Raw genomic sequence first — 72,089 nt, 5'->3', positions numbered from 1 at the left:
AGTGCATGAGCAGGCTTTTTGGAGCCTACTACCTATAATGAGGCACCTCACATACCCTTGAGGCAGGGGGAGCGGCTTGGACCTGCCTCTAATAAATGTACCTCCCTATGAGAGACCTTACCTTCTTGTAGGAGAGAATGGGGGGTTAATTGGGAGGGGGGAGGCTGGAGACATGGGAGGAGGGAAGAGGGGGATCTTGGTATGTAAAATGAATAATAAAAAATTTTCTTAATAAAAAATACCAGAAAAAAATTTGGTAAAGCAATAGCTTAATTTATGATTAAAGGCAATATTTTTCAGATGTATGTCATGATAAAGTCACCAGTCACTGATCAAATAACTTCTTCATGAGATTTAGTTTTTGTTTTTTGTTTTTGTTTTTTTCGAGACAGGGTTTCTCTGTGTAGCTTTGCGCCTTTCCTGGGACTCACTTGGTAGCCCAGGCTGGCCTCGAACTCACAGAGATCCGCCTGGCTCTGCCTCCCGAGTGCTGGGATTAAAGGCGTGCGCCACCACCGCCCGGCCTCTTCATGAGATTTAGGAAGAATATTTGTTAGGCATGACCAGGTTAGGCCTTATAGAAAAGTTTTATTCAGATCTCTTCACATCAAGATAATTGAAATAGAGTAAAACATGCAAATATAAATGTGTTAAAATAACAAGTCCTGAAATGCATGCTATTTTGGCATTAGAGCCACATAGGTGATGTTTACTAATGCACTGTGTACTGATCTTTCAACATTTTTTAATGTAACACTTAAAATACTTGGTGTGTGTGTGTGCACATACATGTGTGTGTGCACATACATGTGTCCACATGCAATTACATGTCATCATCATGCATGTGGGAGGTTAAAGGATGAACTTAGAAGTCAGTCATCCCCTCCAACCTCATCTGAGGGAGGGTCTCTTATTGCTCATTACTGTTTGCCAGGATAGTTGACCTGCAAGCTCCAAGGCCTCTGGGGTTCTCCTCCCTTGGCATCCCATTTACCACAAAAGCCTTGGGATTTCAGTCTCCCACTATTACGTATGGCTGTATGCAGCTTCCTGAGATCTGAATCAGATATTCACACTTATGTGGCAACCATTTTACCCCCTGAGCAATCTCCTCAGACCCAAAATTATGTGGCACTTTAAAAACCACATCAGCACCTACTACATACCACACTTACTTTTCTCTTTGCTTTCTATGTACAAGACCTATGACCATCTAGTGTGGGAAGCCCTTCATTATTTTCATTTTAAGGGAAGGAACCTGAGGCACAGAAGTTGAGTGATTTGTTTCAAGTCCCTGCCAATACCCTTAGTCTGGGAGCTTTCAATACCATTACTGCCCCATGTGCTGCTTGGTGACTTGATGAAGCTGAGCATGGCTGCCATACGGGCCTCCTTGCTTAAGTATGTGTTTTAAAACCCTGCCTCTCAGTGAAAAGGCTGTGGCAAAGCCAGCGTCATACTCACTTGTCTCTTCAAAAGCCCCTGTTGGGAAGTTAAGAAAGTTAGGCCCCCTGCCGAAGTTGAGGAAGGTGGTCTGCTGGAGACTCTTGAGCAGCAGCTCTAAACGCTCGAAGTCCAGCACATTCTTTATAGTACAATGGACACCACCAGGCCAATCAGCAGGACAGAGCTAGGGCTTGGGGGTCTGTCGTCTCTCCTGTCGTGTGGCTCTGGTCCAGCTGAGATGGCACGCAGTAGTGTGCTTTTGATGCCATCCATCACTGTGGCCTCTGCCTGCCAGGGAAAAGCTAATTCAGATCCTCCTAGCCAGCAGAGTTGGGTAGGATCACTTTCCCCGTGTTACTGTTTAGAAGGGCCCAGATAATTACCACTTCACTATACCCTCTGGAAAGGTTTGCTCAGGAGACGCCTGGAGGGAAGTCGGACAGGGGCATAGCTGTGCGACAGTGCAACAGGGACCTCTTGTCCTGCCTCGTGTTCACTATTTCTAATACAGTTACTTTCCAGAAAGTGTAGTTCTGTTCTGGATTTTAAAAGGTGAAATACAAATAAATTTCATAATTTATCCAACCAAAAAAAAAATTCCCTCCCAGATTCCATGAAAGGGCTTCCTTCCCTAGGTCACACTACACTGAGAACATATAATTTTTCTCATTTAAAGCTCACATGATTCATTTTATCTTTTTTAGTTATTTGCGGATCTTACTATATAAACTTGGATATCCTACTTCACTGGGGTGACCTCAAACTCACAGAGATCCATCTGCCTCTGCCTTCCCAGCCCTGGGATTAAAGGTGTGCGCCACCACATCTGGCCACATGATTTATTTTAGATTGAGTTCTTTTCAGTGAGAAAAAGACATTAATACAAGTTCTTCCATTTCATAATGGGCCATTTCAACAACAGCATTTTGTTTCAACTGATAGGAATAAACATTTTTCATCTCAAAAAAGTCTCGTGTGTGTGTGTGTGTGTGTGTGTGTGTGTGTGTGTGTGTGTGACACAACAAGGAAAAAGAGGCCATGAATGTGAGAGGAATCAAGGGTGGAAGGGCACATGGGAAAGGTTGGAGGGAGGAAATGGAAGAGAGAGAATAATGTAATTATATTTTAATTAAAAAATAAATGTCACCTTGATAATCCATGAGGGCCTAATCTGATTTTCAGAAAGGAATATCCTTCTATTAGGTCCAATGATGAAGGTCCTATATGGAAGAACAGAGGAAATGACCCTAGTATCCCCTTCTAGCACTGGCCTATGAAGACACTCAGTGAAACCCTCTAAATTCTTCTTCTTTTTCTGTGGCAACCTAGGATGTTAAAGGTGTCATATTGGGTTCTTATGAGATGGAAAAGAGTGCCTACCCTATTCCCAACTGTTAAGTGAGTAAAAATGAACTTTGTGTCACACAATGATTGGAGGGCACATTTGTGTAGATATCACATGGTATATTCTGACGGAGAAAGGAAATGGTACTTGGAGCCAAGCTATTTTAAAGAAAACCTATAGAATGGAATTGGCTTCATGATGGCAACAAGGAGGTTCACAGCACATACTGGGATGTATGAGAAGCTAGTTCTTCCTTTTATTCTGTGATATGTAACTAGAAAGACTGTTGCCATTAGTAACTATACCATAATAGTTGCCTTTAACCTGTGATTTTGGAAATGGCTGGATAGAACAAGAACATTGGTGTGTTTTGGTCATTGTTGGCTGTCTTGGCAAGGTGATTATAAATATGCATCTCAGAGAGGAACAGACCAGTCCAGAAGTGAATTGTGCAGACAGTGGACTCTTACCATGTAAGCAGATGCTAAGTCGTTGATGATGAGAAGGCACAAGAAATTGAAGAAGGTTCTAATATAGCAAACATTAGATGGATAGGCTTGTTACCTATGGTTTCAGAGATTTTCCAAGAAAAAAGACATTGGCTTAAGAGAGACTGTGGTGGCAAGGTGGGTGGTGAGACAGGTTCTGAACCAGGATAAAAATACAAATATTGTTTAAGAACTCTTCCTGTCAAAGAATGTGGTGCTTTCACACAGGGCTAAAAAGCAAGGAGATCAGAAATCTACTAATTTCTAAAGGGTATACACTACTAAGGAACCCATAATCCTGATCTTTAAAAATCCTTTGATTGTATGAGACCTCAAAGTACCCCTAGGTCCAAAAAGTTTTGTAAAAAAAGAGTCAAGCTTCAAAGATTGTCACAGCCCAAATATAAAGCATGATCTCTAATACCCACATTAGATGTGGCTGGAAAGAACAATGGGCAAGGAGGGTGTCCCTGCCACAGAACGTTGACTAGTCGACTACCATGCTCAAGGGCATTCTCTCTTCCCAGAGAAGAGCCCTGGTGATGGGGTCAGCAAAGTGAAAACGCATATGTGCACTTATTCTAACTCCCAGAACAAGCCCAAGTTCTCAAATTGACAGTATTGTCAAGTTTCCAGATATAATGAGTCATCTTAACAGCAAAATTGTTGCTTTAAGTAACAGAAACAACAGTTGTTTCATCCCTGAAATGTCAGTTTGAAATAAGTGTAAACAGACAATAAGATAACGATGGGTATTGTAACAATTTGAAATACCTGATAGAGCTTGCATGCTTATTCTGTAGAAAATTGTGATTGCTAGCTCCCCACTTGGAAGACTTCCAGGAACTGTTAAAACACCCAAGGAAAATAAAATTTTAGTGAATTTGAAAGTGATCGTTGCATTATAAGATTGACTTCTGGCCAGCAGTTACATCCTCATGGTATTATTCGTGTTTGATTTCTGTGTATACAGTAAGCATATTCTTGCTGGCTGGATTGAGATTCAAACCAGCATGCCAAGGAGGGGCAGGGCAAAGGGAAATCTTGCCCATATTTCTTTACTACAAGCTTTATTTTAAGGCTGAGTGGACTCATTATTTTACACTAAAATAAATGCCCTGCACCATGGAATAATAGATCAAATCTTTCAGAAGGAGTCTTGAGATGAGACACGTAACTGCAAATGAATTCATGCTTACAGCAGTGATATCTGACACCCTCCCTGGGCTGAATCACTTGGCAGGGACAAGTTAACTGAGAACTGGGGGGTGAGAAGAAACAGAAGGAAAGAGGGAGTGTAGGAGGCACTCTACAATTTAACAAGATAGCTAGCAAAGCCTTGTGATAGTTCTATATAAAGTCCCACTGGTCTGAGCACACTGAGTAGAAGAACTAGGTGGTAACAGGACTTTTAAGGTGGAAAGCATTCAGTAACTTCAATGGTGAAGTCATAGTATACATATGCCCATTAACTGCATTTCACATGTTTATGTCCATCCTTTTCAGCTCTTCATTTAAATTTAAGTCAATAGAGCTCAAACACTAATACTTCATATGAGGACTAATCTCTAGGTAGGTAGGTAGGTAGGTAGATAGATAGATAGATAGATAGATAGATAGATAGATGATAGATAGAGATAGATGATAGATGATAGATAGATAGATAGATAGATAGATAGATAGATAGATAGATGATAGATAAGATAGATAGATAGATAGATAGATAGATAGATAGATAGATAGGTAGGTAGGTAGGTAGGTAGGTAGGTAGGTAGGTAGGTAGGTAGGAAGAGAGACACAGAAATACATCAACTCCACAAGCTAATGAAATCCTCCATCATATCCCCACTAACCTCACATTTGTCATGATGATGTGTCAGAGCAGTCCAAGAATGGAGTCACCGAGGAGAATTCTGGGTGCTTGTGAGAAAACTAAAACGAGACAAGAGTCTTGTGACCTCAGTATTTAAAAAAACACAGAATTGTTCTTGGAATGTTTTTTCACATAGTGGGTAGGAATGAGATTACTTCAGATCATTCATTGCAACTGGCTATTGTTATTTGTTTATATGTCTCTATGGAAAGACATGTTTTTGCCACATGGGGCTTGTGGGCCATATGTAGCTTATCTGCCATGTGTGGTTTGTCCTTGTGACTGTACACTTTACCCATGTGACTCTTCTTAACCCTCAGAGCATAAATTGTCTGAAGAATATTCAGAAGAATAAAGTTGGCTATTTCATGACACTTTTGTCTGCCTGGTTAAATGGCTGCATTCTCTTAGGTGCCATCATCTCTAGAGTGGTGACAGTGACGGACGTCAGATGAAGACCAAACATTTGGGGGCAACCATAGGTCATAATGTCACTCTGTAGGACTCACTGTATTTTCTCTGAGTTAATAGAGAGGAAGAATGAGAGCTGGAACTTACAGACATACTTTCTCCTCTAATAGGATGGAAAATTGAAAAACATGAGATGAACAAAGGGATGTATGGACCTCCCTGGGAAGGGTAAATGTAATAAATTTTGTGGGTGGACTGAGAGCTGGCTGGGATGAGAATGGGAAGTATCAGGTGAGTTTGGGCAAGGGGGGGTTGTATTTAGAGTTTTCCTGCCTGGCCCATAGTCAGGACAAATCTCTATCACTCACCAGTCCCACAGCTGCTCAGACCCAACCAAGTAAACACAGAGACTTACATTGCTTACAAACTGTATGGCTGTGGCAGGTTTCTTGCTAACTGTTCTTATAGCTTAAATTAATCCGTTTCCATAAATCTATACCTTGCCAAGTGGCTTGTGGCTTACCGGTGTCTTCACATGCTGCTTGTGACTCCCTCTGTCTTCCTGTTCCTTCCTTTCTCCTCTCTGTTAGTCCCGCCTATACTTCCTGCCTGACCACTGGCCAATCAGTGTTTTATTTATTGACCAATCAGAGCATTTGACATACAGACCATTCCACAGCAGGGGGTGGAGGAACAGAATTTGGGGAGAGACAACTGGAATTGGGGAGCATTAGGGAGGGGTGGAAACCCTGTGCCGTACAAACTTCCTGGAATCTATGAGGGTGATCCTAGTGAGATCTCCTAGTAATGGAGGATATGGAGCTTGAACTGGTCATATTTTGTAGCCAGCCAGACTTCCAGTGGTGCGACTGGGTTACGTTTAAAAAAAATAAAATAAATAAAAACTTTTATTTATTTATTTAAAAAAAAAAAGACTAAGAAAGGTCAGGAAATAAAAACCTCTGGAGTCAGATGTGTCATAATCCAATCATGGCACTGCTTCCTGTTTCCTTCCCTGCTTCAGTTTGTGTGGGTTGGGTTTCTGTCCCTTGTCACTGAAACTCTTCTAACTCAATATTGTATCATATATTTTCTATCACATCAAGTTTTTATCACTCTTTCCAGTTGTTAACCCCAAGCCACAAAGGACTGCCCATATTAATCTTAGTTGTCTACTGCCTTGATGCTCTTTGGATTTGCAAGCTCTCCTAACTTTCTGATTCTTATAGGGATATTCCTCATAGGCAAAGATTAACCTCTTCTAGCTAAAGAGGCAAGTTCAGAGTTGGCTGTTTGGGGCATTTTATTTGTCCCTTTAATTTTGTCTCTGTCTGCCTCTACCTCGTTTAGATAGTCTGGAGACCGAATTCTATACAACAAATGCATGCATTGCCCTCTGGCTTCTGGTTTGGATTGATCAACATGAAGCACGTGATGGAGACAGAAGAGGAGGCCCAGGATAGCTGGTGAGCTTCTGGCTTCCCTCCCTGACTGATGCAGGGTATCTCCTTATCTCACAGGCTGTTCCTGTCAGCCAAATCTTGGTTGAATCTCTCTCAGGGTCTGTAAGTTGTCCCCACCACTGGTTCCCAGGCTGCGACTTCTCTATGTATTCATTATCCAGTGAAAATTTTCCTTAAGACCTTTGTAAACAGATCACCTTTACTACTTACCAAGCTACCTTCTTTACATGGGCCACATTTCTCAAAGTTTCCCCCAACAGCATTTTGCACAAACTAGGACCCAGAAGCACCAAATGATTTTACATTCTATTCCCAGGTGTACCATTTATAAAGTAATGATTGGGTAAACATTATTACTTGTTATATCCTGGACATTTCACTTTGACTTTTGTGCTCCAAAGATAAATGTGGCACCATGAGAAGTCATCCATCTAAGAATTCAGAATTGAACTCTCCCAGACACAAATCTGCAGCATCTTGAATTTGGACTTCACAGCCTCTAGCACTATGAGAAATTATCTGTTGTTTATAAGCTGCATAATTTTTTTTCTTTTTTTGAGACAGGGTTTCTTAGTGTAGCCCTGACTGTCCTGAAACTCGCACTGTAGATCAGGCTGGGCTTGAACTCAGAGATCTGCTTGCCTTTGTCTCCCAAGTACTGGAATTAAAGTCATGTGCTACTATGCCTGGCTATAAGCCACATAACTTATGGCATTTTATTATAGCAATCCTAGTGAACTAAGATAGTAAACAATGGGCAATAGACAATAGATACACCAAGTTAATAAGCATGAATCAGGGACATGAATATACTGTGAAAACTACTAGTGAATATATAGGTTTGAAAATGTGCACATAGCGAGGGATGGCAAATGATGTGTTGAAATTATAGGCAGAGGTGATGTTATAAAGAATGCATATTTATTTATTTACCCATTCACTCACTTATCAAAATGTAAGCTTTGAGGATGTTGAGAGTTCATAGCTTTATTTTGTAGGGCTATGCAATAGTGAGAAAATGATTGCTGTCATAGATAAATTAAATGCTACCTCATATATTAAATAGAGCCAACACAGGCTGGTACATACATCACAATGGTAAGAAAGAGAGACTGCTATCATTTTAGACTGGCGAGGGTCATTTTCAACTCTAGGATATTATTTCTACAGTAAAAGACTTATGTGCTTTTAGAATCCTAAACAAAGGATCACTCTTCAGCCTTTCAAATAAGACCAAGTGTAGAATCCCAAAGAAAGGACCTCATGTCCTCACACTGTGTACCCTTAAGTCTGTGCTTCTCTCCAGCAGCACTCACAATGCCCTTTAAGAGGGCCCTTGCTCTCCATCTTCCTGTCCTACCCTACTTCAGTATCCCATTGTTGTAGCCCAGGGGACTCCAATACATCATTTTCCTTCTTCTGTCTGAGCAGTCGCCTCTCAAGTTCTTTTTGGAAACTTTATCATGTCTGACTTTAAGTGTTTTCAACCAAGTCCCCTCAGAACACTCTATCTCTATTAAAATCAATTCCTTTATGTGAGGCTGTATTTTTACTTGCCTTTTGAGGGACAGAGAAAAGAATAATCTTCAGAATTCTTGAAATATCTATTTGTTCCTTTTGAGGAATGGATGAAATGTTCTGAAGTTTCAAGCCTACCTGTGACTGATGGAAGTGTCGCAGAATAGCAATGTTTTTCTGCAGTTTTTCTTACCCCATATATCCATGAGTATATGTGCTATACATGCAAATAACGGGCTTAGAAAGAATTGAGGGAAATCACCTAGAATACAAGTAGCAAAGCCATAGTATAAAATACAACCTCCCAAATGACAGTACCATATGAGACAGGGTAGTGCAGTGGTTTACTAATACTGCAGTGGATACACTGGAACAGTGAAATCTTAACAAGGTGACCTTAGGGTGTTACTTAGTCTTTGTGACTCAGTTTTCCCTATATAAAATGGGAAATAATAATAATAATAATGAAAATTGCATGTAAAATGCTTAGAATCATGTTCATGTTATAGAAATCATTACACTAAACCATCCTTATTTGCTGGTTCACTTCCTATCATTTCAAATGCTTGGGTTCAATATGGTTCACAAGTTTTGGATAGAAAACTCCAGAAATAAGTAATTAATAATTTAAAAACTGCTTACTGTTCTGAGTAGTGTGATGAAATCTTATGTGTTCTCTCTCTCCCCAGTCCAACTCCCCAGGACACAAATAATCTCTTTGTAAAGTGTATCCACATGAAACATTGTCTGACTGTTTGCCACTTGGAAGCCTTCCTGGTTATCAAACTGTCCCTGCTTGTGTTCAAGTTACTCTTATTTTGCTTAATAATTCCTCCAAACTATGAGGTCATGGATCCTGGAAATCTGGATACAATAAAAAGAAACTGTAAGTGATTGCCTTTAGGTAAAGAGGTGAAAATTCTGTAGCTAATAAGAAAAGAAAACCAGTGTATGCTGAGGCTGCTTTGTTAAGCATCAATTTTATGTCTATGAAATTATAATACTAATGCTGGTTTTGTCGCTGCACCTCAAACTGTAGGTGTTACGGCCATAGTGCAGGATAAATGCATGGATAAGACATTGCATTTGTGGATGTGTGTGGTGGGAGATGTGTGTGGGGGGATGTGTATGCTATAATTTGGGTTAGGTATTATCTTTGGATTGCGGCATCTCTTGAGGTCTTGGAATGTATGTAACCCTTGGTGCTGAAAGGGGACGACTGCATTGTTTTTTGACTGCCATGTCCAGGCACCTTCTTGATTTTGTTACTCCCTCTCCTCTCCACATGTAAACTTGTGGAGAATATTACCCATACATTCTTCCTTGACTTCTTATAGCTCATCTTCCCTTCAGTCTTACTCTGTTTTGTCTTTCACCTCCATTGCGATATTGACAAACCCAATAGATACTTTTAAGCCTCTTTGTACTTAAAATTTCCAGAGACATTCAATGTAATTGATGGTTTTCTCCTGTGAACATTTTTGAATCTATTAAAACATTTCTGGCTATTTTTAAATACCTTCCTAAAGAGATCCTCCTCATTTTTCCTTTTTAACTTCATACGTACCTAACAGAGGATCAATGTGTCTTTCAACCCCCACCAGGGAAGCTTCTATTTGCAGTAGATGGTGACTGACCCAGTAACCCAAACTGGTCAAGACACAGACAATAAGAGACTGCAGAGTGCTCAGCCCTAAAGGGAACATGCATATTGCACCCTGCCCTCCCAAGGCTTAGGAGTCATTACTGAAAAGGGGGCCAAAAAGAGTTCAAGAGCAAGAGGTAGTGAAGGACTGTGAAGAAATATTAAAAGCAGGGCAAAGCAGGGCAGCTATGCATATGAACTGGCAGCAGTTTTGACAGCACACTCAAAACCTGTGAAAGTGTCTGCCAGAGCAAATCCCAGCATGGAGAGGGAATTTAGGCACACAACCCCACCCTTAGTAACAGAGACTTTGCCAGTGTTAGCTGCTAGGAGGGGAAGAGACATTTTTCTCCAAGAGTGCTGCCCCTGGTAAGTCATACTCTCCAGTTGGAGATCAGATATCCTAGAATATTTAGGTAGTACAAATTGGTCTTGAAGTATTAAAAAGAAGACACAGAGTTGGGTGGTAAGGAAGAGAGTGGATCTGGGAAGAGTTAGGGGAGACAGGTGAATATGATCAAAATCCATTGCATGAAACTCTCAAAGAACTAATACACATATTAAAATATATTGGATCTCAACCCACTTTTAAAATTCAGCATCTTTTCTTTAATCAATCCTACGGTATACCTTGAAGTCCTAATCTATGTGCATGGTTTGTACAGTACTCCATAGCCAAACTCGCCCATGGAAAGTACCAGAAAGAATGCAAGTTGAAACCATCTAGGTTTCATGACACAAACTCAGATAATATAAGATTGCAAAGTTGACACTAAAAACGTGTGAAGCTTTAGAATGTGGTCCTTAGTTATATGTGACATGGATGCTGAGAAACAAAATCAAAGTCTTATGTGTAACCTAAGTTGTTTCTGACAAAGCCTTTTGAAGAAGAAATTTGATTGCCCAGGGCTTTTCCACCATAGTGTGCTTCTTGTCTTGTGTGAGTTTGCTGAGCACCATTGACATGAGTGAATCCTAATGAGTAATAGATAGAAAACTTGCTTAGATGTATAATTTGGTAGATATCACTCTTGATTAATTAATCAAATGTGCATGAGCTTTTTATCTCTCCAGCACTTTAAGTCATCCCTTCCTTCTTTGATCCAGGCCTAAGACATTCTTAGCATATGAGCTAGATGGTAAAAAATAATCTAATAGCTGATTGGAGATGAAAGGAAACAAGGATAACATACCCTTTGTGTCAGAGTGGCGTGGTGGGAGATGAGTCAAAGGCTCATTGGGTATATTCCATTAACGAAGAAAAGATAATTCATCTCGACGTTCTTGAAAGGTGAAACAAACTTACTGCTCTCAGCCGCTGTGGAGTGTTGACCAATTTGAACACAGAGGCAAGGCTTTGAGAAAGTGAAAGCCGAAGGCTTGCTTTCTTCAGGTCCATCAGCGTTGTACAGAATTGTTCTCTGAGCCAAACTGCCACCATCTCTGTCAGATCAACTGTGCCCTTCAATCACCAAAACTCACCTGAAAAAACCAGGTGTGGCTGCATTCCTGCTGAGCTCCTGGCCTGGCTCCAGGGAGCAGCACCTAGCCCTAATCCTTCCTTTGTTTAACCACACCTTTTGTTTCTCTTACCTTTTGTTTCTCTTATTGCCCTATGTGAATCTTGTTTGAGAGTCAAGGATCAGAGTCTCCCAAGGATCAAAGGCCTGTGCAAAACTTGGTTCAGGAAACCCAGAAAACCGTGGTACCTGAGAAATCAAGTAATTTGCACTTGGCATTTTATCTGTGGGAGCTCCTTTCGATTGCTTTGAAAGTATGGAAATTAACTGGCTAAACTTTGATAGAGAGAAATAAAAATGCCCTAGGTGAAGGGAGAGTACTTCAGTCCTTGGAGGCTGGACCCCCCTGCAGCCATGAAAGGCTAGATTCATTCCTAAGATGCCTCTGAGTCTTCATTCCACAGATCCGTGTGAACCCACACAGCTGTGTCCTGACATATAGCAACAGCTAGGTTTTGTGGTATACCCTAATAACCCTGGCGCTGGGGATGCAGAGACCAGCAGATCTCTGGGGATTACTAGCTATCCTGCCTAGCCTACTGGCTAGCTCAAAGCCATTTAGAGGACTTGTCTCAAAAACCAATGTATTTGGCTCCTGAGGAACTAGATCAAAGGTTGTCCTCTGGTGCATGTGACCTGCCCCCATATCTGAGTGCATGCACACTCGCACACATCCACCCCCCAACCCCTCCCCCCGCCACACACACACACACACACACACACACACACACACACACACACACACACAGAGAGAGAGAGAGAGAGAGAGAGAGAGAGAGAGAGAGAGAGAGAGAGAATAGTTTCTGAATAAGTTTGAAAATAACTCTAAACACCCCTACATAGTGAGAATTTTTAGAAATTCAAGAAGTTAAGATATATGTTTGTGTCTCTCTATTTGAAAATACAAGCAAACAAAAGTAGTATAAGGCCCCTCTTCCTTCAAATGGTCAGTGTCATTGGGGCAGGGGTGGGCATTATGTCACTAGGAATCTCCAAAAGGGCTTTTCTTACATTTTAGAAAATTCAAGAATTTGATTTGACTGGGCAGTTGATGGCACATGCCTTTAATGCCAGCACTTGGGAGGCAGAGCCAGGCAGATCTCTGTGAGTTCAAGGCCAGCCTTGTCTTCAGAGTGAGTTCTGGGACAGCCAGGACTATGCAGAGAAACCTGTTTCAAGAAAGAAAAACAAAACAAAACAAAACAAAACAAAATCAAAACAAACAAACAAACAAAAAACCCAACAAACAAACAAAAAACAACAGCTACAAACAAAGGAAAAAAGAATTTGATTTGGACTAAGGTTTGAACTTTACCAATTCCTGTACTACAAATTAGTAAGATAATATTTGCATGGTGATATTCACAAAGCAAGGGCTGTGTCCTCTATAAACAAGCCCTCAGTTTTGAGTGGACAGAAATCACTGTGTATCGGCTTCCTGCTATTCGAGTCTTTGCTGTCAAATTCTTTGCATTCCTGAGTATTTTGTGAGCTTGAGGTTCTGAAGCATTCTTGCTTTGATCATAATTTTTCTTTAACATTAATTCTTGGATACTCTCAGACACACTGTTTGGAGTGTAATGTGCATGGACCTGTTGGGATAATAGGTTTTTAATGCCTTTACTCTTGACATAACTTCTTTCCTTGTTACCAAGAATTGGTACAATTGTTAAAAAGAATAAAGGGTGCCTACCAAGACCATTGAAAGTTATTTCCCCACCCCCACTCCCATTTGCCTGTATGGACTCAATGTCTCTGTATGTTAAGGGACCTTAGTTTGAGCTTTTGAAGGAATGAATCTCCTTCATTGCACATTCAATAAAGTCTACCTCAGCTCATCCAACCTGGATAGTGGGTGCTTTAACAAGAGTCTGTGTTTGCAGAGATGCTTGTCTGGGAAGAAAGAAAAATCTCACTTCTTTTTCAGATACCTTTGTCTGCTGTGGGATGGTCTGTATGTCAAATTACTCTGATTGGTCAATAAATAAAACACTGATTGGCCAGTGGCTAGACAGGAAGTATAGGTAGGACTAACAGAGAGGAGAAAAGAAAAAACAGGAAGGTGGAAGGAGTCACTGCCAGCCGCCTCCAGGACAAGCAGCATGTGAAGATGCTGGTAAGCCACGAGCCACGTGGCAAGATATAGATTTATAGAAATGGATTAATTTAAGCTATAAGAAAAGTTAGCAAGAAGCCTGCCACGGCCATACAGTTTATATGCAATATCAGTCTCCATGTTTACTTGGTTGGGTCTGAGCGGCTGTGGGACTGGTGGGTGACAAAGATTTGTCCTGACTGTGGGCAAGGCAAGAAAACTCTAGCTACATTTGTCCATGGAAAGAACATGGCTGAAGCTACTGAGTGTAAAGAAGCATGGCAGGGAAACTACTGCATACAGTAGTAGACAGAAGACACCCTTGGGCACCCACGGGGTGTCAGAAGTCTTGGAAAATTACATCTTCAAGATTTCGTCAAATTTGATCGTTTTCTGTATCATATTCCATTTGTTCTTGGAAATTTCTTCAGAAACTTCATGTTTGGCCAACTAGGTCTCCATTAAAAGTATCTAGCAGGCCCATGATCCCATCACCTAGGTGAAAAGCAATATGAAATACTGTCCCATTTGATTTACTGATTGGCATAAGAATTTTTAGCTCTGGGTTGTGGTGGGGGGCTGGGCAGCTTCTTACCTCCTCCTGCTAATGTCTCGGACACAAACCAAAGTTCAATTCCATTGAAATTCAGCCTGGGGAAACCAAAGTTTACCAGTGCCATTTACAGAGTCTGAGTGAGGGCTGTGGGCAGAAGCGTGGGTGAACCTAAAGCAGACACACTGGGAAGTGTGCACCTGCTAGGATCCTAGCCTTCCTCCTCGCCTGCCTGACCTGATGTAAGACCGGAGCAACTGTTGCACAGTCTTGCCGCTGAGCTGCCCACCACCATGCCTTCCCTGCTGTAATGGACGATATGAGCTCAAATTGTCAGCCGAAATACATCTTTCCTCTCGTAAATTACATTGTCAGGAAGTTGGTCACAGTCATGAGCAAAGTAACATGTACCCGTGTTTATTGACTCTTTTCTTTGCGTCTTTTCTAAGCTTCTTTAGGGCAAGCATCTGTGTCACGTGAAATGGCACACAAGGACCTCAGCATCTAAGAATGTGCATCCCTGAAAATCACAGAAAAGTCAAAGATAAACTCTCAGAAGAAATTTGAGGAAAAGGTTTTAAAACATTAACATTTCCTGAAAGCGTCCACTTCTAAAACACATCCTTTCTGCTGGCGAGCTTTCTCTAGGGTTCCATTGTGTGAGTTGCTTCAGTATATAGCTTTGTAAAGTTGTGGATAGTCAGGGAAGAGCCTCTCATCCCTTAATTTCATATCATGCAGACTATGTTTCCCAGTTTAATATTTACAATCATCTTATTGGATTGAAAGTGAATGTTACTTTATTTTCTCAAGGCTTGGCTGTGCTTCTGTGACTTCCTGGATAGTTTACACATCATGATTGGAGTTATGAGTACTCTTTCCAGGACTAGAATTCTTTCAGTAGGTCAAAGGATGGACTGAAACCAGTCCCCATCTTCAGCTCAGCTCCTGGAGGCAGACTGAAGGGATATACACAAAAAGCAGCTATTAATTGTTGATAAGTTAAGCTAAGATTCATAACGAGAATACCACACGTACCAAAGGGTCCTGTACTTTTAAATTGTACTGATGCACAGAAATCTTATTTACTTCCCAAACTGAATTACAAGTAGTAGGTTAGGCTCACTATAATCACAGTTTAGTCAATTATAAAATGAAGGTATCACTTTTCTCCCTACCTCATATTTCACTATAAAACTGACAATCTGGGGCAAATCAGAGCTTTACTGACTGTGGTGTAGCTCATGAAAGGAATGGGGTCAGCTCAGGACTCCCCAGACAAAGTTCTCAGCACAAAGGAGATTTATTTGCCCCAGAGTGACAGGAGACAGGGATAAGTGACAAAGACTGGAGCTGGAGGAATGTGGAGAGGAGGAAGGAAACAAGGGACAGGGGAGAAAAGGGGCAGGGGAGACGGGTAAGGGGTATTTGTCACAGGGCAACAAAGGACTGCCTCTGGATAGAGAGGAGATAGACATGGCACATAGGAAATGGTGGTTTATAAAGGTAAAATGGGAAACTCTGTGTTAGGATGAGGTGTTTAATTTTAATTGGGTGTGTTAACTAGGTGAGACAAAGGGGGCTTTTGATTGCTGGACTTCAACACTTTGGTAGCTGAGCCTTTATAGTCAGCCTCAGGAGGAGGAATTGGCCAAATAAGGGAATAGACCTTGGTGGCTAGCTTCAGAAACTCAATCTAACTTTTTTTTTTTTTAGCAAGGCAGAGGGTATCTGGGAGAAGGGAAAGGCCTTCCAGAACCATGTTTGCTAGCCCTGGGCTGGCTTGAGTGCCTTCAGGTCAGCAGAATGAACATTTAGCACCTGTCAATGTTCATTCATGTACAAACACAAGGATAGTCTATCTTGTTAGGAAATAATGTGGGTGGATGTACACAACGACATGGGAACTTCGTGTTCACATAAAAATGAGTAAGCCAAAATAGATGAATTAATTTATTTGAACAGATGTGTCAGTGTTACTCTTTGAGAAAGGGTGATGTAAATCCTCCTACAAAAATTCTTCAGCCAATTTATTTTAGCATACTGTAGAAGAGATTATGTTATAACAACATGATGTAAAAGCAGCATGCCTTTATATAACCTTGGCAATGCCTTCAATCTTGAACCTCATTACCATAGGCTTGATGTACAAAGAATCTGAAGTAAGCTTTGTTCATGAGGCTGGAATCTGAGCTGTCTTCTCCATGGTATTTCCAGTTCCCATCTCAACATGGTACCACCCGAAACATATTAGACCGTAGTATGTATGATGGATGCTGAAGTTAATGAACTCTACTGTTATACTAAACATAGCTTATTTCACTGCTCCTCAAAGAAGCTTCATGCTTTTCTGCATATGGATTCTGATCTTGACTTCATTATCCCACTGCTACTAGACAGCCATCTTTAATCCTTTCTATGGGCTTTACAAACCATCTGTTTACAGTGTCTTCCCAAGATGTTAGACCCCATGTAACATACTCACTCTATCTCAATGAATAAATTATCTTTGATTGAGATGTCCCAGTCGATTACTATCCACACTTTTCATCTCTGCCTCTTGTGACTCATGAACACAATTTAAACTATTGGTCATGTTGCACACTCTTTAGGATTTGAGAATGTTGTGGTACTGGGCATCACTTTGATGATGTTTGGCGGGGCGAGGACAATTCCTTTTCTAGCATCGCCTTCCCTTAAGAGCTTGCTGTTGATTCCCCAGCTGATCTCAGGACTCAATTTTTCAATTATAAATGCCAAAAGGCAGAACAAGGACAATGGGTGCAAATTAGATGAAATGTATTTTAATTTGCTATAAGAGCTTATTAAATTACCAAAACATTCAAATGCAGACTGAATGACCTTCTGTTAGAGTTACAGTGAAACACATCCTTATGTTATATAAAGGATTTTATATATATATATATATATATATATATATATATATATATACATATATATATATACAGGATCAATGGAAAATGATTATGCTTCAGTCTCCATTTGAAATGATATAATAGAAGTTTTCCTTCATAAATGAGAGGATTCAGCTGGAGTATGAAGGCATAATAAGCTAAAGGCAACACAGCTAATAGTTTTACTTTTAAAAAAGATTTATTTTACTTTTAAAGCTATGTGCATATATGTATATCTGTGTTTGAGGCTGTGCACATGTGAGAGCAGGTGCCCATGGAGTCCAGATAAAAGTCTGTGACCCCTTGGAGTTGGAGTTACAGACAATTGTTAGCCAAATATTGTGGATGCTGGGAACTTAGCTAGAGTCCACTGAAAGAGCAACGTAGACTCTTTGCCACTGAGCTATCCAGGTGATTTTACTTTTATGTTTTAAAACTTGTATTCGGTGTAGTTAAATATAGATTCTCTATTTATAACATGTTGACATATAATTACTTAAGTATTTTTTTATATATCACAAAATATTCTTTGCTTCTCTTATGCATCTCATAGCACATGTAGCTAGTAGTAATGTCTGTGGCACACATACTGTGTGTCTAGCTCACCATAATATTCCTTGTTAGTTGTCAAGGTTCTCCACAAAGAGAAAATGATAAGGACACAAGAGATAAAGAACATTTAAATTATTCTCATAATATGGCCAGGAAAGGTCACAGTAAGAAAGGAAGGACATTTAGGCAGCCATGATGCCAGATTTAGGGTTTGAACTTTTGAGCAGTGTTTTCACACATGTATCGCCCTAAATGAAACCACATGACCACCTTCTCATCAGCGATAACACCTGTGCAAATTCCGTCTCTCTGTAGACAATGCTGTGAGTCATGCTGTTCACTTAATTTCTCCCTGCCCCATACACATCTTGCTATCTTCCACGAATGCAATCTAGGGATCTTCCTAGCACCCAGCAAGCTGAGGCAGGAAGACTGAGAGTTCAAGGACAGCCTGGGTTATATACTGATGCTCTACCTCGAAAGAAAGATAGAAAAAAGATACACATTTCCATGTAATTCTAATTAAATATGCAATGTCTTAAGAGGTTCTTCCAGGCAAGGCTGCAGGATAGAGCCTATTCTCTGAAGCTGTCATCTACTCTTAGAAGCCTCCTCCAAACTAAAGTGAGTTATTGAGAGAACTGTGAGCATTATGCCATTTATAATAGAAATGATAGAATTTGCCATTTGTTTAAAACATTCAGACTTCAGGGACTCAGAGCAATTGCGAGCACGGATCCAACAGGAGCCGCCCTAGGCTGTGTTTGCTTTTGGCTGCCTCTCTTTCCTCTCAGCCCTTTCTTCAACCCCCTTTTTTTCTCTGCATGTTTCTGGGTGTTCCAGTTCTCTGAGATCTTGGCTGGCCTCTGGCCTGGTGCCCTGAATTGTAGTTGTATTTAACTGATCAGCCTTCAGAATACCCTATGCCACATTCTCAAAAGAGACTCTGTAACTAGTTTAATAACGATAAATGTCAAAGAGTTAACACATTTCTCCTGTTGAGGTGAACTGAATAAGGCATTCATGGGAGACCTGACTCTGATGTCATCATTTCCTAACGACACCTGGCGCAATTAGAACTTTCCCCAGAGATGGAAATGGAAAGTTCACAATTTGGCTAGCAGATGTTTGGAGGTCTTAAAAATCTAGGTTAGATATTGATTAATTGTCAACACTTAAAAATATGGAGTTATAACGTTGCAGCTGTCTGACTTCTGTTCAAATGTCAGGGCACTGGCTTGCAGCGATGCTGGGTCCCGTGTGGCAGCAGCTGCAGTAGTTAAGGAGTAGCTAGTTCCTTCAAAGAGCAGGTTGTGCTTAGTGGAGAAGGGGCCTCACTCCTTCCAGTTCATCCATTTATGCCATCTCTCTGGACTCTGTAGGACATGGGTTTGTAACTCTTGTTGAATTCACGGAACTAATGCCAGTAAATCCCATCTCTCAACCCGTTAGTCATGGGCGACGTCATGAACAGATGGCTTAAGGAGAGCATATGCTGTTGATCTGTTCCTCTTATTTCATTAACTGCTCTGCCAGCATTTTAAACAATCGAATCATGTGTCACAACCTGAAAGTGGAGCATCAGTTTAGAAGGAGATAAGCTGGAGATTTGTTCAACTGTTTATTTTCAAATGCCAGACGAAAGCTGCTTTGAGGTTTGATCTGCAGCTAAAGGTAGCCTGCTGCCAAATCGGTAAATGAGGATTCTATATACATTCCAAATGTTGTGCCTGACATAGCCCTGTGATGTCAAAATAATAGGAAGGGCACCTCCAGCAACACTCATGTACAGAGAGTGAAAGGCCTCCCTTGAAATTTTTCCAGGAGTAACATATTAAATGGAAGGGTAAGGGGCCTTGGAGATGGTAGCACTTTAACGCTTTGAGAGCTTTCTGAAGGCTTTACCGGGCCCCCATTCTCTATGCTGAAGGTCAGGAATGTTTACATGAACACATTTATGAAAAAAGATGGAGCCATTAATAGCAAGGGGCAATTTAACAAAAGAACAATAACATGTGTTGTTTAGGAACAACACTCTCCATTTCTGTTCGGAGTTCTAGAGTCTTCTTTCCATTAAGTTAAAGAGCTAAAGAGAAATGGGAGAGAAGGATCCCCAAGAACGTACCAGACAAACAGTATGCATAAAATTGTCACAATTGACACAGAAGAAGATAGTGGATACAGGACTCTTACGTCATTTTAGCAAAGCAGTGTAATTAGGAAGAGCACAGATGGATAAAACTGTTGGGAGGCCTAAGAGAAGAGTGACTGTGTAACATGAGGGAGATTATCTCTTCTTCTTGACAAACTCACAGACGAAATACATGGTAAGATGGCACTCTGTGTCATTCCACCCGCCGGAGCTCAGCATCTCCACACAGTCCTCATGGCCATTGGGATCGCTAGGCTCTCCCTCTTTCCAGTTGCTGTAGTTCTGCAATGGGCTGTTGTCTGTGAAGACGTACTGCCCTTCCCTCTCAAGGTCATTCACCCCGATGAACACTCGGAAGAAGCCACTCTTGGCGACATAGTCAGCAAGAAGAGTGTTAATGACCTCGTCCTTAGGCATGGCTAGCATTCCTCCCCGGATCCTGCAGTGGGTCAGGGATTCCCTGTAGTTCTTCTCCTCCTTCACGATGTAGTAGAACTTCTCTTCTGTTTCCCGGATCCCTGCTATGACTGAAGGGAGGAGAGGAAGAATATCATTAACATGTCTCAAGAAAAGAAGAAGCAAATACATGTATAATATTGTCAGATCTCAATGCACTTACTACTCAGCATTCAAGAGCTGTTTTGCAAGGTCATAATGAGGTAGTCACTCTTTCCCTTTCTTCTGTGACTTTCTGTTTATCAAGTGAAAACAAAAGTCCACCATCTGTTCTCCCTCCCCTTCCTCCTTAGCTTCCCACACATCTGTCCAATAGCAGCCCTGGTAACAAAGCCCAATTAACAAGAGCTGCTACCCAGAGCATCTCACCATTTTTTTAATCTAGCTTATGTTTCAGGTATAATTGTCCCCCTTTCTTCTATATTCACATTCTGCATGCATGGGAAGACCCTGGTGTTTTATTTATTTTATTTATTTATTTTTAAGATCTCAGAGAAAATGTATATAATGCCCCTTGCTGGACATGGAGTCGTCTATGTTCCCATTGTCCCTTCCAATCTATTCTATGCTTGCTTGTGTGTATCTTTCCTTGAACTGGGAGTGTCTTGAGGGCAGTGCTCATGTCTGACACTCTTCAATCCAGTGCCCGGAACAGCCCAAGAAATGACAAATGCTTATTAAAAGCAAATTAAATGGACAGTCTAGGAATAATAAAAACATTTGTCCACTTCAGGTCGAGTTTCTAGGATATAGACATACAAAATGATTGAGATTATCCACACAGCAGTAAGTGAAACTTAGCTATGGACTCAGTGTCAAGATACAACTAGGCATTGACAATCAACTTCAACTCATAATATGTTCTTTGTGCTTTTGGCTTCATTTTTGGGGCATTTAGCTTCATCAAGAAATTAGTGGTCACTGAAATGTTAAAACTTTTGGTTCTGATGTGTTCATGATTGTCTGAGTCATGTAAACTATAGAATTCTATTTTTAAATTTGTATATATACATATATATATATACACATGCATATATATATATACATATAAATACATTGTGTCTCTCTGTGTATAAGCCATGCTATGTGAGGGTGCCCATGGAAATCAGATGTGGTGTCAGATCCTCTGGAAACAGAGTTATAGACAGCTGTGAACTGCTTGACATCAGTGTTAGGAACTGAACTGGGATCCTCTGAAAGAACAGTACAAGCTCTTAACTGCTGAGCCTTCTTCTTCAGCCCCAAGATACAGAATCTTATTTATGACTTACAACTAGAACTTAAATCCAATTAAGTTGCTTAGCTAAGCTTTAGTATTTTCTAGGCCTCTATCATTACATGTTGACTCTGAACACAAGATGGCATTTGTGTGCTTCCACTAATGTGCAACACATACATCTAGATTACACTAAGTGAAAGTCCAGCCAGCTGAAATCAGCCATGATAGTCACTGCATCAGTTCCTTCAATAAAACTGTCTCAGCACAGCCCTTTCCAAGTTGAAGACTTTACTGCTGCTTAGAGTGGGAAACAGACAAAGGGCAAGAAAAACGGTCAAGTTGAAAAATTTATAGACACACATAAGACCTGTACTGAATGCATTATTGGCAGGGGAGTCAAGAAAACCCTACTCGGCTATCTGTATCCTTGGGTATGGCAGTCTCCAGGCTTCAGTTGACTCATAGCACTTGCAACATAATAATGAAAAACACTACATGCTATTTGTTAGTAGTTATGTGCCGTCCCAAGTACTCAAGGAAGTAGCCATATTTCTGTTCATATTTTGTAAGGTACTGTTTCTCCTTGACTCTGTCTCTCTTTATTCTCCTGGCACAGCTTGCCCAACTCTGCTGTTTTCTTCTTCCCCTTGGTAGACCAGCCTGACTTTACTTTAAGATTAGAAGCCATCTTGTTACAAGGTCAAAATAAATTCATTCCCATTTTCTTTAAACTTGGATTTGACCAGGTCTTGACTCATTTTCTGGAATTTGATGTTCCACACCTTATACCCTAACCTACACCCTGATAAGCTAAGATGTTCTGCCACATTTCCATTTAACAAAAAACCCTTGGGAACCCCTTAGCTTTGTAGTATGGAGGATATATAAGCTCTACTTTTTCCTATGTTCAATGCTATTTTCTCAAACCCCACTTTAGGGAGCTAGCCCTGTCAGACAGAAAATGAAACTTGCTTAATTTGACCAAAGAATTTAAGTAATGGTCTTTACTCTTGTTCAGTGGAATTAATACCCTCTTTTAGCAAAGACCATTTTCCTGCCAATACCACATGCATATAATTGATTCTGTGCAGTGAAATAAAAAATATTGAATTCTGAGAGAACAATCAATATTTTGGGAGACTTTTGAACTGTGATACTTTGATTGACTTGAGGCATTTTCTATGCTTACTGTTCTTGATGAACTTCATAGATGTCTTAAGACGAGCAACACTAATATCCAGTTGTCCAACCACTTTCCGGTATCTCCCACAGTCACAGATGGTACCTGGTAAATGAAATAGCTATGAATTCACATTGAAGTACATGAAGACACATTGGAGAGAACCATTCTCTTTTCTCAGTGTTTTTTCATGTTTTCTACCATTTTCTAGCTTGGGTACATCTCTTTATGAACCACCAAGTGTTTAACTTTTGATTTAAAACACGGTTTCTATTTTATTTTATCTTTAAGAATTCATAAAACATTCTTTAGAAATTGTTTAGAATGAGTTAAAAATTTTTTTTACAAAGAATGAATGAGACAAACCACTGTGTACACACAGTGGGCCATTTGGCATTTTTGTTGAGTCCAGAAACGGTCTGCTCAATTTGAGAAGAAACTTTTTACAGCTTCCTTAAAACATATTTGCAGGCAGGCCTCTCTCCTGGTACTGCATTATTCACGAGCTCACACAGCTCTCCCAGGATAGAAGAAACTTTTCATGATTCAATCACATGTTAACTCTGATTATCCACGAAAAGTAAAGCTGTCAAGTTTCAAAGACTACATTTAAATACTGGGAATAGATGCAGTTTAAATTTTAAAGGGCAGCCGTCCAGTTTATGGGTTAGCTATTATTTTAATTTGTTGTGCAGCTTCCTTTACTCACTCTGCTTTCTAACTGCCTCGCGTTATAGTGAGGAGAAGCAGGATCAAAGAACGCGGTGGTGAATTCAAATGATTCTCTTTTATTTCTGTGTAATGGTGGCTGTGTGTAGTTTTCCATTTCTTTACTACTTGGCAGTATGGGAAGTTAATCTAATTTTATTAGCCAATTGGAAAAATACCCTGTTCTTTAATTGATTCACGTACACAGATAAACGCGAGGAATATAAGGTAGTTCTTTGAATGGGTCTTCACTAGACCACTGTGAATAGAAACAACTGGAATTCTCCCCAAACTACCTACTGCACTTCCTTGTATCAAAAAATTACAAGCTGAGCTCTCCGAGGACTCCCCCAGCTCTTGAAGCCAAGTAGCCTTAAAGGATCAGCACAGGAGGCCACCCATAGGCTAGCATTTCGCTCAGATGCCCAGGACACAAAGCATGGCTGCTGATGCAGCTTCTGGTGTGGACTTTCCTCTTGATTCCAGACACTGTGCTCTGCTTCCTGATATGCTAGGCTTACTTCTCATCAGGAGTGTGACAGGGATGGAATGTGCCCTCATTTCTTTCCCAGGGGCTTGGAAAGTCACCAGTGGGAGGACAGGAAATTCTCTTCTTCCATGTCCTCTATCCCTTGGAAATAAGGTTGAATGCATGGAAAGGGTTTTTGTTGTTGTTGTTTGTTTGTTTGTTTGTTTTACAGTATAGTTTTGAGCTGGACACATTTGGAGTGGTGTCAGAAATCAACAAAAAACAAAATGAGCATGTCGTTCCTACCTGCCTTGCCTTTTTCTCCTGGAATCCCAAGCAGACCCTTTTCCCCTTTGTCGCCTAAATAAAAACAGCAAAAAGGCACAATAAATAAATAGTGAGTAGTTTCAAGCTGACAAAACATCCTGTATCTCTAAAACCAGAGGAAACAGCTCCCAAAGTTTTATTCTCATCATCTTCAACTAATACCTCTTGCATTTTATAACTGATTTGCTTTGGGTTATTCACAGGCACAGATAATCAGGTGAGTCACAGTTTATTTAGGTCGATTGCCGAAATTCCTGCAGGATATGTAAAGAACACTTGCATTTGTGGTACTTGTCTTACTTACAATATGGCCTTTGCCTTAGCCATGTGCAGCATGGACTTAATTTTGAAAATACAATTGCTTTGCAAATCTGTATCCACTAGTTACTACATCAAGCTCCCTGTAGTTACTATTTTCCAAGTCATTCTATGTGACTTTGACCTTGGGTTAAAAAAAAAAGCACAGATTTTTTTTTTTTCCAGATGAATTCAACAAATATTTGCTGTTTACTTTGTGCAAGACGAGCAGCTAGATACTTGGAGAAATATACAGAAGGACAAAATTAAACCTCGGACTTCAAAGCATTGACAGTTTTTAGTCAAGAATGACACATACAAATATCTGCTCTGCAAAGTCATATCATATTAGACTGAAATGTCAACCTTGGTAATTCCTCTTTCTGTTCTTCTTTTCATGGGACCATTATCTTACTCATTCAGAGGCTTCCAAAAAATAATTCTTAAAGAAGCAGGCTTTTTTGGAATGAGAGAAAGAAAAAAATAGAGATTAAAAAAAACTTCAAAATAACTCCTGAAGCCCACATCAGACACAATAATTGAAAGGAAAAGCTTTTGATTTACAGAAGAAAATGTTTGGCTGAGGTTCTTGAAGATCAAAAGAGAAGACATTGAGAGGAGTGAAATAAAGTTTCATGCTTCAGTGGTGATCTGTCAGTATAAGAAAAAAACATTATGAAGGATAAACACAGGCTGAAGGTCATCCAGGCTGCAGGAGTAGGAGTCCTAGCTGGATAAGAAGGAAGGGGTTGCAGGGAGTTGGGTGTATGACCTAGTAGGGCAATGTAAAGGACAATGCCATCAGCACTGATATTCTGCCTGATGTCATCTGTCCCAAGGCCACTCTACAGCCTACAGGGTCCCTTATGTCATTTGCTCTGAGGGTGTCACTCATTATTCTCACCCTTGTCTATTGAATGCTTCCCACTGGGAGATTCTTATACAGGGAAGAAAGTAACTTCACTGGGATCCTATGGATTTCCCAAGCTTTTCTAGACTGATCTGTGTAGACACTTTCTTTACAGTGATGTCAGACACTTAAGTGCTTGCCTAACAGAAGCAAAGAGGCTCCGAGTGCTGTTTATTGCCTTTACTTTACAACGGAAAGAACTGGGGTTCTCGGAGGCAAATAATATGCTCAGTGTTTTGAGTGGCAGTGTTGATATTCAAATCCAACTATTTCTGGCTCCCCAGTTCATAAAGCCTCACAGATAAGTTGGCCCATGATTTAATGAAGGAAATTAAAAGAGAAAATGTTATCAAAGTGAAACAAGCCAGGTACAGAAAGACAAAGACCCCGTGATCTTACTTATATATGAAACACAATGTCAGGTTTGTAGACTTAGACAGTGGGGTAATCGCTAGCAGATGCTGGAGAGGGTAGGATCAAGGAGGAATAGGGGAAGGTTCTTTTAGGAGAATAAGGTTAGCAAGCCCTAGTGTTCTGTTGCATGACTGGCCGATTACTGTTGAGAGTCATATACTCTCTGCTTCCAAATGGCTAGAGGAGATCTTGACTGTTTCACCACAAAAGGAACAATAAGTGTTTGAGGTGATAGCCATGCTAACTCCTTTGGATTATTTCACAGGGTACATATGTATCAAAGTATCATATTGTACCTCTTAAATCTGTATAGTGATGTCAGTTAAGAATAAAATAAGAGCCGGGTGGTGGTGGCGCATGCCTTTAACCCCAGCACTCGGGAGGCAGAGGCAGGTGGATCTTTGTGAGTTCGAGGCCAGCCTGGTCTACAGAGCAAGATCCAGGAAAGGCGCAAAGCTACACAGAGAAACCCTGTCTTGAAAAACCAAAAACCCAAACAAACAAACAAACAAAGAATAAAATAAGAAAATTTCTGAAAGAAACAGCACTCTTTGCCATAAAAAAATTCACTTAAGAAACCAGAAACATGTTTTTAGGATATCCAAAGATACCATCAGTTAGTGCAATAGTTCTGTGAATGTGGGTTTAATATTCTAATTTCTTATAATTTATATTTTGTTTGTACTTAAAACTCTTTCCAACTGATGTGGATTGAGCAGGGATTCTAATTCTGGTATAGTACCTCTTTCTGGTCTTATAACAGACATAAAATAAATAGAGCAAGCAATGATCTCCTCTTACTGGCTGTTTTGACTTCTGTAGTTGTAGTCTCCCTATTCTCAACCATAGTCCAAAATTACTAAATAGAAACTCCAGAACTAAATGACACATGAGTTTTAAGTTATATACTACTCTCAGTAGCATAAAATGTCTCATTTTATTTTTGTGGACTATGAATCTTCCACTTGCATTGTATCTACTCTGTATATGGTACCCATCCACTAGTTAATTGTTACCTCAGTTATCAAATGAACTGCCACATTAAAATGGCATCATGATCCCTTGTTACAATACCTGTGTATTTGCCTCTTTAGCTCATGTTTGACATCACATCATCTTACATCCTCACAAGAAGGTACACAGTGCAATATATTTTGAGAGAAAGAAAAAAAAGAGAAACTGCACTCACACAAACTTTCTCAGAATGTATTTTGATAATGTTTCTCATTTGAATTAGTGTTGTCAATCTCTTATTTTACATGACTTATAAATTAAATATCATCATAAGAATGTATGAATCAGGAACAAATTCATACTATATAAAGGCTCTGGATTATTATCTGCTGCTTCAGTATCCATTGCAAATCTTGGATGTTTCTGTCAGGAATAAGAAAGGTCAGTATTTGCTTTGGAAGAATGATGGGCTTTTAAGGAAATAAAAACACAGCAGAGAGCAAGGAGATTGAAATGTACTAACATTTCAAAATAAATTGAAAGCTTGGTAGGTGGTCAGAACAGGAAGAGACCCCCTGTGAATCGCAGCAGAAAAGGCTGCAAGGAAGCACCATTCTGGCTTGATCTTTGGGTGGGGAGTGGCTTCTTGAACCCATATGTGGCTTTTCTTTTAAGAAGCTGTAAGCACTGTGACTGCTTTTCGATGTTTTGTCATGAAGTCCTTTCCTTTTGTGACAAACCGGAAGACAAACCAGTGAAAGGCCAAGTGTTCAAATCCTGAACCTGCTGCTTTGTGGACAGGCTGCTGAATTTCCTTAAGTCTGTATTTTTTCATCTCCTAAATGGGAATCATGTTACCTGAAATGATGACATTATTAGGGGAGTAAATGAAGCAATCCTGTCTTATGATGGAATCCATATTGGACTTCATTCAGAGGATGGTGAGCCAACCTAAGCCACAGGTCAGCTAAGTGCTGAGTACTCAGCTCCCTTACAGAGGATTCGGGTTTAGTATATCTATCTTTCCAAAACTAATTATGATTTCAAGTCATCCACAAAACTTTATTTGGGCCTGTGAGTAGGAATATGTCTATAACAAGTGTCTTAAGTAAAGAATTAGAGGTCACATTCGGAGGAACAAAAAGACATCAGAATGCTTTCAGTGTGAAAGGATTATTGGCCTTAAGTAAAAACATTTATTTTGCCATGAGATTGGATTTACCTACACTAAATTATTCTTATGTCTTATTCCTAAAATGAAATATTGACATCTGGAAAGCTACCTTAACCATGCAGGTGACAGCCTTAAGGTCAGCCTAGAAGGGACGTGGAGATTAATCTAAGTCCATGAAAAACTTAGGAGGGCCATGGCCAAATGAGGACAATAAATTTCCAAGTGCTGATTAGAGATGAAATTAACCAAGGTGAGCCAAAACACTGCATCTCCATTTTTCTTAAGACTTGCTTATAAATTTTGATGTCACGACTCTATAGGGGAGGGAAGTCGGGGCGTTAGCGGTGGAGCTGCTAGTGTAGAAAAGTGGTGTTTAAAGGAAAAGAGTGGAAAAATCAGGCTACCTTGTAGGAAATAGCATGTTGTAGCATTCAGTTTTTACCTATACCCATGTGTACCTATGAATACGTATGTATGGGTAAACGTGTGTTTCTGGGTATGAAACCCGGAACTTGTGCATGCTAGGCGAACTTGCTACATTGAGCTACATCTGCAGCCCAGTTTTCTGCATCCTTGATACAACAAATTATTAAAATGTTTTATTGTGTTGTAGGAAAGGTAAAATTATAGTCCTCAGTTGGTTTATAGATGTACACACACACACACATACTCACACACACACACACACACACACATACACACACACTTTGTGGGTGTATGCATATTTATGTGTGTGAGTATGGTGTATGTACACCTGTATGTGTGAGTATGCATGCCTGTGTATGTGTGTGCTTGCAGAAGCCAGTCCTATCATTCTTGGATATTTTTTTTTTCTTTCAGACTGGGTCTCTCACTGGACCTGGAACCTTACTGGTGATCAGCAAGTTCCTGGGATCCTCTTGCCCTCCACAACTCCGTGATGACAGGTGCCAATCAAATGCCATACCATCTTTTAAAATTGGTCTTCAGGATTTGAACCCAGGTCCTTGGCTTCTTCAGCAAGTGCTCTTACCTACCATGTTATCTTTCTAGCACCTTGCTTATATGTTGTAAGTCAGCAGACCCAGTAAGCATTTCATTCTACAGGGGTGAATGAGAAAATCAGGCCTGTCAGTGCATACAGAGATAGAGGCGTACTCTGAGGGCTGCATACCTGAGTGGTGAAGGGGAAATTAACCTGAAGGAGGAAAGCTTCATTAACACATCAACATTTCTGGAAGTCCATCCACTTTGGGGCTTAGTGAGCCATTCTAAAGATGTGTCACTCTTCCTCGTCTCTGTCATTTACTACTGAGTTTCTTAAATTGTGGGTTGTGTCCACGTTTGGCGTGACATAGGTAAGTGTAGGCGTCATGAGAAACTTGGCAGGAGTAGAAGGTTTCTGAAAACACCAAGGGCAAAAGCTAATTCAAAATTAATCATATAACGAATCTGATGTGTTTTGTGGCAGAGGTCACCCATGTTGTTAACCCGTGACTTCACTGCACCCTTGTTTCTGAGCATACAGCATGTACACTTTGTATAGTATATGTTGTCATGTTACACAACATGGCTGAACGCTGTCTGAAGTACCTTGCTTCAGACTCAAGATGACTGTATATTACAGGTGTTAGTGTTTTTAGTGCATATACAAAGTTATATAAACATAATGTTTCAGGTATGGAAAACGAAGACCACATTTTCCTATTGTCATTCCTTAGCAGGTAAATATCAGTGTAGTATAGCTTTTGATTGTATAGTGTTAGAAGATTTGATATTTAAAATTGCTGTTTGAATTGCTGACTAGAGTTTCACAAAATATCATTAAGTGAATTTTGGCTTGGGATTTGGACAGAATTCTCAACAATTTCTGAAATGACCCTAGATATACTTCTGCCATTTGTATTATGTGTTTATGCAAAACAGCAAGTACTTTCACACACTGAGACAACTCAGTGGCTCAATTATTATTTTTGAAACATAAATATCTAACTAACCCAGTTCTATTTAGTGATAGGCTGCTGATATTCTATTGAAAATTGGTACTAACCTTGCATAAACCATTTGGATGTTTCTGGATTCTATTCATTTCCATTCATTTGTTTCTTTTAATATTATCTCCACACTATAATTTTACAGTAAATATTTTAATTTAGTAATTTGTGTCTTCCAACACTGTTTGTTTTATTATATGACTGTCTTAAGTATTATTAGTACTTTTCATTTACACATACATTTTGCATTAGCTTATTGATTTTCAAAAGAACATTTCTGAGATTTTGGTCAAAAAGGTATTGAGTATAAAGATCATGTCTGGAGGCACTGACATATAAAAAATATAGAGTTTCATAATCAGTACAACTTTGTTTCCATTTCCTCTGGTATCCTTTAATTTCATTACCAGTTTTTTGTGTTTATTGTGGAGAGCTTATATAAGTTTTACTAGATTTATTCCTGGGTACATAATAACTTTGATACTATGATAAATAGTATTATTTTAATTTCATCATTCTTATGTATAAATCAAATTGATTTTTTTGTTATTTGGCATCCTAAAAATTTATCTATACAGATATCTTATCTTCAGCTTATTAGAATTTTCTGGTTCTGTAATAAATCATCTACATATAATGAATCTCAGTTTGTGTTCTACTCTTGTGATTCCTAGTTGTTTTTCTTGAATTTGTGCTATGGGTAGAAGCTCATGAGAAATGTTGGTTAGTTTGTGCTAGGGAGCTATTCTAATCTTGTTACCAATCTTGAGAGAGACATTTTCATTTTTTTAAATCATTGAATGTTTTTAAATAATTTTTTGTTGTTTATATTCTCCTCTTGATCAAGTATTTTCTTGTACAATTAGTTTGCTATGTTAAAAAACACAAATTAGTATATGTTTAATTAAAGTATTTTAAAGTTTTCTGGAGTTATAACTAAAAATAGGGAGCATTTTCCCAGGCTTCCCTCTTTGGCAATTTTTCAGAATCAACTGAGTCTGAGCATCTTTCTATTCACATCTCAGACTCTTAATGATGCCTTCTGCTGTACACAGGGCACTGTATATGAACTGGTGAGTATCCTAGGAAAAAAGTCACACAGAATACACAACTCTAGTGTGACCCCTTCTGCTCCAGAGCGTGACTGTCATGCTCCTATTAATTTGGGCAGTTCTCTCATACCTTCAAATATATGTGTGCTTATTTCTTTTAAACCTAGCCAGTTAGAATTTTCAGAAAGATTAGCCTGATACAGGCTGTAGCCTCTTGCTCAGGATGTGTTTCGTTATTAACTATATTAATGTGCTTCCATCCTTGCAACTTGTTATTGATAAGATACACAGGTTCAGATTATCAGCATGTTTGAGAACACAATCTGGAAAATCCATTGTCATGTCATACCTGAGATGTCTGATCTAGAATATTGCTGGGCACAGTCAGTACTTCTGTTTCATGACTTGTATTGACCCGCACAGTAGGCGGCGGGAGAATTCTTGGAAGTCATTCCTACATTGTGCTTGTTAGTAATAACTTGACTGATTATGGAAGTAACTTCAAACTACATAAACATATCACCTTAAGTCCAAACTAAATGTTTTTCTTCACTTAAGCCCATCTTAGTTCACTCCCTGAATACTTGTGTCCACTCCCAAACCATCCAATACAAGAAGGGTGATAGAGGGAAATTAGAGCTGGAGACAGTGGTCTTAACCCGTGCTTTGTCAGTGGTAATATCACTTCAGGAGTGCAAATGGCATCGAGGTTGAAAAAGGAACGTACCTTAATATTTATAAATATATTACATCTGTCTATATCTATATGTATGTATGCATGTGTGCATGTTATACTTGTTGGAGGGGCAATCATTTAAAAAAATTTAAAAAATAGATTATCACTACTTCAGCTGACAGAGATGCAATGTCTTAATTTACATATGGTCATGTAAACCATACTAGGCTGCCTCTCAGGGTTTGGTGAAGGGCCTTTGCAAATGAAGAGTTCTGAAGCCAACACTTCTCAGCTTTTGATAAAACCACCTGACTCAGGCTACAGCAGGCTGCCTGGACTGTGAAGAGCTAGTGTGTAGCTTTCCCCAGCTGTGAGGACTTCAACCAGTGGTGAATATACAAGAGAGATGCCCATCCATGTCTTCAAATGCAGCTGAAGGGTAACCCTTAAGGAACAAAGTGGAGAAGAATTGGGGGAGAGGAGACAAGAGGAAATATGGAGCCTCCAGGTGAGACTAAAGGCCACAGCCTCAGTTCAGACTCGACCCTGGCAACCTAACTCTAAGAATTCAGTGCTGCTAGGAGCCCCCAAAACAGATCAAGCTACATAACTGTCACACAGGAGCTTGGGCCTGCCTCAGTTTGATGTGCCATGCTTTGTTGACACCCATGGGAAGTGTGCCCCTTTCTGAATGGAGACAGAGGAGGACTGGATGGGGGGCTGGGTGTAAAAAGGAGGTGGGGGGGGCAGAACGGACAGAGAGGAGGGAGGGGAAACTGTGATCAGTATGTAAAATAAACTTTAAAAATTAATAAAAAAAAAAACTTAAAAAAAAAAAAAAGAATCCAGTGCTGAGCACCGTGAGGAACTTGATCAATTATTCAAAGGCTCAAGTATTTATGTATTATGGAGAGTATATGCAGGGTGAATAATCATAATATTCATGGTACTGAGCTTCTTCCAATCTGAACCTTTGTAGAACTATTTCTTCCATTTTCCCTCAAATGTCTTTATCTGGTGCATATAAACATGTTGTTATTCCTCAAGACCTATTTCAGTGTCTCCCCATATCAATCCTGTTTTTCTTTCCCATTTGGTACATCTACTACTCATATTGTTTAGGCTTATAATTCTTCTGAGAAAATCTTATCTTTCTGAATGATCTCTGAGTTGTTGGCAACACTTGCTGATTATCCTTTAGCTTTGTGTTTCCAAGTGGAGCAATGCCTGCATATGAATTACTGCATATGAGAACAATTGGGACTTGTTACCACTGTGAGGCTTTATGAGAAGAGGGCAGGGAAGGGGAGATTAGGTAATGAGGAGCAACTCTTTGTTTTCTAATATTGAGGTTGCATTTATAGCAGAATATATTGGAAATGGTGAGCATTTTTGTATGTACTTCAGTTTCCTATCCTGCTAATAGATTATGGAGACAGTATTATTAATTCCTCTACTTTATACTTGGTTACATTGTGTTGTATGAGTAATCATGATGGTATCTGAATCATGGTGTCATTGGGTCTTAGCAAGGGCTAATAGCTATCAATAGATCCAGGGACAGAGTTCAATATAGAGCCTTCCAGAACTTTATGCTCCATGTCTTTCTGGTTCTGAGATATGAGAGCTTACTTGTGTAAGACTCAAGTTAGGGAGATAGAAAAAACACCATTTAAAAGAAAGAAAAGCCATCATTTTCATGACATAATGTGTTCACTGTGTGTTTCCTTGATTTTATTTGAACTGGAAAATGACATGACCAACTTACCCTTCTTGCCAATAGGGCCAGACTTGCCAATATTGCCCTGGGCTCCCATATCACCCAGCTCTCCTTTTACTCCTGAAAAACAAAGCAAGTCATTATTATAGCATGAAGCTTTTTCTTTCCTTTAAGGATGTGATTAACATGATCTTTAATTCAAAGAAATATATACATACATATACATATATACATCTATCTATCTATCTATCTATCTATCTATCTATCTATCATCTATCAAGACCTAATTGGATGGTTAATTTTCTCAACAGTTAGGTTGACCTGCAGGCATACCTGTCTTGGTTATGTTCATTGAGGTGGGAAGACCCATTCATTGTGAATGGAAGCATTCCCTGGGTTTGGGTCTTAGACTATAAACACACACATAAAAGAAAAGAAGGAGGTGGGTAGATACACTTGCATCCCTTGCTTTCTGTTCCTGATTGTGGTTGCAATGTGTAAGATCCCTCAAGTTTCCATTGCTGTGACTTCCTGCCTGTGATGGACTGTAACACAGAACCAGAAGCACTTTCCCCTTTAAGTTGCTTTTTTTTTTTCCCCAGAGCATTTTATCACAGTACCGGGAAATGAAAGCAAGACACTAAAATGTATCTTCTGCTCTGTATACTATGTTTAAACAGAGTCAGACACTATCTATTCATTGAAATGTGAGTGATTCTGACAATTCTGAGTATGTTGGTATTAGAATATTTACTCCAGAAATATTCTCAGGAGAGGATTTGTGAAAGAAAGGGTAGCTAAGCAGCAGAGTTTGTTTTTAGATATGTTCACCTTTAGATACGTGTCTGGCTTTGTTTTAGGATTGATTTCTCTCTCTGCTTTCAAATAAGATTCAACAGTTATAGCTACTTCAAAACAAGGAAGGGAATGTGTAGCCATAAAATCTGGTGAGGAAAGAGACACTAGCAATTGTCTTGCTGAAGTTCTGTTGCTCATTTTTGTCTTTTGAGACAGCATCTTGCACTCTAGCCCAGATTGGCTTGGAGTTCACTGTGTGTGCCAGGTTGATCTCATATACAGCAGTTCTGCCTCCAGCCTCCTGGATGACGGGATTGCATATGTGATCCATCACAGCTTGCTTTATTGCTAAGCTTGTAGTCCTAAGACTTATCCCTACAATATTCTAAAGTCATTGCTTGCTTTTAAAAATAAAAATAATGTCAAAAATGATAAAAATGAGTATGGTGGCACACACTTTTAATCTTAGTACTTGGGAGGCAGAGGCAGACAGATCTTTATGAGTTAGAGGCCAGCCTGAGTCAACAGAGCAAACCAGCTTCAAACCAGCCAAGGCTACATAGCAAGAACTCTTATTTAAAAAAAAAAAAAAAAGCAAAAAGCAAAACAAAAGAAAAAAAACCCCCACAACCTGATAAGTAACAGGAAGTTATATATATATAACATTTACTAGTTACAAATGGGTTTTGTGAGAATAACTTAGCAACTGACATAAGAACTTCCAGAATGAGCTTAAGTCAGTCTTTCTCAGACTGAGGTTCAGAGGGCTTAAGGGTATTTTAAACTTTTTAAATTATTCAAAAATTTAAAATGAGTGGTCCATGGGAACCATTTGGTGAGTGGAGGAAGAACTCGGGTGTTTGGGAGATACATGGTGGCAACCTAGAAGCATTTTGATTATTATTTAGCTTTAGTAAGGTTTAATCTTGGGTTGATTCATTAAGGAATCCAAATAGCTTTTGTGTTGCCCTTGTCTGCTGTACTTCCACCCCCTGCAGGACCAGTCATCGCCCTCTTACGTCATGTTCTATTATAAGGAAAGAGGAATAAAGAAATACAGAGACTGGGAAAAGATGAGTCCTTCAAAGGACCAGGCAGCGCTTTCTAAGAACACAGCTATGTTTCCTATAACTCACCATCTTATATTTTCTCTGAGACAGCTACTCCCTGCACCACAGAGCACGAACTGCTCTGACCAGCCTTAATGATACAGCTTGAGAAATACCACAAAGTCTAGCCATCAGGCAAACTCATAGGAGCCTTGGTTGGTTCTGTAATTCACATCTGAAGCACATTACATGTATCTCTGGGCCAAAGAACTTGGTGAAACTGCTGATTTCCAAGACAGGGGACAGGAGAGAATGAACATCTGCACATTACAGTGGCAGTTTCAGACAGGTTAGCGTACCTTTTGGTCCCCTGCGTCCCACCTTGCCATCCTTGCCTCCTTCTCCTGTGTCTCCTTTTTCACCATCAGCTCCTTTTAAAACAAAGCAAGAGAGAGCCAATCATCTCAAATAAGGACTGAGAACGTTCTCCTCAGGGGAAGGAGATCATGCTCGAAATGCCATTGCAACTTGAATATGGGAATATACCTAGGCCACAAGGATTGGACAGCTGAAAAGAAAGAACTTCAGTTGCAATCATCACAGTAGCTGCAGTTACCTGCACTGAGCCCTCACAAGACTGACTGTCAATAATTTGTCGTGAATAGGTCCCTGCCCCTTATTGCTGAACTCTTGGCTATTGGTAGATGCTGGGAGTGGGCGGTGGCTCATTTTCTTCCTTGAACCCACTGTTGAGCCCACAAGACTTTAGTAGATATCTCCAAATTTGTGGTCACATAGAAGAGAGCTCCAAACCATTGAACACATTGGTTAGACTCAGTGGGTCACAGAACACAAGAAATAGACATGAATGTAAGAAATAGACTTTTGTGGAAGAAGAGGGGTAGATAGGAATGGGAGGGATTTAAAGAGACGGTAGGGCATTAGAGTACTCATCATGTAATCTACCTATGAAGTTCTCAAATAACAAATTAATTAATAAATTAATAAAAGGAGAAGAAACATGCATTATGTTTTATCCTTTCACTTTTCTCCTATCAGCATTAGAGGAGCCACACAATTTGAGGCATGGACTGGAAAGCTAAGAATAGGAGACTAGAAGTAGTGGACAGCTGACAAGCAGTTGTATGTGGCAGAGACTGTCTTAGCTACAGATGAGTGTGGCACCAGCACCTTGAACAATTCAAACTGGCCGAATGAATGGCTTTAACAAAAGGTGTCTTGGACTATGAGTTAGAAGATTATAATATGCAAATTATAATATGGTGCTAGCCATTAATAGTTTGAGTGATTGTTTTTTTGGTAAGTTGGTGATAGAGTTGATTGATTTTGGAGGATAACAGGTCCAGATTTGAGTCCTAGCTCCTCCACTATCCGTCTGGAGGAATGTGAATGTTGCATGAATCCTAAATGGTATTATAATAAAAACCCAGAGCTAGATATTGGTGTAAATGCTGAAAGATCAGAGGAAACAAGCCACAGCCACTTCTCATCTTGTCAACTCCTCAGCCAAAAAGAGAAGATCCTCAGACTGATTGCTTCTGAGTCCTCTGCTGAAAGGGCCTAATTCCTGTTTTCTTCCACTTTATATTCCTTTCTCTGCCTTGCCATATCACTGCGTGTCTCAGCCTTCATGGTGCTGGGATTAAAGGTGTGTGACTCCCAAGTACTGGGATTAAAGGTGTATGTCACTACTGCCTAGCTGTTTCTCTTTTAAACTGGATTAATTTAGTATAATCCAGGGTGGCTTTGAACTCATAGAGATTCAGACAGATCTCTGGCTCCAGAGTGCCTAACCTCTGGAGCTAACTCTGCAGCTGGCTCTGTCCTCTGATCTTCAGGTAAGCCTTCTTTGAGTACAGCAAAATATCACTATGTTTCCCTTTTTTTTTAAAATCTAAAATAATAAAGGAAGGTTATAACTAATATAAGAAAAAAACTATATACAATATGTACAATAACTATATACAATAAGTACAGTCAAGAATTACATTAACAATGTCCAGTCCATTAATATATGACAAATTCAAAGAAAAAGCTCTCTTATTTATCCTATTTTGGTGAGTCTGAAACATTGTACCGAATTCACATTCTATCCTAACTTGTATTACCAACCTAAAAGTATCTTTTGATGGTTTTCAAACTTACACACTTAGCACATCTTTAGTGAGTTTCTTTTCTGAATTTGTTAACAAGGAAAACTATAACTTCCAGCTACATGTGAACATATGACCTTCTTTTCCAAGTCCTACTTTTCTTTCCTGAAAATAAAATAACAACACCGGCTTGAATGGGCTCCTAAGAAGCTTACATGGACTAATATACACAGAACACTGGGGCACACCTGGTGTATAATGATAGTGGCTAATGTATTCTCTCCTATTTTCTGTGTTTCCTCATCCTTTTTGTGGGATATTACCTACCCTCCCTGACTTGCCCAATTGTTTTAGAGTCAACAAGGTAAGAATGTGAATGTGCTTTGGAAATAAAGAGCATAACACATACCATGTTGTGACTAGATACCCACATTATCACCACAGCAATCTCAGGACAGGGAAAGCCTGAGGAATGATAGGAAAATTAGATTCCAGGCTGTGAGATTATTTAAGCGTTTGGCTGTTTTACAAGAGCATCTACAGGATCGTTCTGGAACTGGCTTTTATAAAGATGCTTAGACGATTTCTGTGGTCAGACTAGAGGAGTTAATTTTGGACTGGATGGTGTTTTCCAGTGCCGGAGGATGTTTATTTAGCAAGGTTAGTATGTGCTGTGCACTCCAGCTAAGGATTTTGACATGGCATTGTGGCAATTCCAGGAGGTAGAAACTATTCTTGCTCTATCTCATAAGTAAAAACAAAAACAAAAAACAAGACAAACAAACAAACAAACAAGATCCTGTGTGGTTAAAGCACTTGTGAATTATAACAGAATTTCTGAGTATTCCGAGGAGAATTCTCTCATGTCTGTTTCTGCCCTTCTAATGTAAACTTGGTACTTTCTTCATAGTCAGCTGTGACTCCTAGGGATGGTGGGTTTTAGGAAACTTGGCACTTTGTCAAGGTTTTCAGAGAGAAAAGGGAAGTTACGAGGAAAATAATTTGATGATTAGTATTATCCTCAAACAAGAAAGATAGTAGGAATCTTATTAGTATTCCAATGATTTAATTCATATAGAATGTATCCTGGAGGTAGATTTGCTGAGACCTAGGTTTGCCACTCACTAGCTGAGGGATTCTGTATTCTGGGAACCCCTTTATCTTTCTGAGTATTGTTTTACTCAGTGATAGAATTGACAAAATACTTTGTGTGTGTGTGTGTGTGTGTGTGTGTGTGTGTGTGTGTGTGTGTGTGTGTGTTTTCCAGGAGTTTTTTTCATCCCTCCATTTCTTTCTTCCTTTCTTCCCTCATTCCTGCCCCATAATGACATTATGTAGAAAACAGTTTTCTTTTCTACTGTTACCAGACTGAGCTAAATTCTTATGATTACCTTTGTTGCTTAAAATATCTCTTTATATTCAATGTGTCAGTTCATTTCTGTTTATAACTTGCATCCAGTCTTCTGTGAGTTAAGGGATAGGCTGCCATAATAAACTTTTTTTTTTTTTTTTTTTTTTTGCTTACACATAGACAATTTAGCACTGGTTGGTACTTGAAATGTAATGGAATTGGCTATACTTTGTATGAACCATATGATACTTTACAAATGTTATGATAGCGTTATTAAACATTATGAGCCAAAGTGTCCATCCTACTTGACATGCACTTTATCATTTGATCCCCACGACAACCTTTCAGAAGGATGCTATTCTTAGCTCCATTTTACAGATGAGGGAATGAGGTCAAGCAGAGGTAATGAATGGAACATCAATATGGCTGAAGCATGTGTCAAGGGTAAAATTGGGATTAAAATTTTACGTGTCTTTCTTCAAATCCCGTGTCGGGAACACGTGGGATGATTTTGGATAAATTCTTGTTCTCCCATTCTTGGGACCTGGATTGCTGATCCACACAAAGGGACTAAAGAGACACACCCTGCTCAGTAAAGGAGATGATCGTAAAGCCGAGTGGATGTGAATATTGGTACTGTTATTGTTTCTCTTCCCTCCACCCTCCTTGTGATCTTTCCTATTCATTTCCATGCAAATGTCTCCCTGGAGGAGGCAAGGAGTGACTTAGTTATCTGCTGCTCCCTGGTGGCTCCTGATGGTAGATCCTGGAGGACCGAAAGGATTATGGTTCCTGTGATCTGTCTGACTGTACCCAGCCTGCCTGCTAGAGTGGAAGTAAACAACTTGTATCTTTTCCTTCCACTTGGTTCCTAGTTATTTAATCTTTGAGAGTTACTTTAATGAAAACAGAAGGGAGACATAAAAACAAGCCCTGGAAAGGACCCCATGTCTCATTGGTATCTTTCAGTATCTTGGAAATATTTCATTGGATTACTGGGCATATTTAGACCACCTTTCCTTCATTAAAAAAATAGCCACTTACATTTAAAAAAAAAACGAGGAAAAACTAGGCTACAATAAACTTATTTCGAATTTCTAAAGATCATTTGTTTGCCCCTCCAGGCCATCAGAACACTGTACTAATCTTTCCAGCAGAATTCCACTAGAGCACACAGTTGACCACATTTTCCTAGGTAGGATTTATTTGAAATTAAATAGCTGAACTCAAGCCTGTACTGTGAATTCAAATGGAGCAAGTATGTAAAAAATTCTCACATTCATTTTGGAAATGCTAAATAAAATCACTGGAAATTGTCATTTCTACTGCTAAAGTAATCTTAGAGGCAGGAAAGGTATTGTCAGCCATCTGATTACACTTAGAATTGAGTGGGACATGTGGCGTGAGACCCCCCTATAACGCTTCATTCAGTCCTGAAACAACCTCCTCGCCCTTCCTTGCATTCTGTTTTCAAATTTGCCAATTTTGCCTCCAGTTTTGAAGCTTTCAGTTGGTTATTTCTGAGATGCTCCTTGTGCCTCGGGGAATATGGCTGTTGTAATGGACCTGTGTACTGTCCCTTCTCCAGGTACTTTGCTGAAATATGTGCGCCTTCTCGGGACCTGCAGGTGTTTGTCTTACTCCCCTTCATCTGTTTATCATTCCCTTGGTGCCTTCATTTGCTTCCCTGTCTGCTGTTGTTTCAATTCAGTCCCTTCCGTATAGCTCTACCTGAGGCAGAGGGACTCCATAGAATTGTTGAATATTCTTGTTTCACCTCTCTGAGTCTTAGTTTTCTTATCTGTAAAAATGGGGAAAATCCTGCCTACCTCATAGGGCGGTTTCAAATGAGAGGTATCTCATGCAATTGCTGAAGAGCATTGAGCTGTTCATTTGGTGTGCTCCTCTGTTGGTGCTTTAATAAGAAGTTAAAAAGTGGTCATCCTCATATATTTACCACCCCAGACACCTGTAACCATTATTACATTTCAGTGGACTACATGGTCTTTTTCTTTTCACCATAAAAATTTTTACACACTGAAAGATGAAAGACAGATACACCAGCACTAAGACATAAACCACTGCTGTGGATATAGCTCTGTATAAATAAAATGCTGATTGGCCAGTAGCCAGGCAGGAAGTATAGGTGGGACAAGAAGAGAAGAGAATTCTGGGAAGTGGAAGGTTGAGGGACAGAGACGCTGCCAGCTGCTGCCATGAGAAGATGTTAAGATACTGGTAAGCCATGAGCCACGTGGCAACTTATAGATTAATAGAAATGGGTTAATTTAAGAGATAAGAACAGCTAGCAAGAAGCCTGAGCCATTAGGTCAAATAGTTTAAGTAATATAAGTCTCTGTGTGTTTACTTGGTTGGGTCTGAGCAGCTGCAGGACTGGCAGGTGAGAGAGATTTGTCCTGACTGTGGGAAGACAGGCAGGATCAGGAAAACTCTAGCTACAAACCACTAGCTTGAGGCCACTGCTTCAGCTATATTTTTTTTTTTGGATGATGAAAATATTCAATTATAGATATGTCTACATATTATCCTTCAATACATCACCAAATGTCTTTAAAGGCTAGGAATATCCTCTTGTATAAACACATTATTATTACAACAATATTGCTTTTTATTAAAGTACTAACTAAGATCAGCTTCATAGAATTCTGTGGTTTCGCTTATTCTGAGCCTACTGTATTGCAGTCTAATAGAATAAGAAGGAGAAAAGAACAGTTAGAAAGAGAAGCCAAAATTCAAAGGCATGAACCTGAGTTCTTAGAAAACAAATCATGAATAATAATAGCATTTTTTTTCTGCTGAAAGAACTACTAATAGACCAAAGGAGGATTGGGGGAAGACAAATTCCTACTGATCATTTATAGGAAGCAATCATCTTTATAAGATTGTGTATAAACTGATGAAGTCCATAGGCTCTAATCATACACATCATAAGTTAAGGTTCTCATCATATCAATGATCAGCTGCTATAATTTGGATGGCGAGTGGTCTCCTGCAGTCCATATCTTAAGGACTTGGAAGGTGATGAAACCTTCAGCGTGGGGGGGGGGAGGCTAGTATGAAGTTCTTTGGTTTTGGGGAATATTCCCTTACATGAGATTTAGGGCTCTAGCCCCCCTCTCTTCTTCTTTTGCTTCTTGTCCATGAACTAAGCAGTTTTCTCTTCCATGCACTCTGCCTTTGTCATGTATGCCGCCACTCATGGCCTGAAAGTAATGGATCTTCTCTAAAGCTAAGCATTAAAGCAAACCTTTTCTTTACATATTAGTTACCTCGGTACTCTGTTACAGTTACGGAAAGTTGACTAATACTCAGACTTTTTCAACTTACGTGTACTATTTAACTTTCCAAAGTCTTTGTTTTCTTTCTCATTGGTAATTTTAAATTACCCATGTTAGACTTGCCCATACTGAGGACATATTTCATCCACCCACAACATGTAACTCTTTGAATCACTTAGAGTAGCTCTGGGATGGAAACTGACAGCAGAGGAGAAACCAGTCAAACAGTTTTCTATTTATTGCCAAATACAGTGGGGAGTAAGGGCAATCCTTCTTGGATAGCTATCACAGATTGTCTCAAGGAGGGAATCTGTCAACTGTCTAAATAGTCATGTACTTTAGCAGTGACTCAGTTAATGGGAGTCAACAGAATAAGGTGATATATAATGTAAAACAAACCTTAAAGCCAGGAAACTGGACAGGCAGTGGTGGTACATGCCTTTAACCCCAGCAGTTGGGAGGCAGAGGCAGGTGGATCTCTATGAGTTCCAGACCAGCCTGGTCTACAGAGCAAGTTCCAGCACAGGCTCTAAGCTACACCAAGAAACCCTGTCTTACAAAAACAAAAACAAAAACAAAAAATCCCAAACAAGAAGCCAGGAAACTGCGTTAGCTGGCCTCTAGAGGGAGCTGTGGAGGTACACTGTGGAGATTATGAGATCCTGCTGAAGTTTTGTCACAGTTCTCTCTAGCCTAACACATCGAAGGGAAGTTGTCCTCACGTTTGTCTTCAGAAAATCATAAAAGGAAAGCAGTAAGATCAGAAAATGAAGGATGATTTACAGGGGTTATAGGTCTGCTCTCAGTATCTCTGTATGGCAGCTTATGTGTAGAAAAATGGAAGTCAAGTCTTGGCTACTTAAGAACAACAAACAACAATGTGTTGCCCAGAAACAGAACCAGAGTTTACCTGGCAGTGAGGCAAGATCCCTCTGAGAATTTTCCCAAGATTCTTATCTAACTTTGAATTACATCATCATGCTGAGTGTACATGAATACATGGTTCTACTCATGTGGAACCATTCTTGAAGAGTTTTCCTAACACAGTTAAAAGGTTCCAAAAATACCGACTCTTCTTGGTCTACAGCACTATTAATTCTTGAAAAGCAATGACCTCAGCACGGACAATTATAAATTCAAAATATTAATGAGCTCTGGCAAATGTCAATTTACTGACTTAGGTATCAGGGAAGGATGGAACCATGTTAGTTATACACGCTTGAGCAACTTGTTCGGGGATCAGTCTTCTTGCCTTGGCTTTGTTCTTCTCTATAATTTGACTGAAGATACTTTGAAGATGCTTGGTGTTCTGTAGAATTGCATATTTAACCAATTTTAATTTTCTATGTAAAAAATAAATTAGAATATCGATTTAAAAATGATATAATTTGTCAAGGGCTCCATCTTTGGGAAGCACATATTTATTAAGTGCTATGATACTCATTCAAATATATACATATTAATGTATATTTATATATACTTTAGATATGCATATGCTATATATTCATACACAGGCAGGTTCAAATCTTGAATTTCCCAAATAATGACTACTTAGTCATATGCTAAATAATGCATACTTCCACTTTATTAACTCATTGCATTTAATAAATAATTGAATTATAAAAAATGTTAATAAATAGCTTGTCAAATTATTCAATCAATTATTTAAATTTAAATTAAATCTTACACTAAACACTTGACTTCCCTTCTTCATAATTTTTCATTGAAAAAGATGATAATGCCTTTTTTATGGAACTACTTGAAGATTATATGAGATTGTAGATGATGAAACTCATAGTGGAGTCCTTGACTCAAATGTGCTTCATTTATAAATATTGTGTATATAGTGAATGGGTAACCATTGATTTTTTTTGTATGTTTTTCCTGGGATTCTGATAACAGCTTCTCTGTAGGAATCCACAGTCACTCATTCTGATATGGTTTGGGCAGTCAATTGGGATGTGACCCACTAAGAAACCATGAGTCTCAACTTAAGGATTTTTATTTAGAATTTACAAACACTAGAGGAGAATCAATCTGTCTTTAGGGTTTGCAGAGAAGATTCTGAATATAACCTCACAGCATACATGAGAAAGGACAGCCTTTACATTGAAGTAATTAAAGGGAAGAAGAACACCAAGGCAAGAAGATTGCTCAAGTGTGTGGCTCTAGCCCAACTCTGTTCTTTCCTGATACTGAAGTCGGTAAGTTGGCATTCTCCCCTCTGCTTGCTGTTTTGGCTGGTGTTAGATTCTTTCACTTGCTAATACAAGTTCCCCAATAATATAATTACTAGACGATGATTAAGACAACAACACCCTTCTCTATGGCAAGGGCACAGCCGCAGGAAGCCAATAATTACTGTAACAAATGCTAAAAGAGTCTGTTATACAAGCAGAAAAGAGCCACCTGCCTCCATCTGCCCACATCCCAGCTCTTCCTTATCTTTGTTAGGAAAAAGGAGCATCAGCAGAATAGATTTACATCTAAGACAAAAACGAGCTAACATACAAATTTGTCAGTATATTAATTAGGCAAAAGTGTGCTAAAATGTTCTCACCAATAAAAGCTCAAGTGATTTTTTTATCTTCTTCTGGGTGATATAATCCTGACAGCCCTAGGTCAAGAGGCATGCCTGGATCAGGTGTACTCCACTTTAGCAGAGAGAATTAATGATGCTCCCTGAAGGGTCTTCCTCTAGCACTTCAAAGCTTCCCACCTTAGGTGTCACCCAGGTTTGGAGAGATCTGAGACGACATACTTACTGTTCCTTGTATTCCCAGCACTTGGCACCAAGTCTGAGCTGCAATAGGTGCCTGCTCAATAAACGATCTTGAAATAAAAGGAGCAACATCCCCAAAGACAAGATGGATAAATGTGAGCTTAATGACAACACAGTCAAATGAATTTGTGATTGATTGAAATGTCATTCTCAATATTGGCTGATTAATGAATTGGCCTCAGTCTGTAGTAACAGCCTATAAAGCAATAAGGCAGCCCAGGAAAACACACAAAACACCGTTCTTGCTACTGCCCTGCAGTGTTTTTGTTTCTTCCTCTAATTTATTTTCTCTCCCAATATTTCCATCACACTCAAATTTCCTAGGCTCAACAGTTAAGCCAGGTATATATAATCCTTTCTCAGCCCCATCTGGATTCTTTTTCTTATTTTCTAACCATTCTTTTATCTCTGGTTCTATCTTACCTAGTTTTTCTTCATGCCCCAATTCTTGACCTTAATAGATGATTCCTAAATAGTCTTCATGGTGCTTAATTAATTGATGCATCAAACACAATTAGAATAGTTTTTTGTTCAACAAACGGTTTAAATGCTGGTTTCCATGGATCTAAATTTTGCTTTTCGAACCACTTTGTAAGTGAATCTAAAGAAAAATCACATGTTTTCGCTGTTACTGCCTCATCTAAAATGGTTTAGCAGTTTTCTGTTTGTAGTCTAAGGCCACACTTATTATTCTAGTAGATGGCCGTTCATACTGACATCAAGGGAAGTTATTTTCTGATCTTGACTTGTATAATCTCTTCTATGTCCAAGTTGTTTGTTCCCTGGTCATCAAATGCCCTTCAGCTCTTGCCTTGCTGAACGGCACATATGCTTTTATTCTATATGAAATTTGTCCACACTAAGAAGAAACCAAAAGTCACAAAAGACAGGCCAGAGATAATGACCTGGTGAGAGTTTAAGTAAATAGACATAAATCTACAAGGTTTATAAACAAAGAAATGGCAAAAGGAAAAGTTAATACCAGACATAAGAAACAAATAATTGTCGTAATAAACAAAGAACTTAGGGAAATTCCTTTGTAGAAAGGCAATGAATGATTTTCAAAGATCACTCAGGGATTTAAATAACAAACTCTTGATGAGAAATTCACAGAATGTCTACACCATAAATATATACATATCTACATTATACTTCACATATAAATAAATATCTACACTGTATTTCACATAAGATCCAAATCTGACATAGAGAAAGAGAATTGAAATTTCTCATTCATGTTCTTGACAATGGGAATGCATGTGGACAATAATCTGACAGTAAGGTTAAAGTACAGTAAATCTATGGGCCTGTAATCCTGGCTGCTCTGGAGGCTAATAGAGAAAGATTACAAGTTTAAAGCCTGCCTAGGCCACACAGTGAGTTATAGATCAGCCTGAGCAACTCAACGAGACCCTTTAAAAATCAATAGGCCAGTAAGATGGTTCACCGAGTAAAGGCTCCTGCTAACAAGATTGAGGACCCGAGTTCCAGGCCCAGAACTCACAATGTGAAAGGAGAGAGCCAACTGACTTCTGAAAGCTGTACTTTGGCCTCCACACATGGCATGGATGCATTCTTAAGTAAGTAAATGAATGTAAAATAATAATAATAATAATAATAATAATAATAATCCTCTAAAGTAAAACAGACAGCAGGGGATATAGTTAAAGAGTAGAGTATTTGCCTATCATGAATGATGTACTAGGTTCAGTCCCTACTGTTGAAAGGAAAAAACACTAAAATAGAAAAATGTAATACCCTAGTTTACCTCAAGGATCTTTTTTTTAATTTATTTTTTATTTTATTTTATTTTACAATATTATTCAGTTCTACATAACAGCCACAGATTCCCTTGTTCTCTCCCTTCCGCCCCCCTCCCCTTCCACCCAGCCCACCCCCCATTCCCACCTCCTCCAGATCAAGACCTCCCCCCGAGGACTGAGATCAACCTGATAGACTCAGTCCAGGCAGGTCCAGTCCCCTCCTCCCAGATTGAGCCAAGCATCCCTGCCTAAGTCCCAGGTTTCAAACAGCTAACTCATGCAATGAGCCCAGGACCTGGTACCACTGCCTAGATGCCTCCCAAACAGATCAAGCCAATCAACTGTCTCACCTATTCAGAGAGCCTGATCCAGTTGGGGGCCCCTCAGCCTTTGGTTCATAGTTCATGTGTTTCCATTCGTTTGGCTATTTGTCCCTGTGCTTTATCCAACCTTGGTTCCAACAATTCTCGCTCATATAAACCCTCCTCTTTCTTGCTAATTAGACTCCCAGCACTCCACCGGGGCTAGCTGTGGATGTCTGCATCCAGATTCCTCAGTCCTTGGATAGGGTTTCTGGCATAACTATTAGGGTGTTTGGCCATCCCATCACCAGAGTAGGTCAGTCCCAGCTGTCTCTCGACCATTGCCAGCAGTCTTTTGTGGGGTTATCTTTGTGGATTTCTGTGGGCCTCTTTAGCACTTTGTTTCTTCCTTTTCTCATGTGGTCTTCATTTACCATGGTATCCTATTCTTTGTTTTCCCTCTCTGTTCTTGATCCAGCTGGGATCTTCCCCTCTCTTTCCCTCGACCCTTGCCCTTCATTGCTCCCACTCATGTCCAGGCTGTTCATGTAGATCTCATCCATTTCTCCGTCATTGGGTGATAGCTGTGTCTTTCTTGGGGTCCTGTTTTCCAGGTAGCCTCACTGGTGATGACTGGTGATGTGAGTAGCAGTCCAGTCATCCTTGTTCCACATCTAGTATCCTCCTATGAGTGAGTACATATCATATTTGTCTTTCTGAGTCTGGGTTACCTCACTCAGGATGATTTTTTTCTAGATCCATCCATTTTCCCGCAAACCTCATAATGTCATTGTTTTTCTTTGCTGAGTAGTGTTCCATTGTGTATATGTGCCACAATTTATTTATCCATTCTTCAGTTGAAGGGCATCTAGGTTGTTTCCAGGTTTTGGCTATTACAAACAATGCTGATATGAACATAGCTGAGCAAGTGCTCTTGTGGTATGATTGAGCATTTCTTGGGTATATGCCCAAGAGTGGTATAGCTGGATCTTGGGGGAGATTGATTCCCAATTTTCTAAGAAAGCGCCATATTGATTTCCAAAGTGGTTGTACAAGCTTGCATTCCTACCAGCAGTGGAGGAGAGTTCCCCTAGTTCCACATCCTCTCCAGCATAAAGTGTCTTCAGTGGTTTTGATCTTAGCCATTCTGATAGGTGTAAGGTGGTATCTCAGAGTTGTTTTGATTTGCATTTCCCTGATGATTAGGGATGTTGAGCAATTCCTTAAATGTCTTTCAGCCATTTGAGTTTCCTCTGTTGAGAATTCTCTGTTTAGTTCTATAGCCCATTTCTTAATTGGACTGTTGGTCGTTTTGATGTCTAATTTCTTGAGTTCCTTATATATTCTGGATATCAGTCCTCTGTCAGATGTGGGGTTGGTGAAGATCTTTTCCCATTCTGTAGGCAAGGATCTTTTTTTATAGACATAATTGAATACACATACAAGAATGTTTAGAGCAAAAAAAAAACAAAAAACAAAAAACAAAAAACAAAAACCAAAAAAAACCCCAGAAACTGTAAATACCTGAAAATGCGTCATTATGAGATTAGTTGAGCCAAACAATGATTAACACTATATTCCAATGATTACAGTTGTATTAAAATACAACACAGTTTTATGCTGATGGTAATAACGATGGATTAGAGAGAGTGATCTGCATTTTAGTATGTACATCATGTCTCTTAGGGAGTATAGTATGGCCCTATTTAGAATAAGGAAAATAAATAGAATGAATATATAGATAAGCCTCAGCGAGAGAAATGAATTCAGAAACAGAAGATATCTTTAAAATCAAAACCCATTAGCTTTCCTTTATACATCATTACTCTGAAATGCTCTCACAATTTGAAAAATATGCCAAAAATAGTGTAAAAAGTTTTACTCCCTTTCTCTTGCTTTGTAAATCCTACCCATAAATTCTGTCTCAAGTTAATTCCTACATTATCTGCGTTTCTTGATAGCATTGCTTCCTTGGTAATTCACCATCTGGCTCCTTTTTACTACTTTCTAACTGCTGTCTTGACATATTATTTAAGTAATACACTGGTATTTAACTTCATATTAATGTCAACTACTTAATTTGACTAGACTTTTTTGGGGGAAACACTTGGATATCAAGTGCTATTCACAGCCTCAATTTACTGACTTATTTATTGAACAAATATCTGTTGCATTTCTGCTTAGTTGGCTATGAAGCTCTGTGTTAGGCTCTAAGAAATTGAACATCATCTTAAAACCTGATCTGTGCCTAAGACTTTGGTAAAGGACCTCTGAACAGTGCCTTGCAATGCTGTTCTAACAAGTGAACCTTTGTAAAGATCATTGACCCTTGGAGGTAGGATACTGTTTTTTACTCACCTATGATGAGTTCAGTGTAATTGATCTCCTTCCCACAAATCACCCCTCACCCTACACTCGTATTTCTTGCTATACTCCTGGAATGAAAACAAGAGGACATTGGAGAATATGCAAGGATAGAATGAATTTGGGGTAACTCAGTCCTAGTTAATAAAGACGTGTAGACCGATGCAGAGACTCTGGATACTGGACATTAGTTGTGCATATACACATGTGCTCAGAATTAAAATATTAGATAATCAGAAGAAAGCACAACAGGAAATTACATGCCAGTGGAGCAGGGAAAATAATATCAGAATGGTATTTCCTCATCTGATAGTGACAAGGTCAGAAAAATGCCATAAAAATATCAAACAGTGAGTTCATCTTTTTTTTTTCATTTTACTTTTATTGAAAAATATTTTTCATACAATATATTCTGATTGTAATTTCTTCTTCTCTACCTCCTCCTAGACCCTTTCCACCTTCCCAGCCATCTAAATCCACTGCCTTCTGTCTCTCCTTAGGACACAAATTGGCCACTATAGCCAGGGAAGCAGATAGGCTAACAGCAGATCTTCATGTATCCCTGCTTTCCTTCAAATCTAGTCCACAGTCTCATCCTTAGCTCTGCAACAGACCACCTGATGATATCTACCCTTCCTTTCTGCACACTTCTCCAGTGAATCACACAGATCTTCCCCTCCAAATTTTCTTCACCCCACTCATTGCTTTATCCCTGTTCCTAACTTTAACAGGCATTCCCTGGGAACCCACAGGCCACTAGGGTCTGAGAAGCAAGTAGGCTAACTGCACATCTTCACCTCTCTCACCATTCCTTCAAGTCCAAACCCACAGTCTGTAGCAGACCACCAGTTGTAGATTCTCCTTTCTGCCCCCATTTCCAGAGGACTAAGCAGATCCTGTCAGAACACCCTGCCTTCCTCTCTCTGTGGGTCCCCTTAGTCCCTGAAAGTCCATTCCTATTTCCAATAACTAGAAGCACATTTTACCTAGAAACTCCAATGCCATACCTATCAGGATCCCAGAACAATTTCCTGCCAGGCAACACACAGCCACTACACTATTCTAAGAACCAGAGAGGGCAACAGAAAGCAAGGAACAAACAGCAACCAAACAAAGACAAGACTAGATATCAGCTCCTGGAATTACAATCTTCCCAAACCCAGATGCCTAGATGTCAGCTTAAAAATGCAATCAATAACAGCAAGGATGATGTGTCTTCACTCGAGTTCAGCAACCCTGGCATTAATGGGCTCTGAGCATTGCAACATAGCTGAACTGCAAGAAAAAGTCCTGAAAACAGCCTTCGTGGATATGACAGAGGTCCTCAGGGAAAAAAATGAATAAACCCCTTGAAGAAATCTGTGAAAACACAAACAAAATATGATAGAGGTCCTTAAAGAAGAAATGAGTAAAGTAGTTCAAGACTTGAAAGAGAAAATCGAATCAATAAAGAAAATCCCAAATGCAGGAAATTTGGAAATTAAAACTTTAGGACCTTGAACAAGAGCCTCAGAGGCAAGCCTCCCAACAGAATACAAGAAATGGAAGAGAAAAAAAATCACAAGCATTGAGGACACAATAGAAGAAATGGATATCTCGGTCAAAGAAAATGTTAAATTAAAATATAAATCCTGGCACAAAACTTGTAGGAAATCTGAGATGCTGTGAAAAAACAAAATCTAAGAACAATAGGAAGGAGAAGAAACTCAGGTTAAAGGCACAGAAAATATTTTCAAAAAAACCATAGAAGAAAATTTCCCTGACCCAGAGAAGTTGGTGCCTATCAAAGTACAAGAAGCTTACAGAACATTAAACAGACTGTGACAGAAAAGAAATCCATTTGCTACATAAGAATAAAAACACCAAATGTACGGAACAAAGAAAGAATATTAAAAGCTTCAAAGGAAAAGACCAAGTAACATAAAAAGGCAGACTTAGAATAATACCAGATTTTTTAATATAGACTCTAAAAGCCAGAAGGACCACAGATGCCAGCCCAGACTATTATACACAGAAAACCTTTCAATCACAATAGACAGAGAAAATAAGATATTCCATGGTAAAACCAAATTTGAATAATATCTCTATATAAGTCCTGCCTTCAGAAGGCATGAGAAGAAAACACCAACCTAAAGAGGTTAATCACACACAAGAAACACAGGTAATAAATAATCCATGGCCAGCAAATCAAAAGAGGACACACACACACACACACACACACACACACACACACACACAAACCACCACCATACCAACAAAATAACAAGTATTAAAAAAAAAAAACTGATCATTGATATCTCTCAGTATCAGTGGACTCTATTCCCCAATAAAAAGACACAGACTAACAGAATTGATGTAAAGTCAAAATCTATTATCCTGCTTCATCCAAGAAACACACTTTAAAATCAAGGATAGATACCACCTCAGAGTAATATTTGGAAAAAGTTACTCCAAACAAATGAACCTAAGAAGCAAGCTGGTGTAATCATTGTAATATATGACAAAATAGACTTCAAAACAAAACTAGGGTTGGATACTACCTACTCATCAGAGGAAAAAAATCCACCAAGAGGATATTTAAATTCTTAATATCTATGTATGGAAGACAAGGGCACCCAAGTTTATGAAAGAAACACTCCTATAGTTTTAAATCACATATTGACCCACACAATGATGGTGGAAGACTTCAATACCCCCTCCAGCCAATAGACAGGCCAATCAGATAAAACTAAACAGAGAACTTCTGGAGCTAACTGACAGTATGAACTAAATGGAACTATCAAATATTTACAGAACATTTCACACAAATGTAAAACAATTTACCTTCTTCTCAGCATCTCATGGGACTTTCTCCAAAACTGACCACATACACAAAGCAAGTCTTAATAGACTAAGAAAATTGAAATAATTTCCTACATCCTACCCGACCACCATAGAATAAAACTTGATATCAATAACAACAACAGAAAGCTTGCAGACTCATGGAAGCAGAACAACTCTCTATTCAATAAAAAATGGGTCAAGACAGAAATTAAGAAAGAAATTAAAAATTTCCTAGAACTGAATGAAAATGAATACATACACAACATACTCAAATTTATGAGACACCAGGAAGGATGCTTTAAGAGGCTCTAAGAGTTCATAGCCCGAAAGTGCCAACATAAAAATACTAGAGAGATCTCATATTGGAACTTAACAGCACACCTGAAAGCTATAGAACAAAAAGAAGAAAGTACACCCAGAAGGAGTAGAAGGTAAGAAAAAAAATCAAGATCAAACTGACCAATAAAAGAACTGCTGAAGGTCTTAGCATTCCTGAATTTAAGTCATACTACAGAATTACACTACAGTAACAAAATCTTCATGGAAATGACACAAAGACAGGCACATTGATCAATGGGATAGAATTGAAGATCCAGATATAAATCCACACACCTATGGACATCTGTTTTTTGATAAAGAAGCCAGAAATATACACTGGAAAAAAGGCAGCATCTTCAACAAATGATGCTGGTCAAGCTAGATGGCTGTATGAAGGAGAATCCAGATAGATCCATGTTCATCACCCTGCACAAAACTCAAGTCCAAATGAATCAAAGACCTTAATATAATACTAGATACCCTGAACTTGATAGAAGAGAAAGTGGAAAATAGTCTTGAAGTTATTGGCACAGGAAAACACTTTCTGAACAGAACACCTTTAGCACAGGTACTAATTTTAGCAATTAATAAATGTGACCTCATGAAATGGAAAAGCATCTATAAGGCAAAGGATACCATCATTCAGACAAAGCAGCAGCCTACAGAATGGTAGAAGATTTTTACCAACTACACATCTGATAGAAGTCTAATATCCAAAATATATAAAGAACCCCCAACTGGACACCAAAAAAAATAATCCAACTAAAAGTGGGGTACAGATCTAAACAGAGAATTCTCAAAAGAGGAAACTCAAATGGCTAAGAAACACATAAAGAAATGTTCAGCAGCCTTAGCCATCAGAGAAATGCAAATCAAAACTACTTTGAGAATTTACCTTATACCAGCCAGAATGGCCAAAATAAATAATAAATGACAAATCATACTGATGCAGAAAAATGGGAACACTCATCCATTGCTGGTGGGAATACAAACTTGTACAGCCACTATGAAGATCAGTATGACAGTTCCTCAGAAAGATGAAAATCGATCTACCTCAAGACCCAGTCATACCACTTTTGGGCATGAACCCAAAGTGTGCTTCATCCTACTACAGAGACACTTGCTCAGCTCATATGAATATATATGGATATCAGCTGTTAAGTCTTCCATAAGCAAGCTACAATGCAAGCTCATCTTAATTTGGGAAAGAAAATGTCACCTTAGCTGTGCTGCAATATAGGAAACTAGATCATGCTCCCTGCATTGTGACTTTGCTAGCTCTCTGCCAGTAATTTGGTCTTGCGTTCTCTGCTGGCTTTGCCACACAATCCCTGCAAGACTGTTTGTTGTGCTTCTCGAAGAACGAACTTAGTAAAAAGCTGACACTTATGAATTAATTAGTAGTTCCAGAAGTCTCTTCTGATCTAACTTTTGGTTTGGCTTCCTTCATGCTACTATTCCCACTTCATTCCATCTCTTAACTTTGCACAGATTAATGACTCTCCTATCTTTCATTGCCTTGTCATTTGGTGGCCCAGTACATGAACCAGAGATGACTATGTTTCAGTTTTTGTCTTCGCATGGCTGTGTTTCCCCTGGTTTATTTTAGGACAGTCAAAACACCACTATTGAAAACATTGTTTTACTTCATCAAATACTATTTCTTACTGTGTTAGCACTATGGCTTGAAATGAATGAATGAATCCGAATCTTGAGTGCAAAGCCTAGTAGGTGGAATCTCTTCAAAGAGGTTGGAATCGGTGTCCATCTACTCTTCCTTCTGATGTGACATGATTCAGTTAATAGATCACGTTCTAAGGTATCAGTGATGGTTACATGAGCAAAATGGGTCACTGTGTTAAGGAGTGAGAATAAGCTGGACTTTATTTCTCTTCAAAACACTTGCCCATAGTAGTTCAGTGAAACCAAAAGTAAAAGCACTGTGCCTGAGTTTTCTTCTCTTTAAAAGAGGGGAAGTGATCCCTATACATGTCAGCAGAGCTAAAAATGAAACAATGGATGAGCCTTTTTGTAAATTCTAAAGTGATGTGCATATAATTTGCTAAAAAGATACAAATATTGTCAAGTGGCCACAAGAGATGTAAAATGATGCTTACAGAGTTCTCACATCAAGCACAATCACAGTAAATAACACAAAAATATTAAATTATTTAGATGCCATTTGACTTGAATATCGGCAGTCCAGAACTTTGCTGCGTGTATTTACAATCCATCCTGAAAAGAGCAAAGATAACCATAAACTGTAATTTAAAAGACTTTTATGCATCGGTAGGAGATTGTAGCTCAAATAATTGATGCGTAAAAGCAGGCGGCCTCATTAGGGATGAAATGGCATGAGCTGTGAGGATTGATGAGAACGTTTTAACAGAGTTACCAGGTAATACAAGTGAGGTTTCATAGGTTGAGCTGAGAGGAGTAAGAGAGAAGTTGTTGTTTGGCCTACAACTGTCAACAACGATTGGAGACCAACAGGATGTGTAGCCTCGGATGGATAAGAGCTGATATATTTTCCTAAAGAAAAAAAGGAACAAAACTGCAAGAACCAGGCTCATTCTCCTCTTGCTTTTGCCAGGCTTTTTATTTGGTCTCGTTTACAAAGTCCCTGGGGTCAAGCATTATAATGTCTTCTATGTAGCTCAACTCATTCTTCCTCGCCATGACACCATCAAGTAGTTAGAAAATTCTCCTCCCTGTGTTACAGGTGAGGAAACCCCGGCTTTGATGAGATGTGTCCTGAAGTTCATTTCGTCCTCATAACAAAGCCCAGCTATGTTTATACTGCTGCTATTCTCACTTTAGTAATAAAGGATACAAGTGGTTGGAATATGGGGTCTTGGGTTTGTATGCTGTGGAAGACTGAAAGTGGCTTCAAGGTGGAAGCAGACGCTAACGAAGGGTCTCAAAAAGGGCAGAAAGCAGTGGTATTTTCCAAGTTGGTTGCATTTGGAAAGCCAATTTGATAAACCTATGAATGGTGTTTTTTTTTTTTTAAATGGAAGTGAGGGGAAAGCAAACTTTGATGACCAGGAAGAGCAACAGGAGACAGAAGAAATAGTGATAGCTAGGCTGCATGCTAGACTTGTCTTAGTTTTAAAATAAGCATTTGAGGTGTGCAATAATCCTTTTCCCCCTTTTAAGTTGAAGGCACCAGAAGTTTAAGGTAGCATAGCTAAATAAGTTGAAGAGCTCAAATTTAAAATCATATATATATATATATAAAATATACATATGTATATATATATTTATTTCTCCAAAGCCCACAAGTCTTTTGAAATCTTTTTATTAATTAATTTATTTTGCATCTTGATCACAGCCTCGCCTTCCTCCTCTCTTCTCACTCTCCTCCCACCTCCCTTCCATCCCTCCATCAATCTACCCCTCCTCTGTGTTCCCTCTGAAAGAGGCAGGCCATCTGAGAGAGGCAGGTCCATGGGCATCAGCAAAGCATAGAAAATCAAGCTGCCATAAGGTCAACCAGATCTCCCTGTATTTAGGCTGGACAAAGCAATCCAGCATGAGGAATAGGTTCCCAAGAGCCAGCCAAAGCACCAGGGACAGCCCTGCTCCCATTGCCAGGAGTTTCACAAATAGACCAAGCTATACAACTGTCACATATATGCAGAGGGCCTAGATTGGTCCCATGCAGGCTCCCTATCTGTTGGTTCAGACTCTGTGAGTTCCTACGAGCCAGGTTAGCTGTTTCTGTGGTTTTCCCTCTGATGTCCCTAACCCCCTTGACTCCTACAATCCTTCCTCCCTCTCCTCAGCAGTACTCCCCCAGCTAGGCCCAATGTCTGCCTGTGGGTCTCTGAACTTGCCTCTGTCCATCACTGGATGATGGCTCTCTGATGACAAGTAGAGTCGTCACTAATCCAATCACAGGGGATGGCCAGTTCAGGTGATGCATCCACTGCTGCCAGGAGTCTTAGCTGGGGCCATTCTTGGACGAGTAGAAGTTTCTCTTGTATCAGGCTTCTACTTGACTCCACAAAAGCCCCCCTTTTCAGTCATCTCTCTCAATACCTTCCCTCTAGCCACCTACTAGTCTGATCCCTCAAGTTCCCATGCCCAACTACCCCCAGCCCAACCAAGAGATCTCCTCTATCCCCCTTTCTCTGGAAGATCGATGTATCCCTCCTTGGGCCCTCTTTGTTATCTAGCCTTTATGGTCTGTATGGTTATCCTTTACTGTACAGTTACTATCCATTTATGAGTGAGTACATACCATGTTTGTCTTTCTGGATCTGGGTTACCTCACTCAGGATGATTTTTTGTTTTTTTTTAAATTCCATCCATTTGCCTTTAAATTTCCTGATGTCATTGTTTTTAACAGTTGGGTAATATTACATTGTGCAAATGTACCACATTTTCCTTATCCATTCTTCAGTTGAAGGGCATCTAGGTTGTTTCCAGGTTCTGGCTATTACAAATTAAGCTGCCATAGACATAGTCAAGCAAGTGTCCTTGTGTTATGATTGAACATTGTTTGCAAAGCCCACAAGTTTTATCAATACACAAGAACCTGTTACTATGGTCCCAAGCAGTGATTTGCACATAGCCAAATAGTTACATAAGGGAATTGGGGAGAGGAACAGAATAAGGGTTATGCTTTTATTAAAATAGAACAAATAATTTTTAAAATCACTACCATTTTCTACCTCCTGATTCATCTTTACACTTTGATGGATTAGGGTTTTATACTTCCCCTCCTAAACTAGCTTTGAAATGTTTTCTTGGCATCTACTCAAAGGAACTGAGAAAAAATGGTTCCAATCACCTACAATGTGGAATATAAAAATTAAAGAAGTCAAGCTACTTGCTTAAATTCTCTGTGAAAGTTACTTGCAAAGAACTGGCTGCTTAATATATAGAGGTGACCTAATTAATGTGATCCTATGCCATGCCACACACTGATCTCATAGATCTGTTTTTCTAACGCTAACTTGTTAAACCAAACAATCAATTCACAGACAGTAAGGACAAAGATAATGAAACAGGATGGGATGAAGAGAGTCTAGGATCTCAGTTCCACTTGTAATTTGACCACCAATGCTCCTGAGATTGGCATGACATTGTGCCTCACTAGACCTCAAATTCACAAACCAAAGATCATTGAGAGTTACCTGGCAAGTGATAAGCCTTTAAATTTGAATGTGAGGAATTCAAATACCCCCAGGCATACCTGGCCTTATGTATGAGGAAGTCACAAGAAACCTTCTTACTGGACATTGAGAATTATTTGGAGAAATAACCAAAATTTCATCAGTTCTGCAATATAGAGCCATGCAAAATAATAATAAAGAAGTTGACCAAATATATGTCCCTTTTCTTATGGTTAATGGATTTTTCTGGGGAAAAGCTCATTTCTCCCAGTAAGAGTGATCTCCACTGCCTTCTCTCGCTGCATGATCTCTCTTATTGAAAAAGAGCAGAGAAACACACACCCTTGTTGCTTTGTGCTCAGATGTGTGCCCTCATCACTCCATGAATGAGTTCCACGGGGACCAAGGGAAGTTTTAAGTGAAACTCAAAGCAACTAGTTTCTTGGCCCATACAATACTATGTCTGTCCCACTCACCATGGCTTTGAGGGCCCTTCTGGCTAGAGCATTCAGCAGGCTGACTGGAACAGACGATGCAAATGGAACTGTGTTGAATCCAAGTCTAATCAGCCCTTTCCAGCTCAGTGGCATGGGTCTAGTGACACTGTAGCTATGAACCTCAGTTTCTTTATATGGCCAATGGGAATTATATACCCTTTACAAAGTTTATTGAGATAATTAAAGTGCACTGGGGTGACAAAGTACTTATATAGCTGCAAATGACAATATTTTTTTAAATGACAATATTACTTAACATGTGTTAGACTAGAGTACAATAGTGCTTACTTCCAAATAAATGAAATATTAATGTTAATTATTGTAGAGGACATATTTATCATTTGAGCATACTTTAGTGTCCAGTACAACCCATGAGCTGAGATGACATGAACTCGATGTCCTGAGATAGTGAAGAACCAGTTATCACCAGAAGGTAGCTAGTGGCTGCACTTTTATTTATTTTTTTCCTTTTGTTTTATTTTACAATACCATTCAGTTCTACATATCACCACAGATTCCCTTGTTCTACCCCCTCCTGCCTCCTCCCCTTCCCCCCAGCCCCTCCCCATTCACACCTCCTCCAGGGCAAAGCCTCCCCTGAGGACTGAGATCAACCTGGTAGACTCAGTCCAGGCAGGTCCAGTCCCCTCCTCCCAGACTGAGCCAAGCGTCCCTGCATAAGCTCCAGGTTTCAAACAGCCAACTCATGCAATGAGCCCAGGACTCGGTACCACTGCCTAGATGCCTCCCAAACAGATCAAGCTAATTAACTGTCTCACCTATTCAGAGGGCCTGATCCAGTTGGGGGCCCCTCAGCCATTGGTTCATAGTTCATGTGTTTCCATTCGTTTGGCTATTTGTCCCTGTGCTTTATCCAACCTTGGTTCCAACAATTCTCGCTCATATAAATCCTCCTCTTTCTGACTGAGCTTGGGAATCCACTTGGCGTTTCTAAGATTATTTCCTCGTGTGAATGCTTAGGATATAGATAATGGACTCTATGGAAATCCAAATATATGGATGCTGTGAAATTAAAGAAGATGATGTATTCAAAACTTTCTTGCAGTTTGCCAAGCATCCTCCAAATACCCCTTACAGATGTTAAGTTTTTAATTTTTTTCTTATCCATTGTTGTTCTTCACTTAAACCACCAGAGGTCAGAATTTCACATAAATTGCTTAAAGAAACCTCCATGGTAGGGATGAAAATCAAAAAAGAACATTTCCTGCTAGGTAGTCTAAAGCAAATCTTTCAAGGACAGAAGGAAATATAATGGGGACTTTCAGCAAAGATGTCTAGAGTAACTAGAATGCTTAACTCCAAAACTGTTACTGGGTGCACTTGATAAGCAGGCAAAAGAAAGAGAAACAAAATGTGTTGAATATACACTAATGATATCTGAACAAGACTAATTTATGGTGATTATTTCATCTTAAAAATAATAAGAAATATGTGTGAGGAATTCCCACTTTTCAAATAAAGAAGTGGAAGCATAAGTAGCTCAAAGAGAATCAAGTGCTTTTCCTCCATTAGGATGTGCTTCGGAAATGACCCTGAAAGCGTGTTTGTCTATTGAACAGCATATTCTATAACTGGATAGTATTATTGGCGTTTCATCTGCAAGTCTGAATAATTCATTTAGTTTCCACTTGCTGAAACAAATTTAGAGTTAAGTTCCTTTAATTGTCTGTTTCTCAGAGTATCTAGAAATTTCTGAGCAGAGTACTGCTCTGCTGGTAAACACAGAAATGAGATGAATTAGCCATGGAGAAAAGCATGCATTGGTTTGATTGTAGGAGAAAAGATACTGGCGAAAAAAAAAAACAACTATAATTTGGCTCTTTAAAATGTCTAGTTGGCCATCAAAAAATTTGTTTTCCTTCTGAGGAGCCCAGTAACCAGGTCTGCCTTGCTTGGAGCTGGGGAGGAGCTGCTATAATTTTTACAAGGAATGAATGAGATGTAGTTTACATTCAAAAAAAGGTCCCATGTATTTCTTGTGCATCCAACTCTAATACTCTGCCCAGAACAGAGAAAAGCTAGCAGTAACCATGTTGCTGTATTGGGAAGGCAGTTCACAAAGATTCAGGTCAACTAGGAGCTCAGCCCCAGAGCTTGAATCCCAAACTTGCTACTTAAAGATGAGTCCTAAAATGGGTTCCTTATCTTAGCATCAAACTCAAGTCATTTGACATGGTGCCTGGATTTGGCAAGTGTTCAGTACCTTACAGAGTCATAGAATCTCTTTACTGAGATGGGAACTTAGAATGCCCTTGTTGCAAAGACCACATGCTGCAGAAGAGGAAACCGTATCCGTATCTTTAAGCTGAGAAGTTCTGAAACACAGTGTTCCAAAGCACCTCTCTCAGTTTCTCTTTCAAGGTACACTCACATCTCCATCCTTCCATACTCACTTATGATCTGTTCACAGTTCTCCCTGGGCTCAGGAAGAGAGTTAAGCTTTGGCAGTTTGAAACAGTACCTGAATTTCTAGTGAGAAGACTCAAGCTTTGCACTAAAAGTGAAGAAATAATGGAAGAAGACTCATCGACACTACTGGTTTTCAATAAACACTATATATAGATTGAAGTGATAAAATGAAATAATGTGGTTTATTTTTTTAAAAGGTAGATGTCTTGTTTATCCTTATAAAGACACACATTTAAAAAAATGAATCCAGTGGTCCACAGGTAGACAAGGGTGGCCCTGAACCTGCTATGCTCCTGCTTCAACCCCCTGAATGCTGTGGTACCTGGCTGATTTTGCATGCAGCCTTTGAAAATGAAGAGTTGATGAGAGACTTTCTCCTGTTTCTCCTGCAGTCTTGCTCTTGCCTATACAAATACTGTCCCCATCTATTCTAAAGAATCATGCCTGAGCTTCAACTCCAAACCTTCACAGGAAACCTATGCAAAGCAATGTATCTCTTTACCGTTCATGACACTAATATATTATCTGGTGTACTGCTGTGCCTAAAACAGGGCCTAACAATGAACAGTCAATGCCCATTAGTTGGATTGCCAGAGTCATATTTAGTGCTATGTTTAGGGCATTAAGAGTTTCTTGTGCATTCTTATTCCATTGTGAAAATTGTAGCTTTTTCTTCAAGGGAAAAGAAAACTTAACGGTGTTATTCTCAACTAGATTCCCTCTGTTGCACAATTGAGGAAGGCATCAATATTCAGTCTTCATGACACCACAGGGAAAACACAGTTTTCTTGCATTCTGTGAAAATTCTAGTAATGAATTTAAGTAAATACTTTATTTCTAACCCAAACTTTCTTTTCTGAACATTTGCCCTGACATTATTCATTTATTCACCCAAGAAATTATTTGGAAGCCCTAAGGTCTCACTGTAACTCCCTGCATTTATTTTATGGTATCAAAGGTTAGAAGTTGGATTGCAATCTTAGGAGAAAATTAATTCACTGATTAAGAAAAATGCACTTTAAGCAATACATATTTAAATAACTGACAAGAATTGAGCTATGTTTTTTCCTTCCTTTTTTTTTTTTTTTAAATGCCCCTTTTTTTTTATAGCTCAGGTTTTTAGCAGCTACTATTCTTCCACCAATAGCCTGGGGAAGCATCACATGAATTACTAATAAGAGAGAAGCAAGGTGCAGTGAGTTCAGTGGCCACTTGCAAAACAAAAGGGTAAGAGCTGAAACCAGGAAAACAGATTTATTAAAAACAAAACAAAACAACAACAAAACCCAACTAGGGCTAGAAGCGTATTTGGGCCTTGGACCTCGACCTTACATGGGCGAAAAATATTCTACCATTCTTCAGCTGAAGGCAATTGACCTCGGAGATTCCACTTTCAAATAAAGAAATGCTCATTTATATATGACTTTTGGTCCTTCATTAAAACATAATCTTCCTCACTGGAACGCAAAAGCCCATTAATTACAAAAGATATACTTCAGAATAAAGTTTTATTTTTTTGACCTCCTTGTTGTTTCTTTTTAGAATCAGTGTGAGTGAGGAAAGGGAGGAAGGACAGCAGCCCCAGAGTAAATGTAAGTGCTCTAATCACGGTGGTTATGAATCTTCATCTCCTGTTGGAAGAGTTTCTCACAGCCATCAGTGATTGCTGTCAGACGCACATCCCAGGATTCCACCTTGCCCTACTTTCTCCTACCTACAACCAAGGGAAGCCTACAGTAAGTAATGAATAGTCCAGTGAATTCCAAGATAGACAGGAAGTCAGAGGAAACTAGGGAGGAGAGGGAGAGAAGTCACATAGCAGCTAGGGTGGATTGGAGGTGGGAAAAGAGATCATACATACTATATAAAATTTGAGGTTTCTTCCTCACCTTTAGGTCCTGGTGAAATTGTGTGTGTGGCACAGACTTCTGCAGCAGGTCGGCTATCAATATCCAGACCCAGACTCTGAAACTGCAAGAGAAAGAGCAGCAGCAGGGTGAACTGGTTGCTTCCAAGCAGGGCTCTAAAGCCATTCATGACTTCAGTTCTTCAGAAGAGGGTCTCCAAGACATGCTAAGTAAACAGCATTCTTTTTAAGGGAAACCTGCTACAGAGAAAAAAAGGAAGGAACTGAAAAGTACATTCCAGAAAGGGCTGCAAAGACAAGCAGGAGGCATTCATTCCCTTGGTTGTTTATTTTCTCAGGATCCCAAATGGGCCATACAATGTCCAGACTGTTTCTTTTCAAGTGACAACAGTTTATTGAAAATTATCTCTAAACTAAACACTTGGATGTGCAGGTCACTGGAACCCTCCCCATGAGCTGAGAGAATAGAGACGATTGCTGTTGAGACCTCCAGCTGGCTACTTAGTTTGCATTAAGCTTAAATACTGCATTCCAGGAGTGTGGAGGAGGTTCTGACCTTAGATTTCTGCACATGTTGCAAACACCCTGCATGCCTTTGAGTTTTTCCACAAAGTAATTCTCCTTATTGAATGTGGCAGTTGACCACAGATGCTCTCAATATTCCCTATGATATAGCTCTTTCTCTTGAGACCAAAAATTACCTTGAGAGTAAGTCCGAGATAAGTGAATAACCAGATTTTCTGCAAATCAATCTGGTTATAAATCTGGCTATTAAACATAATTATAACTTTAGGATTGGTAATTGCCCTTCTAGCACACCATCTTTTTTTTTTTTTTTTTCTGGTAATCAAAAGAGGTTTATTTCTGGGATAACTAACTTACAGTCAATAGGGGTTGGTTACAAAATCTGGGAAAGATGAAGTACCCGAGTCTTAAGGGGCTCCTTCTCAGCCATGCCCCAGGGGCAGGTCAGCCCCAGGGTCAGGTCATAGGCAGGTGTGGCAATTACCTGCTGTCACTCTAGGGGCAATGTTTCAAGGTCAAAGCTGGAACAGCTACCCACTACACCACATGTGTGCTTGGTGCTCACAAAGGTCAGAAGAGGGCATTGGGATCCCCTGGAACTGACGTTTCAGGTAATTGTAAGTCTAGCACACCATCTTAAGGAGATAATGTGAAATGAAGACAGCTTTATTTGAAAAATGTGACAAAATGGGGCAGATGATGGTTTGCCTATCCACATAGTAATAGTTGACAAATTTTGGTGAAATAGAAATGTGCGAGTATGATGTTTGTTGTAAGTTCTTTACTTAATTGGGCAGAAAGTGTCCAATTATATGTCTTAAAAGACAAGGTTTTTATATAGATTGTATGGACTTGATGTAGACATGTAGCCATGACTGTAGGGATTGAGATCTCTGTATTTCTCTAATATCTCTATTCTCATGTGTCTGTCTACTGCACTACAAACAGCCTAGACTTAACTATGTATTTATTGGAAATTTAGAATCAGTCATTAACATTGGGCTCCTAATATTATTTTTTTAAAATTATCTCTCTGTCTCTGTCTATATCACTGACTCTTTCACTTTGTGTGTGTGTGTGTGTGTGTGTGTGTGTGTGTGTGTGTGTGTGTGTGTTGAGGCCAGGGGTCAACATTAGGTGTCAATTGCTATCCACCTTACTTTTTAAGATGATGTCTCTCACTGTACCTACAACTTGCCAGTTTGGTTAGGGCAGCTGGCTGGCCAACAATCTCCTAGGATCCTCTTATCTCTCCTCCCTGAGCACTGGGATTACAGGCATAGGCCACTGTGCCTGGCTTCTTTATATTGATATTGGGTATGAAAATCAGGTCCCCATACTTTTATGGCAAACATTTTGTCAACTGATTTATCTCCCCAGACCCTTATATTCTTTATTATTAAATTATTATATTGCTAGATATACTATCTAGAGTTGGATGAAAGACATTTCCAACCCATTCTTCTTCAGTTTGGAAATGAAAGTCCTTACAGGTATGACTTAAGAGTTAGTTCTTCAGAGATCTCATTACGTATAACGGCCAATCTAAAAAAACAAACAAACAAAAAACAAAAGCATACACGCTAACTTCTCAGTGCTGGCACCTAAACAAAGCACCTAAATTTGAGTACTTGAGCAACAGAAATTTGTAACGAAGTACTTCCTGGGTGAGAGGGAACCGTTCCTCTCAGTAGCAATAGGTTATGGAGTGAGTAAACTGTTCACAAAATACAGAGAGGAGGAAGGAAGGAATCTGACATTGATAGAAGCATCATTATAGACAAGAGATGATTGATCTCACTATTACCTCATTTTAGTCCACAAGTCCACCCTGTAGAACAGATAGCAAGCCACCCATTTTGCAGATAAAGCAGCTGACGCTCAGAAAGGCTAAGCCGTTTGTCTAAAGGCAAGCATTGAAGAAGCCAAACACACATGATCAAATGAAAATTATTTCCCCAAATCCTTGCTCTTAAAATACAGTTTGGTTTCCACAAGGGTGGGTGCTCTCAAGTTTTGAGGATGCATTGATTTTCAGTCTTTTAGGATGCCTAGAGCGGATGTAGTGATCAGGTGGACAGTGACAGGAAGAAAGTGAGGACAACCACAGTGATGCTAGAAGCCTCAGATTCCACATCTGTCACTTGTGGATACACAGCAGTGAAAAATGACTCCATTCCAATGGCCATGCAGCACATAAAGTGAGCTTTGACTTTAAATCTAATGCTCTTTAGAAATTGATGCCCTTTAAATTATTTAGCCTAATCTGAACCTATTTCACTTTTTTCGTTTCTTTTCAAGGATTCCCAGGAACACAGTGAAAGTAGACTTGTTAAATTTATACATAGGGATGCTCTGGTTAGCAATCTGAAGGAAAGGCCAGGCTTTGTATCTTTCCTCGACATAGTATATTTCTTCCATCTTCAATCACCACCCTTTACTAAACAGTGCGCAAAGTACCTTTCTATATTTATCAATAGAATCTTACATCAAAATTTAAGTTGTTATGCATTATTCACATATTTTACATGTAAAATTATATCTAACCATATATTATATGTTATTGCTGGCATTTTAGACCTTATTGATGTTATCAATATGAATAACACTGTAATGGGTGTCTTTTTCATCTCTGCAGCTAGTCTGTGTTCACTCTTTTTGACCCTTAAGGGAGGCAAATGCACGTGGCTTGTGAATTCATTGAATGTTACAAACCATAGATAAAAAGAAACAAACAATTTAAGATGGTATCATAGCATACTCATCTCTTTTATGCCATTTGTTTTCAGATTTTGTTCTTATTTTTTGGCTTGAAAACTATAGTTCTGCTTCTTTATCACTGATAAACATGGAGCTTATAGCTATGATATTCAAAAAGGACTTTCATATATTAGGGAGTAACAGAGATATACAATACATGTACATATATCCCATCTTTTAACTAAAAAGGCTGCCCTAAAAAATTACTTCATGGCTTTAATTTGGAGGACTTGGAAACATATTATTCACTTAAGTGAATCTGGAAAGGAATTGCCTTTGAAGTAAAAACAGTTAGGCCTTTTGGGTTAAAGAAATACCAGAATGGAGATTATAAAGAGGAAGTTTGGAATGCAGGTATTAAATATCAGTGAAAGTCTAGGACTGGTATTTCTTTGGGGGACACACAGGTATAGAGGTTGTAGGTGAAAGCTACATAATGAATGAATAATTTAATCTTTAACATTAATTTTTAAGGAAGGCAAATACATATACACACATATCACAAAACAAAAGAAAATCTGTAAGAAATGCGGTTTAGAACACAAATGAACAAAGGTGGATGTCTTTGAATGGTTCCCAAGTCTCATTACCTTAATTACTTACTCTCACCACCTGAAAACCAAGGATTATTTCTTCGCAATGTTTAAATAATCCTTGGTTTCCAGTTAAACCTAAGCACCACGACAAATGAATCAATGGAGTCAGCACTGATTTCTTAACAAGTTTGTTGATGAATGAAAAAACAATAATACTAGAAAGTGTTGATAGGAATCCTCTTGTGACTCATTTAAGGCAGCAGGTTATGTGCATGGTACTAACATGCAAAGGCTTATCCAAGCTCCTTGATGTTTCAATAAATATGGGATGACAGAGATTTTAAAACAGAACTTTGAAATTGTCAAATTATGTTAAATGTGTTTCCTTTAGTGTGCTAAAAATACCTCCTGCTGTCCAGGGAGGCTTGGACTGGCATTTTTAAGACTTCACTTTCACTTACTTCCCAAACTGAAGGAACTGAGAAATTCAAGTCAACATTGTTTTTACTTTAGAACATTGTGTTGAAACAGAAAAGCCCAAGAAGTTTATAGCTACAATCAAATTGGAAGATTGTTAAAGCTAGATTCCCAAAGAGAAGAATCTATGGCTGGCTTTCAAATCTGTCTCCAGAATTCAACATTTTCTTGACTCCTTTCTTCTTCCAGTTTCCAGGGCAATACATTTCAGTCTTAGCAGTGACCAAATATGACATGCCATTAAAAAGAATAGCACATGACTTTTCTTTCCATTATTCTCCCGCACATTTTGAATGGGTTGAGTGTGAGTGGCAGCTTCCTGTAGATGTATATCCATATCCTGACCCTGAATTTGTGAATTGGGCCTTAGCAGGCAGCAGTGTTTAGCAGATGTAATTAAGCAAGACGTTTTAAAATGAGATCATGAATTATCTGGGTTGGCCTTAAGTCCAATGGCAGGAGTCCCTGTAGGAGACACCCAAACAGAGTGACAAGGACAAGAGTAGAAACACATGTGAGGATAGAAGCAGGAGCTGGAGTTAGGCAACATAAGCTAAGCAATAGCCTTGCATCTGCTAGAAGATGTAAAAGGCTGTGAAACAGTCCCCCCATGAGCTCAGAGTGAGCTCAGTCGTGCTGACACCTTGAGCTTGGATCTTGGCCTTAAGAAACATGAAGTAATAAGTTCCTGTTGTTTTAGCCTAAGTTTGCGCTAATTTGTTACAGCAGTCCTAGGAATCTGAAATGCCATTCTTGTGATTTTCGTGCACAGTTACTGGAAGAAATGACACATAAAAACATTTGTCAGTGCCTGACAGAGACCTAGAAACATCTGTTCTTGTGCATTTTAATTATCGTGGATCCAGCTTAGATGGTATCTGGAGGGAAAACCAAATCCAAGGTATGAAATGAGCATATCCTAAGGCAGAAGTGTTTCACCAGCAAAAACAAGTGGAACAACCACCTCGTCTCCACAAGGGGTTTCCTGACAAGCTGATAGAACTTGACATCGGAGCTTTGGACTTTTGGCTTTGTCCATTCTTGTAGATGCTTTATTGGATTTGAGTTTTCCCTGTGCGTCGACTAAATTTGATGGAGTTTGGAAGCAATGGAATTCAGTAGAATGGCTTTTACAGCACATATTTAGAAGACAGTGTGCAAATATACCCATCATTATTTTACATTTTACATTTCAAATTAAATATGGATGAAAGCATAATTTAAAAACTCAAGTGGTGTTAGCAGACTCATGAAATAAAAACAGAAGCTCACTGCTCCTCGCTTTCCACTCCTGGTTATTGTTCCCATAAGGAAACTATTCTAACAATTTTAGTGTTTATTCATTTATCTCTTCTACATTTTAAATAACAAATAGATAATTATGATATTTTTAAAATATAGATACATATTGGCTTCTTAATATGGAAGACAAACAATTCTTTTCCTCTTTTCATCTGCCCTATATGTATTTCTGCTGATTTTATCTTTGCAATTTAATAATAGTATAAATTTGGAACAATAGTCAATATTTATTTTATGGTTGTTCCACTAAAATTACTCACAGTCAAGTCACAAAATGCACTATAATTGCATTTTTGGTACTGTTTTTTTTTTCTGGAATTTAATTATTGTATTATTTTCTTTTGCATAGATTTCTATGTACCAGTCCTAATACACACACAAATTCTTTGAGATTTATTGCTTCCACGGATATGTAAAATGTTCAATTAGTTTTTACTGTTCTTGTTAGATATATCTCTTCTGGAATCCTTCTCCTTATTGCTTTAGTTAGGCTGATATGCTTATTACAGAGTTATGCTGCAATTTCTCTTTGTCATTGTCTAGGGATTGAAATTATAGTCCCTTTTCTGATATTCATGTATTTTTCTCCAGGTTTCATCTCTCATTTTTGTGCAATATATTCTATAGTAGTTTGCTGGAACAAAGTGAACTATAGATTAAATTTAGAGACAATATATTTCTGAAAATATAATACTTACACCTTTGCACACGTGAAGGTTTTGCTGGGTATAGAATCCCAGGGTAAAAATAACTTTCCCCCTGATGTGTAGAGACATTGCTCTGGTTTTGCCATTGAGAAATTTAATGTTGTTCATGGTCTCTACGTTTTGTAATGAGTTTTCTGTACTCTTCTCTGAAGATGTTTGACAACATTTCATTTTATATTGCATATTCTGTAAAGTTAGCAATATGACCTTGAGGTTGGCCTCTACATATCCTTCATAAGGTTATCTGTGGTTCATTGAGTCTTGAAATGAGTGTTCGTTAGTGCTACAAGTTTTCTTGTATTACTTTCCTCGCCTTCTTTGTCAGTCATCTCCATATTCTCCGTATTTACTTTAATCTTTCTCTCTATATTTTCATAAATATATTGAGTAATTTAAGCTGATACTCTAATATTTCTCAACCTCTGCCTTTTAATTCTTCTCTTGGAAATAATTCATATTTTATATTGAAACATTATAAATTAATTGCATTTAAAGAATTTAATTTATTCAACAAGTATTTATTATGTACTTGAGTACTTATTACATGTCATGATTTTTTTTTTTACTTCTTAATAGGGCCTAGTTTTTCCTGCATAAATGACTGAACACGGAGTCTTATGAATGCCAGGCAAGCACTTCTTCACTGAGCTATATTCCTCGCCTTCTTTTTACCGTTTCTTTTGAGAAACAGTTTTGCTCAGTTTCTCAGGCTAGTCTTGAGCTTCTTCTGTAGCTCAGACAGACCTTGAATTTGTGATCCTCTCGCCTTGGTCTCTTAAATCACTGGGATTGCAGGCTTGTGCCACTAGTGTTGGCTGTTACATCTGTCTTTGTTTCAATAATTTATCACCTTAGCTTTCTATCCATTACAGTCTTCAGAGAAGTATTTTCTGTTTCTTAGATTATGCCTATTTAATATAAATTTCCCAATTTCTGTTGGTTTAAAATTATGTATTTCTTGTCTCTATCTCTGTTAAAATGTGTGGCCACTCCATGCTAATCCATTCATAGTTAAGAGCTATGAAATGTTATGAGGAAGCTCTAAAATCTACAAATGGAATTAGTTGACTGGATTGTGATGATTAGTTTTAATTGTCAATGCAATTATAATCACGTGAGAACAGTGTATTAGTGAGGGATTGTCTAGATTAGGTGGGCCTGTGGGTATGTCTGTAGGGAAATGACCTCATTATGTTTATTGATGTAAGAAGACTTAGCCCACTGTGGGTGGAACTATTCTCTGGGTTTGTGTCATGGACTGTATAAGAGTGGAAAAATGGTCTGAGTAGTAAGACGTATGCAATCATTCATTTTGCTTTAGACTACGGATATGATGTGACTAGCTGTTTTGAATTCTTGCTGCTTTAATTTTCATGTTATGGTGAACTGTAACCTGGAAGTGTGAGTTAACCCTTTCTACACTAAATTGCTTTTTAGCGAGGTATTTTATCATACCAACAAAATTGAAACCAGGATATTCACAGATTGCAGCTACAGTAATGTAGGGTAAAATGATAGCGATGCCCTAATTTATGAAGAGCCATCTATTCTTATCATTTTTAGAGCTTTTTCCTGACCTAGACAATTCACTTAGGGTATTCTAATCTTTTGCCCAGTGTGACATACGTATATCCTTAATTGCATTTGATTATGGGTAGCATTTAAATCCCTCTAGGTTCATTTTAACTTTCTCTTTGTCTTCTGTGGCTCACCATGACTTCAGTTATCCCCGATGTCCCCTAACATAGACTCTTTCTAGTTTAGTCTCTCTGTATGACAGAACCTCAGTGTTAACTCCAGGCATACGAAGACTATCTTTTTAGACACCCAGATTGGTTTGGGAAGCCCAGAGCAGAGATTGCCTTTTAAAGACTTCCTTTGTCTTCTAATTTAGTCCCATTTTGCCAGCAAACTAAATAGCTTCTTGTAGCTTCAGTACCCAAGCCTTCTGGATTTCCGGTGTGCTGCTAACTTAGATCTTTCTGTCATTCTTGCTGACAGGTAATTTTCATATCTCACTGCTCTGTTTAGATAGTATTTTCAAAATAGCAGTGTCAGTTTCTCAGTCTCTCTCTCTCCTTTTTGCTTTCTGTCATTGAAGAATGTTTTAGTCTATGATGCTATTTTGGGGACATTCTGTAGGGAGCAGGAAATAAACATGTAGATTCAATCTGCCATATGGACACAGATGTTCCAAAATTACTTTGTGATATAATTTGATGGAACTCCTGTGGGAAAGTGTTCTGAAATGAGGTTAAACAACATATTTTCCCCATAAAAATCAGAACCAGGGAGAACATTCCAACAACGACTATGTAAAACACTCAGAACATTCTTACCACAAACATCCATAACACTACATGACATTATAAAAAACAATCATTCCAGGGCTGCACACATTGGCCAGAGTAGGCAAGCTTGTATGTATTTATTCTTGCAAAGCTGCCACAGATTTGCGAAACAACAGTGCTGTTTCATGTCTTTTTGTATAAAAGAAGTCTACCACTGCAAGCATCTCAGTTGGTGAGAACAGCTATTCGATGAGTAGGGATGGCCAGAATATATAGCAATTGTTTTGCTGCAGAATTAATATAAAGTATGGCTTGAAAACATAACACTGATTTTCATAAGTGACTTGTCAGTATAGAAATAAACACTCGTGTTAAAGACTCATTGGTTGTTAATGAAATGCCCTCTGTGATTTGAATGGGGAGTGTCCCCAGCCTTATGTGTCTGAGTATCTGGTCCCCAACTGGTGACATTGTTTTGGGAGGTTATGGGACTGGTGGGGTGGGAGGCATTGCTGGAGGATGTGCAACACTGAAGATAGGCCTGCAAAGATCCTAGATTGGGTTCACTTCGGCCCAAGGTTTTTGCTTTTTCTCTGCCACTGTGATATGATAGGTCCCCCTACCAGTGGTGGAGATGTTCCAGCCATGACACTGCCCATCATGATGGAGCGATTCCAAAGCAAATACTCTTTCCCTACAGGTGGTTGTGTAAGATATTTGGTCATAGTAACTTTAAAAGTAACTGAAAGAATACCAAATAAATTCAATGGAGTAAATGACAGTCTTGTCAACAATTGGTACAGGAAAATTATCTGCATAATATAAGATGAACTATATCTCATATATACAGAAAACATACTCAAAATTATAGAACAAAGCACATGAAGATCTTATGATCTTTACTTAGGCAGAAAGTTCTTATTACACAAAATCCCAATTCATGAAAAGTTATAAATTATACTACATCAAAAGTAGAAACATTAGAGGCTCAAGAGATGAATTTGCTATGCTAATAGAGGACCTGAGTTTGATTCTAAGCACCTATACTGGGTAGTTCTCGGCTGCCTATAACTCCAATTTCTGGAGATCCAATGCCCTCTTCTGGC

At 39.0% G+C, this 72,089-nt stretch overlaps 1 protein-coding gene across 1 annotated transcript; it reads right to left on the bottom strand.

Moving 5' to 3' along the window:
* Positions 1 to 16,297: 16,297 nt before the first annotated feature.
* On the bottom strand, positions 16,298 to 62,697 carry Colec10 (collectin subfamily member 10). Its single transcript, XM_028871937.2, has 6 exons — positions 62,408 to 62,697; positions 35,712 to 35,783; positions 33,554 to 33,625; positions 24,315 to 24,368; positions 22,841 to 22,936; positions 16,298 to 20,503 (listed from the first exon to the last, which is right to left on the bottom strand). The coding sequence occupies exons 1-6, from the start codon at positions 62,553 to 62,555 to the stop codon at positions 20,112 to 20,114; spliced, it is 834 nt and encodes a 277-aa protein (XP_028727770.1). The 5' UTR covers positions 62,556 to 62,697; the 3' UTR covers positions 16,298 to 20,111.
* Positions 62,698 to 72,089: the final 9,392 nt, after the last annotated feature.

The sequence above is a fragment of the Peromyscus leucopus genome, chromosome 20, assembly GCF_004664715.2.
Source record: "Peromyscus leucopus breed LL Stock chromosome 20, UCI_PerLeu_2.1, whole genome shotgun sequence".
Taxonomy (NCBI): domain Eukaryota; kingdom Metazoa; phylum Chordata; class Mammalia; order Rodentia; family Cricetidae; genus Peromyscus; species Peromyscus leucopus.
This window is presented reverse-complemented; position numbering and strand designations above follow the sequence as displayed.

Bases quoted from the DNA above. Each gene is read 5' to 3' on its own strand.
- Colec10 (XM_028871937.2), bottom strand. From the start codon at position 62,555: ATGAATGGCTTTAGAGCCCTGCTTGGAAGCAACCAGTTCACCCTGCTG. The intron at 22,937-24,314 runs GTAGGAACGACA...TTCATTTACCAG, and splicing joins AGGAGAAAAAGGCAAGGCAG to GTACCATCTGTGACTGTGGG. The intron at 20,504-22,840 runs GTAAGCATAGAA...TCCTCCCTTCAG, and splicing joins TATGAAGTTCATCAAGAACA to TCATAGCAGGGATCCGGGAA.